Below are 65,246 nucleotides of genomic sequence, written 5' to 3' on the forward strand. Positions count from 1 at the left end.
ACCACTGAGTTTCTCTCCAAAAATGCAATTACTGAAGCAGCAAACCATTTTCCTTGAGAACTGAAGCTGGTATTGCCATCAAATCTGAACTCCCAGAAGGCTGACAGTCTCTGTATAATACTCCAACAGACCACATACATCAGAGAAGGGTGTACTTCCAAAAAAACAGAGTAAGAAATGCTCCAACATCTCTAAAATCACTATGTCCAACATGCCCTAGAAAGCTGACTAGGTATTAGAAATGCTAATTATCACTATTCCACCCACTGCTAGCTGTAAAACTTTCACTTTATCTGCAGAAAGACAGAAGTGAATTTGTCTACTGTACCAGGGCTAGAAAATTACATACAGAGCTCCCCAAACGCACAGAACTCTGTGGAAACCCTGAATCACTGAAATGGCTAATTTTCTTAGTGGAACAAGTTATTTTTTAAATTCCGATGATATAAAAGCACAAGACAAGTGTAACATCAAGTACTTCAAAACCTATAGTTTAAGCAAATTGATCAAGTTTTAGATGTTGACCTACAAAACAAAATACAATACCATGCACTAGAAAATCATTAAAAGGGCTGGATTTCCTGAAACTCCAAGTAAGAGTTATATGAAGTAAATCTGGTATTTACATTTCATTTGCTACTGCTTTGCAAAGACTCTTTGGAAGAAAAACAGGCCTTGCTGCAAGCACTAAGAGGCATGAGACAGCCAATAATTGCAATGCTCCCCTACCCAGGAAGCTTACCGTCAAAACTAGGTACTAATTCAATTAGTACACGACTTAGCAACAGTTGAAGTACTAGAATTTGATTTCTTTGTCCAGAAGTTTTCAACAGGTTGTTCAGCCAGTCAAGCAGGACTACCTTTGAACCCAGCCCTAAACATTTTGGGTGCAAGTGAGAAGCCCAGACACAAGAGCCAAACACACTGCCCATGCCTACGCTTTCACCAGAAGAAGCTACTCAGACATCTAGCACTGCTGTGCCCAGACACAGAGGTACTACCATCTAGACTGACCTGAGCATTTCTCTACCCACCTGAATCCCAGAGATATCATGTACTCACAAGAAAGTTGTCCCAATGCCTAAAGCAACAGGCAAGTATCTTCTTTCAAGCATCACTGTGTTAGGTGAATGTCTTATTGCCATACAACACTGTCATCATTATGTGCCATAGACAGCCAAGTCCAAACCTCTGCCAGCAAGAGAGATCATATGAAACCTCCCTACAGTGCTTCAGGCAAAATTAGTACAGTTCATCCAGCTGCTCACTTATCCAACATTAACTCAAGAGCTGTGGGGGTGGTAACTCTGGCAGAGGAAAGGCAGCAAACCACTGGGGAAGAGTTGTATCCTCAGCCAGCACAGCTGCTTGCAAAATGATTTATCTTGCTACACCCCTAGCCCTGAGGGGCCTAATACATACTGACGACATTGAGACCAGCCACCACGGCCGCTTTTACACAGCAGACTAGTGGTTAGTGCACTTGCCTAGGCTGCGAGAGAAAGATGTTCACATCTCACCTCACCCTAAAGGGATCTGAAAGAGCACTGCCTGCTTCCTACATGGTGGCAGCTAAGCCTATGAGACCCCTACTGTGTAGCAGGGAATACATTGCCAAAAATATGTATGTATTCCATGAACCCGTCTGGGGCCTGGATGTCAGACTAGTACAGCAGGATCGCGTAAGTTACCATTTCGGCTGCACACTCCATCTCCACCGCACATGGACTCGGGCCGACTGCACAGCAACTACTGAATTACTAACTCACAGTCAACACTTGAGGACAAACTGATTTAAAACACATGGCTGCAAGCTGCCACAGCTGGGGACCAGCTACGCAGCCGGGTGAGGGGACTGGAAGGAAAAGCTGCATCACTGCCTGCTAGAACACAGCTCACCCTTCCTAAGGGCTGGGGGGGCCTCTGGCGTGCAGCTCCCCTGCTCGGGGGTGCTGGGACACGGGCCCCGGGGGGCAGCCTCCGCCCCAGCTGAGCCAAGCCCCGCACAGCACGGCGGGCACACGCTTCCACAAGCCGGCATCATCGCCCGGCATGCCTGCCCCAAACACCTACGGCCTCTGCGGCAGGGAGCCCCTCGCAGCAGCGCAGCCGGGATGCGCCGCACCACCGTCTCAACCGGAGGGGGCCTCGCCCTGCGCGAACCGTGGCCGAACGCCGGCAGCGCGGACTAGGCCCCCCGCCCGGCCACACACCGCGGCCACCCCCCGGGCTTCCGGGCGCCCTTCTCCAGGCTGACCGCGGCTCCCAGCGCAGCGGCCCAAGCAGCTCCAGGCCCGCTGCCCCCCGCGGCACCGCCCAGCAGCCGCTCGAAGAAACGAGGCTGCGGTCGCCAGGGCAACGGGGCCGACCGCTCCCCGGGGAGCCGCGGCAGCGCCGCTACGGCCCGCGCCCGCCCCTGGCACCCGCTGCCGGAAGTTTATTTATAGATTGGCCGGATACGTGCTGACGTCACGGAGCGCACCGCCCCCGTGCGTCAGCGTAAGGCGTACGTAATGGGAACGTGACACACGCACGGCGCGAGCTATTTATAGCTGCAGAAGGCGGAGAGGGGAAAAGAGAAAGAACAAAAAAAAGAAAAAGGTGGCGCGCGGCGCCCCGACCGTTTGTTTGCCATCCGCACGCGCTGGGGGGCGGGGCCGCGCGCGCGTGGGCGCCGTCAGGTGACGGGTCGGCCCCAGGCCCGCGGAGAGCGGGCGAAGCCGGGCGGCCGGGCCGGGTGGCGGGGCAGCGCGCGGAGGGGGCGGGGCGGCGGAGGGCGCGGGGCGGCCGCTGGGGGCCTTCCCCAGGCGGTGCGAGGGTGCGGCCGGGGCGCCGGGCGGGGGATTCCCCCTCCCCATCCCCACACCCCCCCCATCCCCGGGAAAAACCCCACGGAAAATAAAAGCGTAACAGCCGGTCCTGGGCTTCCGGGAAGCGGAATCGCCGCCTGGGCCTGGCGGCGTAGCTCTGCCGGCAGGGCCTGCTCCTCCCGCAGCGTGCGTGGGCCGAGCGGCGGGGCCCGGCAGCCTCAAAGCACCCCCGCCTGCCTGCGCCCCCCGCCCCGCCGCCTCTCCCGCCCGCGAGGGGAGGGGGGCTCCGCCGCGAGGGGCAGCGCGAGGTCAGCGAGCCCCGCGCGGAGACGCTGCCGTCCGCGCTGGGCCCCGTCCCCTCCCCTTGCCTCGAAAGCTGCAAAGCGCCGTCCCTCAGCGTTCCCCTGCCGGGGAGACGCGGGACAAGCCGCTGCCCGGGCCTGCGCCGCTGCGGGCCGCCGCCATGCGGTGATGCCCGTCGGTACCACCGGCTCTACCGGGAGGCGCGGAGCGGCCGGGCCCGCTGCCAGCCCCCGCCCCGCCTGCCCCCGCGGAACCCCTTCGGTACAGCGCGGCCCAGCCCGGGTCACGGGGCGGGGGGGGGCCCCGGCGGTCCCGGCAGCGGCGCGGGGACACCTGCTGGCGCCGCCGCCGCCGTCACGCGGCGCTCAGCTGGGCAGGCGCGCGGCGGGCCGGGCTCCAAGCCCGCCGGCGGGGTCACGGGACCGGGCGCGCGTGCCGCACCCGCCGTCACCTGCCCGCGGGCCGCCAGGGCGGGGGGGCGGGGAGGTCAGCCCGGGACCCCCTCCCGCCTGGGAGCGCTCGCCCCCGGGTAACGCGCCGCCAGCTGGAGGCGCCGCGGGGGAGCCGCCGGAGGGGCCCCGTCGCGCTGGGGGCGAAGCCAGCGGGCGCAGCGGGCGGCTGCGCTGCTTGCGTGGGGGCTGGCGGGCACCTCACCCCGCCCGGGCTCGCTGCCAGCCGCCGGGGCCGAGCGCACGGGAGCCAGCGGGGCTCGCTCGGTAGCTGGGGACGGTACGACGGCCAAGTGTGAGAGTCTGAAAGCCGCGCGTTGCTGGCACGCGTTATCGGCAGGAGGCAAACCCGGGTGTAATCTAGCGGAGGGGGCTGGTGTGGCCTCAGGTCTGCAGGTAACCTGGAGCTCTCTAGAAACGTTGGCAATATGGCGAAGCAATTATAAAGCCACCTGAAGAGCTAGGAGGGCGGCGATCGTGAAAAGACACAATTTTTAATGAAAACCTGTTTATGATACTGTTTGGGTTCTCGTCATTAGAAGATGCCATGCTAGGAAGAGGTATAATGAGTGATAAAAAGGTGAAGCTCAGTGGTGTTACCTGTGTATTGAAAAAAGGATACTCTGTCTTAATTTTAAGAGCAGCAGCCTGGAAAATAAAGGGAATTGCCTAAGCTCTTACGGGTACGAGTCCTGCAAATTTAAGTTACTGTTTTGTAACGACAAAAACAATAAAGCGGGGAAGCATAATGAGAAAAGATACCTAATTCAGAACAGATGGCAGGAAGCCTTTTTCCTCCTTGCATGGAACCACAAATGCACGGAATGATCAGTGGGGAATTTTGGTAGGGTGAAAGCACCAGAGTTATTCTAGCACTCAGCACATGAAAGCTTTGGTGAAGGAAAGAGAAAATGGGAATAAAAAAAAAATAATTCAAGTGCCCACAACTCCTAATTATGCATTAGTTTCTATTGCCAAATAGAACTGCAACATGACAAAGCTTTTGCCTCATCATCCCCAACAACTGTCTTATAAAAATACAAAACATGTTCTAGTAAAAAACAGGAGATTGTTCAAACATTAATTCTCTTGCTGCATGGCGTTCCATTCCCTTCCTGTACGGCAGAGTGTTGAGATCGGCCGGAACATGCAGAACGATGCTGACTTGGAGTAGTCTTTGCAAAACATTTGCTGGTCTTTTCTTTCAGAGAGAATCTATCATGACTTTTGCTCCTTTGAAAATGAGGAGGTCCTTGTACAAGGAAAGCACATGCACCTTCTGCTACAGCAGCGAGCAGCTCCGCTGATTCTCAGTTCCACTGCGGTGCTTCCTGTTTGTCTTTGCAAAGCTCGAACACTCGAGGGAGGCTAACTTAAGCAAGCAGAAGACGAGGCATGGAATCTCTTTTCCCTGTCATTCTTCCCCTTGTCTCCATCATTGAGATACATAGCCTTTCTACAGTCTTGGATCTCTATTCTAGGTGCCCCAGAAGCAGTGATGGTTGTTTTCTAAATCTGTATTTAGATGGGTTTGGCTTTCATTTCTTGGTGTTTCAAATTTTTGCTACTTGAACCACATCACTGTCTCATACAGCACTCCACCTGTAAGTTATTTACATGGCATACAGTTATAATCAGGTGAGACTGTCAAGCTCTTGCCTCCTTGAAGCGGGATGGAACAAAGCCAGCAATTCAGCTTCTCTTTTGGTTTAGCTTTCAAGATCAACTTTCCAAGAGATATTTCAAAGCTCAAATGCTTTCCTGAAGAGTATGAGGCAGTTGCATCCTCCTTTGCCTTTCTCACAGCTTTTCCTGCAGAAATAGCAGCAGGCTCTTCCTCTTTGGTAGAAGAGGAACAGACCAGCTTCCCTAATATCCTGGTTTCAGCTGGGATGGAGTTAATTTTCTTCCTAGTAGCTGATCTAGTGCTGTGTTTTGGGTTTAGGATGAGAATGATGTTGTTAACACACTGATGTTTTAGTTGTTGCTAAGCAGTGTTTACACCAAGTCAAGGGCTTTTTAGCTTCTCGCACCACCCCAGCAGCGAGAAGGCTGGAGGGGCACAAGAAGCTGGGAGGAGACACAGCCAGGACAGCTGACCCCAGCTGGCCAAAGGGATATTCCGTACCATGGGATGTCATGTTCAGTATATAAACTGGGGGGAAAGTTGGTGGCGGGCACTGGTCAGTGGGTGGGTGAGCAATTGCATTGTGCATCACTTGTTTTGTATATTCTAATTCTATTATAATTGTTATTGTTGTTGTTATTATTTTCCCTTCCATTTCTGTCCTATTAAACTGTCTTTATCTCAACCCATGGATTTTACTTTTTTTTTATCCCAATTCTCTCTCCCATCCCACTCAGGGCAGGGAGTGAGCAAGCGGCTATGTGGTGTTCAGCTGCCTGCCAGGTTAAACCACAACGCCTAAGCTGGTCCAACAGCAGCACACCTGTGCTCAGCGCACTTTGCTCCTTTTGTTTGTAAGTTTGTTTTGGCACTGCTCACTCCTGCCATCTCCAGAGGGCTGCACACAGGAGAACGCGTAATGCAGCTCCCTGTATGACATTTCCAGCCTGCTCTGGCCTCTGGCAGCCATGACTTGTCAGTTTCACTCAAGTTTAGATTTCAAGATGATTTTCACAACCCCAAAGACTAGACCCTGAGCTCTAGTCCTGGAGCTAGGACCGTAAGTTCAGGCCGAGCGCATACACCATGGTCTGGTCTTTCATATATGGTGCAGGGGGTGGAACTGGGACTGGTTTCATCAGCTCACTAACACTTAGCTGATTCAGAGATGCCAGAAGATTTAGTCATAATTGAAGAAAGCTGATGCTTAAACTCTCTTAACCTGTGACATGATACTAAAGACCACTTCTGATCTTTGATATCTAATAAGCTTGAAATAGTCCAGATCTTCTCAGGTGAATTATTCATTTCTTTATATAAGCAAAAAAAGCATCATTGCCATTGAGGGGTCTGAGGCCTCATGCATTAGTAAGACATAAACAATAATAGTAATTAGTTTTCAGTTCTGTGTATTTCCTAAATCCCTTGTTGTAATTTTACAGATGGGAAAACAAAGCGGGCAGAGGTAAATGGAGTTGTGCCAAGACACAAGCCATGACAGAGACAAGCAAAAAACAAAACCTGGACAGCTGGTTACCTTGGCAGCTGGACTCTCCTGCTGACCTCTCCTTGAATCCCTCGTCCTACCCCAGCTGAGGAACTGCTGCCCGATGGCTCTTGGAAAATGGTCAGCTCAGGTAGCACAGTGATGAGAAGGGAGAGAAACGGACAGGGAAATAGTAGGAAGGAAAGAAAATGCAGTCCAAGAAGAGGTGAGAGAGGCAGCAAATGGAACGCAATGCACGGTAAAATGGGTAAATGGTTTGGAGATCATTAGGAGTAAAACAAACAGGGTAACCGGAAAGATGAGGTAATAAGAAGAGATGGAATTTAAAAGGGTCTGCTGATTCTGTTCATAGAAGATGTTAGAAAAAGTAAATAAATAATAAGTTAATGCTTTTGAGGAGCTATCCTTTGTCAACACGAACAGAAAGTATTAGTCTGCCAGAACAGCAATGTCTGATGAACAATCCTAAATGATTATTTGGTATAAATGGTTATTTTATTTACAGTGATACAGTTGCATTTGTGTAGTACTCCATGTGGTAAGTAGAGAGACTCCTTGTTAGGAACAGAAATTGACAATCCAGTCAAAAATTAAATTAAGAAAGGAAGGGCTCAGAAGGAAGCCATGGGAAAAAAACTTACAAAATAGTAATTTCTATTATTTTATTAATTATATAGTAGAGGGGGAAAATACTAACTTTTGCTGTTTATAAAGCAGCCCCATGGCCTTGATTCTTCATTAAAATCCATCTCTCTTTAATAAACGTTACACTCATCAAGATCTTTGCCCGGGATGAGCTTGAGCTTTCCCCTTGCTCCCCCCATCATTTTTCTTGAAGTGAACACAATCAATTAAGATTGTCCTTCTGAAAGAGTCAAGGCCAATGCAACATGTAGTTCTTGTGTATCCGTGATAAAGCCAGTTTAAAGCTGTTTCATTACTACATAATTAATGTACTTTATTTAAGATCCCTCTGAATGCTTCTTCATCTTATTTAATAATGTGCTATGCTTGCATGTCTGAACCTTGTCTAGTTCTGGCTTCTCCCATTCCTAATGCCCTACATGGGCAGTAGGAATTAGACTCTCAACAGCCCCTCTGCTTAGTGTGACCACAGTTTGGTCTGTGGGTTTGTCTGCAAGGCAGTTGTTCCTTTTGTTAATACACGACCTCCTTTACTTTTAGTTTTGGATCTCCACAAGCAAGAAAGAATCGCCTATTGTTTTACAAGTCAGGCAAAGTGAAGAGGCTGAGTCAGTCCAGGAATATTCAAGCCTCCCCATCTGTGGTATTGCAGAATTCCAGGGCAATTCCACCAGTTGGTGGAGCTTCTGTCTGGGAAAACAGAGCTATTGTGAACAAAGCATACTGCGCATATTTCTAACATTCATAAAAGACTGCATTTGAATCATTTGAATCTTTCTCAAAATTTCTTCCTTTGGGGCAAAAATTTCCAACGCATGGCCTCAATCCAATTATAGTCACTTGGAAAATCTCAGCATAAACCACTCAAACATTTTTTTAACTTGGGAAAAGAAAATATAAACTTTTGACTGTAGAAGTATGACGGCAGGCTAGATTAGACTGGGATTTAATTTAGTCAAGACTATGATTCAGTTTTGGCAGGGGGTACCCCCTGCCAAACACACCACCAAAGGCTAAGCTAGGCCTTCCCTGCTTCCCCACCATGACCTTTGTATGACGAGGGCACCTTTCAAACAAAGGAGGCAGGATAAGTTCCTCTTTCAGTTTGGAAACACAGCAGTGATACACTGAGTGTCCTGACTGCCTATTGCAGCATGCTACCTCACATATGGAAACTTGCTGCCCTAACCACGTAAGGCAGCCAAGGCAGAACTGCTGTTCCAGGCTATCCAGACTCAGCTAGGTGTCATTTTGACCAGGATCACATCCTATTTTCAAGACTTTAGTCACCTTGATCAGAACCTGTTACATTTATTTTCTGAATGGCAGGATACCATGGTAGGATTCTGATTCAGACCTAAATCCAACAGGGTTTTAGGTGACCAAATTAAGAACTGCATTGTTTTCTTTAGTGCCCCATCCCCAGAAAGAAATCCAGAAATCCAAACTAATCATCTAACTCTTTGCAGGCATGCAGGGTGATAAAAGGGTACAAAGCAGACTACCTGCAACAAGTTGACAGGGGCCACATCCCAAAATCCTGCCCCTCTGGAGCCAGGATATGCAGATTAGGACTGCATGAAGTCTCAGGGTGTCAGAATCCTATCTTGAAGATGCTCACCTATAAGTTTTTTCAAAGACACAGCTGGAAGAAGGTGGGTCCTACCTTCTGTTGACTGTAGCTTTGTTAGTTACAGCACTTCCTAGAAAAGAGAAGATCCGTGTTTCAGCTCCTTTCTCTGCCTGAAGAGACTCAAATCCACACTGACCATTACCCGAGAGAACCAGGTTGTCTAGGAAGGTACAGAGGGGAAAGGAGCTTTTGCTATAGAAACCATGCTCAGTAGGAAGGGATTAATCAGGCAAGAAAGTTCATGTAAGGCCATGGCAGTGTTTTCACACTGTAGGTGTTTAGCATAAAATAACACAAGCCATCCTTAGAGCAGGAATGGATAGACACATCTCCTCCATCCCAGCAGACAGCATGAAGCACTAGACTACAGTGCTTGTACACAATCCTGGAAGCAGTTTCACCACTTCAAACGGGTGGGTGAGATGCCACCCAGAATGATGCAGGGATTACAGCAATCTCCTGGGAGGTGGGGAATGTAGGTTGACTCTTCCCATCCCCACACTCACCCCCCCTGCCCCAGACAAACTAGGTGAATCTGGATTTCTGTGCAAGTCTACCAAGCTACCATGTAATTTGGGTGCACCAACTGACTCCTCTTTCGGCCTTTTCCTAGAAGGTGGCATTTAGGCAGAGGAACAATTGGTTTCTATTGTTGGAGGAAGATGGGGACATTTGTAGGCAATGCAGGGGGATATACTCTTTGAGCAGGAGGCTGGACTAGGTGACCTTCCCAAGAGCACTTCTATGGCACTGCTGAATTTAGGTGCCTCCAGATAGATGGCAGCTGGTCAGGATGTCTGGATTATGCGTAAAAGCCTAAAACCAGTGACATTTTCATTGCCTTGGTCCCAGAAATTTGCAGCCTAAAGACTGGCCTGGACCGCACAAACTCTGGTCTCAGAGAAGTCAACAGTAAATTCTGCTAAGGAGTTACCATCAGGTTATTTGGCCATAAATGGAAACGCGTGGGTGGACACTGGGAGTGAACCCCTCAGCCTCTCCACATTGTTTGCTCCCAGTGCCCCCCCACATAATATTCAGTCTCCCCAACTCTGGCATCACCCAGAAAACGTCCCTCAACAACCCTCCTCGCCTCCCGGAGCTTTATTTCTCCTCCACATTGCTACAGGCTTCCTTCCCTCACTGCACAGCCTCCAGCGCCTGGTTTGATTATCCTGAGTTATCCAGTAAGCCTAGGGAACAGCATCCTTCTGGCCCTCGCTCCTGCACCACCACCTCCAGTGAATCAAGCTGACATGTACACACCAATTAGACAATTCACCTCGTGTTGTTCCTGTCCCCTTATCTCTTCCCTCTGCCCCGGTGTTTATCCATGGATTGGGAGCTCCTTGCATGAAGGACTTCCTTCTCGCCACTTTGGAAGTGTGTGGCGGGTGACCCCATGGGTCACCAGGAACAGCAGCGCAGCGGGCCGGGGAGAGTGGGGTGCCCAGCACCCTCTGCAACACCCGCACCCCCCCCGAAGCACATAGCGCTCCCCGCACCACTTTCTAACCATTTTCTCCAAATATCCCATTTCCTGTGTAGTGGTTCTTTAAATAGCACTTCGAGGATTATTTTAAAGGCTTTCAAAGCACTCTTGCTGCCGGTTTGGGGTTTGGGGTGGGGTTTATTGGTTGGGTTTTTTTGTTGGTTTGGGGTTTTTTTTTTGGTGGGTTTTTTTTTTTTAGCCTTCTTGCATGACGATGTTTCCACATCGTGGGAGATGGGAACGGCTCGAGCAAGCTGCGAAGTTGCACGGGCTACCCGGGGGATGGGAAAGGGGTGGCCAATACGGTTTCTGGGACCGTCCAGCCGGTACCGACATTTTGCGCTTGCACACACCCCAGGTGCGGGGCTGCGCGTTTCGGGATGGCAGTGTGACCGATACCCGGGGGTAGCTCGCCCGGGAGGGCGGGGAGCACAGCCCCGGGGCGGCGGCCGCGCTGCGCGGAGCCTCTTTCCCAGCAGAGAGGCCGCGATGCAAAGGAGAAATGACAGCATGGAAAGCGGAGTATTTTTATCTGGGCCGGTGCCCGGGGTGAGCGGCGGGCGGAAAGTGCCACCCTCTCTCCTCCCCTGCCCTCAGCCGCCCACGACGGCAGCGGCATCAAAGGGAATCTCCCTTCTCGCGGCGTGTCAGCACCGGGGATGAGCGCACCGGCCCGTCATGGCATTTTCACTTCTCCCGGCGCTTACTCAACAGGCGGAGGGGGGGGGTTGGGGGGGGTTGGGGGGGGGCGGGGGGAGGACTCCCAACCAGCCGCCGCTTCTGCCATGAGGTCACCGCCGCGCTATGCGCGCCCGCCGCCGCCCCTGCTCCGCTCCGTTGCGTCAGGCAGGGGGTATCCCCGCCGCGGCCGAGCGGGGTATCCCCGCCGCGGAAACACCCCGCGCTTCCACGCGTGTCCCTCGGCGGCGGGGCGGGGGGATGCTGGCTCCAGCCCCTCCGCCGCCCGGAGTGTCAAGTGGTGCGCCGGGGGCAGGGCGGGGATGGGACGGGACGGGATGGGATAGCAGCGCGAGCTGCACCGAGGGAATCGCCCCGAACCGGCAGCCCGGCCGCACCGGCCGAGCGGGAGGCCAGGCGCCAAGCGCTGCCCGCCGCGGATTTTTTTGCGGGTGGAGGACACCCGGGAGCGGCGTCCCCGGGCGCAGCTCTGTCCCCTGCGCAGAGTCGCGAGGGGCAGCCGGGAGGGTGGCGTCGGTGTGTGCAGGGGGTGGGGGGGGCTGCGTGGGCGCGACGGGGTCCCCGCGGGCGGGCGGTCCCCGCGGCCCCGCACTCCACCCCCTGCGCAGAGGAAGCCGGGCGCGGGCGGGGGCGTGGCCCCACGACAATGGGACTCGCCGGCGCTATAAATACCCGCCCGCGTCTATATTTGGTTTGGCCGGATCACAATCGGGGGGCCCAAAAATAGCCCCGCGCGCCCGCCCGCCCCGCCGCCGCCGCCGCTCAATGGGCTCCGGCTCCGCCCCCTCCCCCGCGCGATCCCGATCGCCCTGCACGGGGCCCGGCGGCTAAATTTAGCAACGCCGCTTGCGTCAATGACGCGGCTGCCGTGCGTCAGCCCGTTACGCCCCGCCCCTCGGAACGGGGCCCGCCGCGTCCTGTGCGTGGATTGGCCGCGGCGGCACGAGGATGGCGTTCCGCGGTGACGTGCAGGCGCTGATTGGCCCCGCCGGCGGCTGGCTGCGTCCGGACGGGAAGTGTCGCCGCGCGGGGAGCCCGGCGGCCGGCGGGTTCCCCCGGGGGGGGGGGGGGGGGAGCGCAGCGGGGGCCTGGCAGCGGCGCCGGCCCGAGAGGGAGGCCCAGCCGCCTCGGGAAGGGGATCCCGGCCCCGTACGTGTCCGCCGAGTCGAGCCGCCGAGGGCCGCGCTGGCCCCGGCCTCCCCTCCCCGCCGCCCCGGGCAGCAGGGCGGTCTGCGGCGGTGCCGGTGAGAGGCCGGTGGAGCGAGAAGCGACGAGTCCCGAGCGGCCAAAGCGAAAGTGTCGCCGCCGCCGGTCCCTCCTCCTCGAGGCGGCGGGCGTGCGCCAAGCGGGGCGCCTCGCTCGCCCCCGGCCCCGCAGCGCCCTGGCGCCCGTCGGCAGAACGCGTGTCGCAGAGCCCGACCGTATGAAGCACAAGCACAGCAAGCAACGGCCATAACGGCCGCAATGACACTCGCAAACGGCCCGGCTGCCGCTGCCGGCGACAGAACTAAATACAGCAGCGGGCGCGGCGGCGGAGCGGCCGCTGGCGGCGGGGCACCCAGCGCCCAGGCCCGGTGCCCCAGACGAACACAGACACACGCAGGCGGCAGCACGGACTTCCCCGGGGCCGCTCGCCCGAGCGCCCGCTCCCAGCGGCACCGCCCGCAACCTGCTCTTCGCCCGTGCGTGCTGGAAAGTTTTATAAGAATATAAAAAGAGAGGGGGAGGGAAGGGAAGGGAAAAGAAAAAAAAAAAAAAGGAGGTAGGAGAAAGAGAAAAAAGATTAAAAGAAAAAAAGGGAAAAAGAAAAAAGTAAAAAGAAAAAAAGAAACGTTTAATAATTCATCCTGAAAGTGCCACTGATTAACCAAGAGCTCTTTCCCCCTCCAGCCACTCCAGGAGAGCGCTGCTGCGTTTGCAAAACAGCACAACACGACCGCTGCTGTTGTTAGTAATAATAATAGCAGTAATAATTACAGTAATAGTAATTTTAATCTGTCTCGGGAGCGACTCGCCCGGCTGTGGCGGGCGGCCGGCCGCCCTGTCCCGCTGCCGGCCGCGCTGAGCGCCCGCCTCATCCGCGCTGCGCGGCTCTGCACGGCTCTGCACGGCTCTGCACGGCTCGGCGCGGCTCTGCACGGCTCGGCGCGGCACGGTGCGGCGGGAGCGCGGCGCACACACTGGGGCGGGGGGGGGGGGGTCAGTAGCGTCAGGCTCCCATGGCGTCACTATTGACGTTTCGCATTCCAGCCGCTCTATGGAGAGGCCGCTAGGGCTCCTCTCACATAAATGACGTTCAGAGAGAGGGAGCGGGAGAGCAGCGCAGAGAGGCGCCTCCGTCCCCTCTCTCCGCGCAGGCACACGCGCACCCCGGGGCACTCGCACCGGGGACACGGGCGCAGGTCCCGGCCCGGCTCCCGCCGCACACACACAAAGGCACATCGCGGCGGCGGCGGCTCGGCATCCCTCGCCCGCCCGCCTGCTCCTTCCCTCCCTCCGCCCGGGGACGGGCTGCTGGCTCCTCAGGCTTTTGCAATCCTTTTCCATGCCTCGGGATAACGCACCCTCCGGACCTGCAGCCGCCGGGAGTCTCCGGGGTTTTGTGTCTCGGGTCCTGCCGCTGGACAGCGCCTACATGCGCCTTTAAGGAAGCGGGCACCTACAAACTAGATGTAAAGACGGAACCTTCACAGCAACCGAGTACGTATACGAATGAACGGGAGCAGCTGAGGGAGAGGGACAACGCGACGTGTCCCCACTCCGGGAAAGTTGCGCTGCCGGGGTAGATGCTCGGGAGATGCCGTCGGCGGGCGATGCGGCTCAGCCGACGCGCTGCCGTGCCGGGCTCTCGCTGAAACTTTTCCCTCTCCTCCGCCCCCCCCTCCCCCCTCCCCCCCTCTCCCCCCCCGCTCCGTGGATGCTCATTTGCCGCTCGGCTTCTGAGCCTCCCGGGCGGCTCCGCAACCCCCGCCGTGCCCGGGGCACCGCCGTCCCTCGCAAACGGGAGGGCTGTGGGTGAGAGGAGCGGGAGCCGGAGCCGGTGGTACTAAGGTATTTCTGCTAGTTGTTGTCATGGAAATGATGCTGCCGGCGGCGGCGGGGAGTTTACAGCGCCGGTGATGAATGGCAGTAATTTGTCTCCTTCCTTTAACCGCGCTTGGGAAATAGGTGGTTTTGTTTGCAGAAGTTCGAGCTGTCTAATAGGGGCGGCGGGGCAGGTTGATCTAATCTCACCCCGGGAGAAAGCAGCCCCCCTCGGCAGCCCGAAAGAGCTCGCCCAAGAGGTAATTGCTGGAATGTGACATACTGTATTGAAATGAGACGGGATCTTTGCTCGGCACGTCTGCCCGGCATCTGCTCCTCGGAAATGTGCACTTTTCCCTTCGGAGGTCAGAAGCCGTAACGAGGGGCCGCGGTGCCCCGGCACGGGTGGCCCCGTGCGGGGAGCCAGGGCTGCCCCGCTCCCTGCCCCGCCGCGCCGCTGCCTTCTCCCCCCCCCCTCCCCCCCCCCCTCCCGAGCTGCGAAATAAGTTTCAGTCTTGGAAAGAGGAGAGAAAGAGTTGGCTTGTGATACTGTGTCGGGGGACAGTTATCGGGACGGCATTATCGCGATACTCTGTCCCGGGCGGAGATGCGGCTCACCTTCGCGCGGCTAGTTAATAACGCTGTTATTTAACTTGCAATTTTTGAAGACGATGGATTACGTGCGAGGGTATTTCCCAGGGAAAGGGCGGAAAATGCTGTTTTCTGGGGGTGGTGGTGGCGTGTTGGGATCGGATTTTTTTTCTCCAGAAAATAAAAAAAAAGTTTGGGAATGAATCGCTAACTTTTATCCAAGCCGCTTCAATCGATTACATTCTTCGCCCTATTTTTCTCTCCTCCGTGGAGACCGTTGTGTGCTGGAGTCAAGCCCCGGTAAAAAAACAATGGACTAAACCAGACGAGACGGTTCCTTCGGAGGTGAAATCTCACGCGAGCTCGTGGATGTTTGCTGGAGTGACCGTGCGGCTCGGGGCGATTCCTCCCCCCCCAAAAAACAAATCGCGAGCTAACCGGCGGTGGAAATCGAGCTCAAAACTTTTTAATTCAATGGAGCTTCCCCCTCCGCGGTCCCTCCCGGGTAAATGAAGGTTTCGAAACTCGCCTGAAGAAGTCACAATCACAATGGAGTATTTCACGGTTTCCTCCTCGTATTACAGGGTGGGGAGGGGTGTCACTCGGGGCTGAATGTAAAGTGCACGGAGGAAGAAAAGAGCTTTGACAAGGGTAGTTATTTCCTCCTAATTTACAGCCCTTACGGCGCTGCGCTCCTGGCTCGGGCGGCTGCAGTCCGAGGGGTGTTGCATGGTTAAAGCGCAGCGAGTGTCTCTAGGTAACCGGCGGCCCGGGGGGTGGAGGAGCCCCAGGGCGCTCCGCGCCGAGCGGGAAGCCGCCTCGCCGGAGCTCGGCAGGGAACAAAACCCTCGGGAAGAGAAAGGGATGAGCTGACAATCACTTAACATCCCGGGAGCTGGCGAGGGGTGAGGGAGTGGGGGGATCAAAGGAGAGGGGAGCGGGGAAGGCAATGGAAAAAAGGACGAGGAACGGGAGAAGGAGTCGCCGGGGAGCGGCTCCCGTGGGCAGGGGCCGGCGCCGCCGCGCATCCCCCGCGCTGCCGCGGAGCCCCCGGGCCGTGCTGGCAGAGCCGGGCGGCTCCTCCGAGCCGGGGGTACGCGGCGGGGCCGCACTCCCTCCCCCGCGCCCACGGTGGTGACCGCGGGGCGTCCCGCGGGGCCCGGAGACGCCGCCGGTTACCGGGCTGGCAGGGTACCCCTCGAGCTCGGCAGGTACCGCGCGTAGAAACTTCCAGCCTGCTTCCCGCCCGTCCCTCCTCCCCGGGAAAAGAAAGTTCCCGCGGGGAAGCGGACGCGCGGGGATGCTTTGCTCCGCTCCTTGGAGTCACCCCGCCCGAGGCTCTCCTCTTGCCTTCCCTAGGCTCCTTTCTCGGGGAACTAACCGGCAGCTCCGCTGTCCCAGCCCGCTGCTTTCTGCCTTTTGTGCGATGAGGGGGCGGGAGCCGGCAAAACCGCGCTCCCCGCCCGGCCGCCCCTGCCCCGCCGCGGGGCGAGGCGAGCGCTTTGCCGTGCGAGCACGGGGGAAGGTGCCCCCGCGTCCCGCCGGGGAGAGGCGGGGGGGCCGCCCTCTGCCCCGCCGGGCACCGCCGCCCCCTGACCCTGCCTTCTCCCCCCGCCGCTGGCGGACAGAGCCCGGGTCGGAAGAGCGCCCTCAGCCGAGGCCAGGCCCCAGACCCGCCTCCGCAGAGAGGTCCCAGCCGGCACCCACCCCGCCGCCCGCCGCCGCCGCCGCCGCCGCCCGCACCTCCAGCCCCACCATTCAGCGCGCAAGATACCCGCCAGGTAAGCTGCCGCTCCGCGGGGCCGGGCGGGCCGGCGCCTCCCGGCAGGGAGGAGGAGGAGGAGGAGGAGGGGGAGGAGGAGGAAGGAGTGTGTGTGTGTGTGTGCGGGAGATCCTGCCGCGGCCCCTACCCTTCCCAAATCCGTTCGGCATCATCGGTCCCCGGCGTCCCGTACGGGGGCCGAGGGGCGTTTGGATCCCAAATGGATCTGGGCAGCGCTCTTAGCGATGCCGCGTCAGGGCACATGGCGGTGGCAAGCCCCCAGCCCGAGACGTGCCGGAGCGAAGGGGAAAATGGGTGGGATGTTGGCGTCCCTGCGAGGAGCCCAGCTTCCCTGGCGTGGAACTGGGCATCCCGCACGTCGAGCTCTCGCAAAGGTAGCAGAATAACGAGCTCCGAATGTCCCTACCATCATTTGGGCATTGATGACAGGTTGCTCTTCAATGCGCCTCCTGTGGGTATTTGGTGTTCTTTGGGGTTTTTTTTTGGTTGGCTTTTTTTTTTATATTGTTGGATAAAGAAGAAAAAATGCCAGGTTATTTACTTTGCTGGGTAATTAATACTGGTTCTCTAAGTGGAAAAGTAGGGGTTAGAATTAGTCAAGTGTGCTGGCAAAGGGCAAGGTAGGAGGAGTCCTGCAGAACCAGGAGAGACCAGACCTTTAGGTTAGGGATATTTTTTCTGTCCTGAGGTCGAACTTATTTTAGACTTCTGTTTTCTTACTCCACTTTGCACAGAATTCAGTGACATAACCCTGTTATGCTCAGAAGAGCACAGAAAAAAAACATAATGATCTGTTTCCCTGAACTCCTGCTCATTTTCTAGGCTAGCAAAAAAGCCTTTTTCCTTCACAGGGCTGTGTATCAACACATCCACTTGTGACATTATCTGTCCGCTCGCTCCGTTGTATTCCTCAGTCAGTTCTCAGTGGAGGTGTGTGGAAGGAATGTCTTTCTCTTTTTACCTGATTAAGCACTAATCACTATGTTTTAACAGGCAGTCCTTTAACAAATGATAATAATAGGACTTGCCATTAAATGTGTGTGCGTGGAATGGCATGGGCAGAAACTGCTAGGGAAAAAAAAGAGAACAGTAGAAAAATACATAAATAACATTGGGAGGCAAGGCTTGTGAAAGGGTTGTCCTGCTTTTTACTTTAAGCATTTGGATTTACAAGCAGGAAGGTCTTAATTTCAGCACTATTTTTTTCTCAGTTTTTAATGTTTTCTGGAGAAGAAGAAAGATATGAATGGTTTGTGACAGGACAATAATTGAAATATCATGCTTAGTTCAAACATGTTTATCTGAAAAGCAGGCAGGAAAGAATTAAAAGTTGATTTAATACAAATTATTTGGACTCCTGCATGCCAGGCTCAAGTGAATATTTTAAAATAGTAAGTGAAGGGAGTTCTTAAAATACCGAGGAAAACCTCATTATTTTCAAGGCAGCTTTTTTTTTTTTTTCAGTATGAATTGTTTCTCAAGTGCTTTTGGAATACAAATTACCACAATTAAGAAGAGATGAACTGCACTTAATTTTGATATACATTTTCTCCATATTTACTTTTCTCTTCACAACAGAATGTATACTAATTGATGCATTTTATTCCTCTGCTGTGGAACCAAAACACACCATGCACTTTTAGTTTGGGTTGCAAATATTGGGCTAGAGTCTCGCAGTGTTTAGTCAGGCAAACCTCAGATGGATTGCAGAACTGGGTCCATTATTTCCTGAGAGCAGCAAAGGAAAGAGCAGACTAGTAGGAAATGTAAAAGAAAACCAAAGTCAAATCTTTATAGCCAGACACTGTGTTGCTTCAACCATCCCAGCTATTGGTGAACCACATTAACTTTTATGACTAATGGATAAAAACAATTATATTAGCAGCCTCAACCTTGCTTTCCCATGAAAACAGAAACAGAAATACCACATACTTTTTCTCTTACATTTTTGCAATTTTAAGGGTATGTTGTACCACCCACTTTTTTAGGAGAATGTTGTACCACAGATAAGCTTTGAAACTACTAGTTAGGCAGCAACCTTAAATTATTAGCTGACCAGAAATATGCTTCAAAGGCCCAGAGCTGAGTAAGCAAAATTGATGTTTGCAAGTCCTAAGTAGCAAACACTGTGATTTGAGCCATTCCTGTGGCATGCACTGCAGATGCTGTTTCTTTTAAAATAAATATAATTTTTAATACTATGCATTTGATAATCTTGTTTACCCTTCGTGAAAATTTTACGGCACAGTTGCGTGCATACTGAGATAGATTTAGAGCCACAAACTGTTTTCATTCTGCTTATCTAATTCTCATTGACACCTATGTATATTAAGCAGCAGATGCAGGGCAGCTTGAGATGGAGTCTTCTCTCACTGACGCTGGTATAAATTCGCGTTGTTCCCGCAACTAGCTGAGAGCTGGCTCCCTAATACCTAATGCTTAGTCGATGCCCCATGCCTATTTCTTGTTGAAAGGCAAAGACTCGAGGCTGATTTATCTGTCGCCTGTCCAGGCCAGAGTGGGAGTCGGGTGTCTAGCTCCGTGACGTGTGGGAAAGCTTCTAGGAAAGACGTTCGCAAGGGCCTGGGCCGCAGCCTCAGTGTGCTGGACTTGTTGCTAACGTTGCCCTTTGCCCTTGCAGATATGCCCTGTGTGCAAGCGCAGTATAGCCCTTCACCGCCCGGTTCAAATTATGCAGCTCAGACCTATGCGTATGGCTCGGAGTACAGCTCAGAGATCATGAACCCTGACTATGCCAAGCTGACCATGGACCTGAGCAGTACCGAAATCACCGCCACTGCCACCACCTCCCTTCCCAGCTTCAGCACCTTTATGGAGGGTTACTCTGGCAGCTATGAGCTCAAGCCTTCCTGCCTCTACCAAATGCAATCTGCCTCCTCTGGCCAGAGGCCCCTCATAAAGATGGAAGACACGCGGCTCTCCCCATACCAGCCCTCACTGCCACCCTCCACGGATGAGGGGATGCCCAGCACTTCCATGTACTTCAAGCAATCCCCGCCCTCCACGCCCACCACGCCCGGCTTCCCCTCTCACCAGAGCCTGTGGGATGAGCCCCCGCTGCAGCCCACGCAGACCTGCCTGCCGACCAGCCACCTGATGGACGCCGCGCCCATGAAGACCGTGCCTCCGCGCTTCCCCCTCTTCCACTTCAAGCACTCGCCCCCCCACACGCCGGCCACCGCCACACACATGTGCTATGACCCTGCCTCCCTGAGCCTGCCCCTGGGCTCCGACAGACCCGCCGCCAGCCAGGCGCCCATGGAGGGCCATTCCTACGGGCTTCACCTGGCCAAAAGGCCAGCCACCTTAGCCTTCTCACCGCTCGGCCTCAACGCAGCCACCTCCAGCCTGATGGGTGAGAGCAGTGGTGGCGGCAGCAGCGGCCTCCCATCTCCACCCAGCAGGAGCTCCTCATCCGGGGAAGGCACCTGCGCCGTCTGTGGAGATAATGCCGCCTGCCAGCACTACGGGGTACGGACGTGTGAGGGCTGCAAGGGCTTTTTTAAGGTGAGAGCTCTGCTGTTTGCTCCCCTCCCTGCTTCCCCCAGCCCCCCCTCCCTCCCCGCCTGCCCCAGCACGCCCCTGCTCCTCGCCTGGGGAGCTCGGGGTGTTGTGTGTCCAGGCTCAGGGCCCCCAGCAGGGCGGGATGGACACCTACCCAGGGTTTTTGAAGAAGGCCAAAGCGAGCCCTCCGTAGGGTAAGAAGATGAGCCAGTCTCTGCTGAGGAAGGGCTGTGGCAGTGAGCTGGGCAAACCACATCTCCGGTCTGCCAGCATCCCCCAGCCCAGCACAGGTCACCCCTCTCTGAGCTATAAACTGCATTTATTCTATAGTGAAGCTCACCTGGAATACGTGCAGCCTGGGTTTTACTCAGTCCCTTGTTCCTGTTAAAACTCATTTTGGAGTGAGAAAAGGAACCCTGATATCATAAAAGTCAGTATTTCAGTGGATGGCAGCAGTGCCGTTTGCCGTGCTGGGGCGCTTGGGGTGAGGAGGGCTGTGGGGTCGGCACCAGGAAGAAACTGATTTCATACACGGGACACCCAAGCGCTTCTGGTTTTACTTGGTGGCTGCCTCATCATTACACTTCAGTTGGGGAGCCCAGTGAGTCCTCACCAGTGGGAAGCTGCTTGCAGAGCAGTAACTAAGCACTGCACAGGGTCCCGGTGCCTGATCGGTAACGGAGAAGGCTTTGCAGCTGAATAGCAACACAAATAACTCACACATGGCAGTTTCTCAGTGGAAACTTTGTGCTTACATTTTTAAGAACGGAATACTCTCTTTTGCTCTTAGATATGGGTGCTTTGTAATTTCCTTTCAGAAAAATGATTTCAGATTGCAGTAGTATTTTCAGAAATAGCTTGTTTTCAGTGAAGAACTTGGGATATACTTTTGGTGTGATGGTTCTGGGCAGCATGTTTAAGATTTGATGTGTTTGGGGTTGATTTGTTATGTTCCTTCCTGCAAAGACAGCAGTCATGCCCCTGTTCTGGTAAAAGATGGGAACAAAAATAGTCCAAAAATAGTTGGAGGGAGGGCTTACAATTTTTTTTTTAATTGTAGACAGAGCTGCTAATGTTACTTAATAATAATCCTTCAACAACATGGTAAAATACCCATCTCCTATGTAACTCATTTGTTATTTAAATATAACTAGAAAAAGGAACACAAATGACCTGGAAATAGCAGCTCTTATGGGCCCGATCCTGCACCTGTGGAAATCAGTACCATATCCTTGATTTGGAGTAGTACCTAGATCTTATTCTGCAAAATTAAACAGTTTTCAGCTCCAAAGTGCAATGAACAATATTTGCTGTGTCTTTTAAATTTAGTACATTGAGGCTGTTATTTGAAAAGGAACACAAATTACAAAATAATATTTATCCATTAATTTAATTGCAGTGAAAGATTTAATACTGAATGTTGAATTGAAACATTTGTGCCTGCTCTGATGTCTTTCCTATTAATGCCTTGTTTTGGTGCTAAGTTTTTTATTGATGTATCTTTGATTTTGAGTATGGAAACACATAATACATTTTTGCATCAATATTTGTTACATTCTCTCAAGGCTTACCAGGTTTTTACAAATTTTAAATTTATTGTATGGTTTTAAGATCAATTTAAGGTTAGTTAAATGTATGTGACTACAGTATAATTCTGTGGGTTTTTTCCCCAGGTCAGGTTAGCTTTCCCAGAAATATTTCACTACATGTATTTTGTAGGGGTTTCTGGGTATTTTTATTTTTCTCCCTGATGATTTTAATGGCTAACCAAACCAGTTATTGTGGTATTTGACTAACAATAGTGATAGCAAGAGAAGTACATTGGAGATCATTTTGATTTTATTTTAATAAGGTCAGCAATAATCAAGGGAATGAACCAAGTAGAAAATTGTTCCCATAGGGATATTAAGAGCGGAGATAATCTAATCCCCAAAGGTAGATGTGATGACCTGGTAATTTCAGATATGATTTTATCATTCAAAGTTGCCTGTCTCTAGAGACTTGCTTCAGAACAATCCTAGATGATTTTCATTGTCAGCAGCTAACACTAATAAAATTGTTTTTCCTGCAGGCTAGTGTGTTAGGAAATTAATTTTATCTAATTATATGAATTGCACTGTCGCTTTTCATGTTGTAATTAAAACACATTTTGTCAGGTTCTGAGTTGTTCAAGAAACAATCAGTTTACTATTTTTGTGTTGCATTTTCACAGAGAACAGTTCAGAAAAATGCAAAATATGTTTGTCTGGCAAACAAAAACTGTCCAGTGGACAAGAGACGTCGTAACAGATGCCAGTACTGCCGGTTTCAGAAGTGTCTCAGCGTCGGCATGGTTAAAGAAGGTGAGGACTATTGATATTATCGTCCTAGACACTGAAATACGATGTTTAATGAATCTGTGTGTATGTGTGTGTGGACATGGATGTCTTTACAATTAATTTTACACTGATGGGATTCATAACTTACCCCAAAATATGTGTATTTATGTAATAATGTATTGATCTTCTTCTTTTCACCCATATTATCATATTTAGACTTTAGACCCCAGAGTTCAAGAACAGCAAGGTCACAAGAGGATAATTTGACACTGGACAAAATGTCTCCTTTATTAACTTTGAACATTGTTCGATAATGCTGTTGGCTTCCCTTGTTAGCTTACTGGGGGCTGCACTGGCTTGTGTGCATTTTGACATAGGATCTTGCCTCATTCCCATAAGCTGATTGTAAATATGCAATTAATTTAAATGGAAACCGGATCAACTCATTAGTCCCAATTCTGCAAATATTTAAGTATGTGAGTAATACTCTGTGAGCAGTCCCATTGCAAATAGTAACATGTACAATATAACCTATATAGCATGACCATATTTTTTCAAAGGCTTCAAGAAAGCTGTAATTACTTTGCATATATGACTCTGCCATTTAAAAGGTGCACCATTAGTAGGAACATTATAATTTGTGTTTCACCTTCAGTTTTCTTTCAGTAGTAGAGTGAGTTAGCGAGCGTGTGTGTGTGTGTGCGTGGGCACACATCCACAGGCACACAGATGTGCTGGAAACAAAGCATGAACACTAGGAACACAGCTGGGCTTTAAGTAAGCAGCTTCATTGCTGCTTATGATCATATGTCTGATGCAATTTTGGTATCGTTTGTGTTCCTTTGCAATCAAAGGCATCGGGAGCATGTGCTGAAAATGGAGATGCTCTTATTTTTCCTGGTCTGGCCACTGCAAGAAAAGCAGGTGTTCATTCTGAACTGTCATTTGCTGGTTTCTTCACAACTGATTCCCTTCTTATTTTTCACCTAGTCGTCCGTACCGACAGCCTGAAAGGGAGAAGAGGTCGGCTGCCTTCCAAACCAAAGAGCCCCTTACAACAAGAACCCTCTCAGCCCTCCCCGCCTTCTCCTCCCATCAGCATGATGAACGCCCTCGTACGAGCTTTAACCGACTCCACACCCAGGGAACTTGACTATTCAAGAGTATGTCTCACTTTTCTTTGCCTGTTTGTTTTCCACATAGAAATGATTTGCAAAATGCATCTCTACTTACCAGTTGTTCTGCTAAAATTAAATTAAATGTGAAATTTGGATGAGGGTAGAAATTTGTCCAGCCAGCCATGTCTTTTCATGGTAGGTGGATGATGAAGAGCAAGAAGGTGCAGTAGAAATTACTGTTAGTAACTATTCATCATGAGGATCTCAATCACAGTGTTAACTGCTGTATATTCCATGGGTGAGTGACAGCAAAAACGCATGGATAAGTAGAGCATTCTTCTTGCAAAAGGCTGTGCCAAAACACTAGAAGTTACAATACAATCAATTAATCTACCAGATTCAGGAGCCGTGCTCCTACATCCGGTGTCTTAATTTCCAGGTTCTGAAGGCTAAAATCTAATAGCACTTCCCTAATATTCATCCTAATAATAACTGGATGGATAAGGCCATTTCTATTGACATCAGTAGGAATTTTGCCATTATTTAAATGGGACCAGGATCTGGCTTTGAATACTCCGGTATGACTATTTCTTCAGTAAAATTCACATTTGTAAAACAAACCTTTAAAAATTAAAATTCTAAAAAATTATCTCAGCAAAGCTTTACCAGCTTGTTCTCTAATCTATCATATTCACCATTTAAATATTCATGGAATATTTTGAAAGCTTAAAACCCTGTTCTACAGTTATTAAAATACAGCATTGGGGTGGCTTGTTAAATACATTTTTAGGCAGGTTGATATAGGAAAAGAAAAAAATACAGCTGAGGAAAAACAAGATCAAATTCCTTCCCCTTAAAGAAATATGATTAAATCAGAGACTGTAAAAAACTACAGCTGTACTCAGAGAACATCTACATTGACCATTTATCACTTGTTGCTAAGTAATATTTAATACTAAAACATATTTCATTTTAATTATATAAAAATTACATTATTCTATTTTAAACTATACTTACATGTCATTTAGCAATTTTAAGCATACTGTAGCATCTTTTCTTCAAGCTAATCTGTAAGTTTACAATCATATAATTTTCCCAATTATTATTAAGAATCTAGCTGTTCAGTATCTGACAGCCTTTTAGGGGGAGAATGCATTAGCCATATTTACACGTATGTTAAGTTACCCAGAATGTCTCAGGGGGTCATTCTGCAAATACCGAGGTGTGTGATGAGCTGTGCTCTTTGACAGAAATCTGCTGGGTTCCACAGAATTGCAGGCATGTAATAGCCCAGGCCATGAAAGTAGTATCTAACCTTGTGTACTTATTTATTTATAGATATAAAGTTCTTCTGTATTTACAAAAAAACTGAATGAAAGCTGTGTATTTTTATGTGACTTTTTTCTTTGTCCTGCAGTAATTATTTCTTCTTTAATGAAAACAGTCCATAGATCTAACTGTTGAACAGTTCTGTTGGATGTTACAGGAAGCATATGATTGACAGTAAATTAATTTAGTCTTGGTAGCTGAAAGATTAAGTGTGATTGTCTTTTAGGACATAGTAATATCTAAGTTTTTCTTTAGAATAAAATATGTAATAGTCTGTTATGCTCAGCAGTACTGAAAAGACAAAAATATGCTAGAAGAATAAGTTCTTATGTTTTTCATAAAGCATACTTACTTTGAAAAGTTAAGGGAGAAACAAACTATGTAAAAACTGAGATTACCTAAATGAAATATGCTGTAAACACACTGCAATGCTAAAAAAACCCCTTTGAAGAATAAACCTGCACCCGTAAAGACTAATTTATGGCATGTTCGGTTAGGCTGTGACCCTGCTGAGCACCACAAATGGATAGGTAAGGAAATCTGGCTTTGCAGTCCGTCCTAACACTTCTGCAGGCAAGACCTCAATGTTTAGCATGGTCTTCACATTTGCAAGCTGTAATGTCTTGACTGTCTTAAAAATACTGATAAGAGTTTCAGAGAGGAACGGGTACCCCTTCGCGCTAAAAAACCCTATACACACAAAAAAAGGCCAAAACCCAACCCCAAAAATAAATTACATAAGCTATGAATTTTCAACCAAAACAAGGTTGGAACCAGTTCTGTTCAGAACATGGCTACTTTTCACTTCAGCACTGGTTTTAACTTACCAGTCCACAGCAATGGTATATTTAGGTACTTGGTTTCAAAAAGCAATTACTAGGAAGAGAATTTGGTTTGTGAACTCCTTAAAGGCCAAGGGCCGCAGTCTGGACTCACACCTGTTTTACTGGTACAATTCCACTCCTAAGTAAGCAAGATGAGAAACAGACACTAAATCTTGCTGTCCTTACTCATGCAGAATAGCCACCAACTTAAATAGAAATGTTGCCTTTTTGGAAGGAGAGTGCAGCATTTAGGTAATAATATTCCCCCTACCACCCCCCCACCCCCCTTCCTCAGCCACAAATTAAAGCACATATTGGGGCTTTTGGAAAAACAAGCGTAGCTCCTTGTCTGCGCAGAGGAGTTACTGTCAGGCTTTTGCAGCTGTAACAGCTGATGGAGATCTGATGAAAACAGGCAAGGGGTAGAGTTATGTTGTGCTATCAGGCTTCCCAGCATCAGCCGTTCTGAATCTCTTTAGATATACCATACAAGTTAATGTTGCTTCCTACACGTGCAGCCCCCTCCTTGAGTAACAGTTGGGTTTAATGTAATTTCCAAGGGAGCTCTGAGTGAGGGAGGAAAGGCAGAGCTTTTTCTTCTGGTTTTCTCCTGCTGTGACTCCAGTTTGTACAGGGCAGGTTAAGAAGCGCAGATCAGAGCCTTTCCATACTGTGGCCTCCTGACCAAGGGCAGACTTACCAGCTGTCTCAGTTGGAAGTTAGGTCAAATATCACCTTTTCTCAAAGAAATAGCCACGGAAAAAAGCCACAGATTTTGGTGCATGAAACAGAACCATATGTAATGATTATGGTTACTTATATACTTGTAAGTCTGTTACAAGTAAATAATACTTTATTTTAGCTATTCTTTGTAAGTGCTTACTCTTTGTAGTAAGCAGTGACATTGCAGCAGCTAAAAATTACACAATTGCATAACATTTTTTACCTTTCCTCTAAAATTGCTCTTATGGGATAAGCTATAACAACAAATACAGGTTATATATTTTTAAAATGCATTTAATTAAGTGCCCCACATGGGCCGTACTGTAGCATTCACAGTTACGTGACATAATGCAGCATTCAGCTTCATTAGAAAATGTTAAAACTTTGCCTTACTTTTGCCAAAGGAATGTTTTATAAATACTTGGAACAAACTAATACCTGGCATAATTATGCTGACTTGTGATGAGTTATATTTAGAATGAACTTAGGGTAGTATCTTTTTTCTTTTCCTTTTCTCTTCCTTCCTCTTCACTGCCTAAAGGATCAAGAATGTGTTTTGCCTTAACAGTACCTATGGTGAGGCAGGAGTTCCCAGCAGCCTGTTTGGTTTCACCATGTAGAAAGGAGTTATAGTGAGCCCTGTGCAGCAAAGCACATCTCCCAGAGCCAAGATGCACACTGTCATGGCTTGCTCTGCAGCTTCATTTTAAGAGGGTTCAGAATATACAAGGCCTCTGAAAAACTGTATGATAATTTGCCACCCACTAATCACCCCAGTGCATCTTGCTGCAGTCCAGTGCCAGGAGTAGTTAATTCATACTGGTTGAGCATCCTCAAGTGCTCCACGCAGATGGGGGACTGAGCACGTAAATGGTGCAGCATACTGCTGCTCCCCATCCTTTCTGTATTTTGGCCTCTGTGTGCTTCACTGTCACAGGATCCTTCAGAGTAGCTGGGGCAGAATTTGTCTCCACATAAACTTTATAAGAGGGATCGCATGTGTTTCACTAGCTGACCAGGCATGTGAGCTGGAGTTTACCATGAGAAACTCGTGCAGCTAGTGTTGGGTAGGCAGAACCCAGAGTTATTCAGGGTAGCACCAGTACCCCAGATATGGCCAGAGGTCTCCAGGATTGCTGTGGTTCTCCAGGAAGTCAGTGACTCTGACACTGTGTCCGTCATCCCTTACCTACCACCAGCAACCAGCTCCAACTAGGACAGGCAGAGTACAGGACACCTACTCAAGAAGTTCTGCTTGCCGCCTCCCTCTCTTTCCTGCATTCAGCTGACTTTTGGGTTGCAGTTAGGAGCTTGGGTGGTATCTGCAGCCCAAGTGGCATGCCTGTAATTAGGTCCTCCCAGGCTGCCAGTCCACTGTTACTGATTGGGAAAGAGATGTGGGTCTTTCTGCTTCCACTCTGGCTTGGGGAGTTGCTAGGAAGCCCTTTAGGCTGATGGGCTCAAACCCTAACTGCGTGTAGAAAGTTGTTCCCAAAGGGTGTGCACACTTCTTTCAGCCATGGGGACCATCCCAACCTTGCCTGGGCTGAGTCCCAGAGAGAGGGTGCATATGAAATCTCTCCCAGAAATAACCCACCAGATGTCTGATGATGAGGATGTTACGATAAATGCCAGATTATTCAGTTCCTGCTCAGAAACGCAGCAGCACTTTCCAAGCGTAGAATCGGACTAAGCCACGAAAGCTCCTGTTGTATTTTCTGCCAAGAGAGAGAGAGAGCAATGTCACAGGAGTGACAAGGATCCACTGGTGAGGAAGTAGGAGATAGCGGGGAGGGAGCTTTCAGAGGGTCATGGGAAAGCTGAGCCTGTCGAATGGTTGTCTGGAAGAGTTATGGCCGCATAAGCAGGATAATAGGTTCTCCTGGACCCTAAATGCTTCTCTTTGAAGGATAAGAGGTGATATGGGGCAGCTGTTTTACTTTGAACCAATTCTGTATTCAAATGAAGCAATGCTGCATGTGTCAGATAAAACGTGATTTATCTTACATGGCTCTATCACTGTCAGATAAAATGCGGTTTGAGAGGTTTTGGAAGAAATTGTGTTTTGGACATACTGAGACAAATTCATCAATGGGAAAAGTGTTTAATTGTAGTAAGTTAAATAGTATTCCTCTTCTAGTATGATGGAAATTATGCTACCCACCAGGTTCCTGTTTCTGTTTACTAATAGCATATAGGTACTTGTAACGTGATAAACAATTTCTATACACGTGGAAATATTTTTGCAATATACATCTCTGAATAGCAAAATGCCTGCAGGTAGTCGAATGGGTAGATAGATGTAGACCTACTTACTATGATAATAATACCAGCTTTGCCACAGAAGGAAATGTTGTTGGGCAAGTAACACCGTATGTTTCACAGAATGCCCTTAAATGCATATAACCTTGCTTTCTGTGGCTTTCATTTTAGTACTGTTCCACTGATCAGGCCGCTGCAGGCACAGATGCAGAACATGTACAACAGTTCTATAATCTTCTGACTGCCTCCATTGACATAACTAGAGGCTGGGCAGAAAAAATCCCAGGATTTACTGACCTCCCAAAAGAAGATCAGACATTACTCATAGAATCAGCTTTTTTGGAGCTGTTTGTACTAAGACTCTCCATCAGGTAACTATTTATTTCATTTCCTCTTGAGCTGATGTGAAAAATCATCCATCAAAATATTTTTAAGGAATAAATGTGGTGCTATCTTTGAACAGTGTCAATTGTGCCAAAAAACCCACAAAACATCAGCAATGTCTGTATCCAAAGGATATGGTGTTTAATTTGTTTTATGCTCCAGGAAAACCAAGAAAGTGACTTAAAAGGAGAGCACAGGTCTCACTAATGTGTTTCTTTTTTTTGATATACCGCATCCTCTTCTTCCATAGTAATCAAAATTGATCCTCAGGTACTATTTGAGCAAGTTTGCTTTGTACTCATCAGCATAAACTATAGAAGAGCATCTTCAGTATGAAAGTTTTTTCCTTTTCCTCCTTTATTTGTGCATGCACATCATTGCCATCTGTTTTTGAAAGGGATGAAGCAGATTTAAGATCTTGTTCATATCGTTTTTCTTATTAATACTAAGTCATTTAATGGAGTGAGAAGTCGTTTGTCAGTCTAGCACTAGTTAATACACTTTACCAGAACCACTTCCAGGCATTGGGAAAATCCCAGACCGGTGATTTGAATTTTGCCCTTGTTTCTTTAGGATGAAAATGACCTTTGCATGCGTTTTTTAACAGGGATTTTGGCAGTGGGGAGGGGAAGGAGAGGAGAGTTTGGCTGTAATCTCTCTCTTGCACACAGGTTTTCATATAAAAGAGTTTATGACATTATGTATATTGTGGTGCATTATTGCATGTATTTCCCATTGTTTTTTCCTTATGAATTTTTACAATCTGAAAAATGCAGATGAGATGAAGAAAATGCAAAGAGTTGCAGAATCTCTTCTTTCTCCAGCTTTTACTAGTTTTGTATTTCAAAATGCACTCACTTAATATTTCTTTGGTTCAAGCATACAGTATTTAATGTAAAATGTCTTCTCTGTTTATGCCTTTGGGCAGGACCAAAATCTTAACTAATTAGACAGTCTACACCACATGCTACAGCTAACCTCAGGCTTATAACTCTACCAAGTAAGCAATCATAGAAGCTTGTTTGTTGTACTTTGGCCCCAAGGGAGAAGCATATTGTCAAACGTGAATGCCCACATATGTCTCAGGATAATATGCTTTGGATTTTAAATGACAGACACTTCAATATTGGTTATGCATTTTGCTATAAAGTAGAAGATGCATTTATAATTTTTTGAATTATTTTTATTTGAGGTCTGATACTGCTGAGGATAAGTTTGTATTCTGCAATGGACTCGTGCTTCATAGACTTCAGTGCCTTCGTGGATTTGGGGAGTGGCTCGACTCTATTAAAGACTTTTCCTTAAACTTAAAGAGCCTTAACCTTGATATCCCAGCCTTAGCAAGTTTATCAGCTCTAACTATGATTACAGGTAAGTGCTCCTTTGTTAATAGAAACCTTCAGACTAGTGCTTTGCTTTAATGTAGATTCAAGCAATTTCAGGTAACTTAGCTATATTCAGGGTAAAGAGTATGAATTTTATGCATTGGAATGACCATGCTGAAATTGTGGACTGACATTAGGCTGTTAGATACCCCTATTAAAATGTAATCTGTTTCTTCACCGTTTCATTGTTTTCCTGGACTAGCCTCTAGAAAGCAAACTGCTTCCAAGCAAATTGTGTAGCGCCTACAAAAATGTTCAAAATACTTCCTGAATTCCCTGAAAAGCCTAATGAAATGACCACAGCTAGGTCTTCTGTGTAGCAATACTAATATCAAGGTAGCTTGAGAGCTAGAAGTTATACAGCTCATCTCTCAGCAAGATAGCTAGACCAGAAAGTGCTTCACAAGGGCAGGCAGGCTGTTTCTGGTAGCCAAGCTACTGCAGGTATTTCATTTAATGCTTTTTTGAGAGAGAAAATTGGAGAGGTCAGTAAGGAAAAAATCCTCTTCTGCATTTGTATAAAAGCTTTTGGGTGTGCATGTGACCGTATCACCCCTTCTGGCTGCTGGGGTGAACGGCAGGAACTAATGTTGGAATCTGCCAAATCCGGCCAGCAAGTACAAAATGGGGAAGCATAACCTTATGAAGTCTAATTTTCTCACTCCTGAAACAACAAAACCTCTTGAAGTACACACTGCATGCCTTGGTCTTCTTGCAATTGAAGAGGCACGGCTGATGGAAGCAGGAAGGGAGCAAGGGAGTCTGACAACCATACAGCAGAAGTCAGAGCAGCAGTCATTTCTACAGAGAACCTCACACTAATTTCAGAAAAGCTGGTAGTGCATCTGTGTTGTTAGTGTGAGACAGGGCTTCAGTGTGCCTTGAGCTGGACCTTACCAGGGATGCTGTAAGTTCCACTGGGATGGATATTGATTTCCTTCTGCATTTCAGGTATGCACCAGTTTGCAGGCAGTGGCCTCAACAATATCAGCTGCAGTCTTCATTTTACCTAGGATGAGATGATGCTAGGGAAACACTGAGATAAAACGTTCAATGGCAAATGTGAAAAATAAAATTGGCCGATTCCTGCTGGCATTTTTAGAGCCAAGACTTTGGCATTAGAATTTGCATGTTACGCTTCCTCCCTGCATTTTGGTGAAGGGTTAGTGTATGTGTGTAACTCTTTGTTTCTTAAGAAAAGTATTTTCAGGTGTTTGAGTAATTTCTGTTCGTTTCTTCTGCAGGTGTAAAGGGTACTTTAAGGTCCAGGTTCTAGTTTCTTTGATAAAATGCTTAAGTCCAGAATAACTCATTGGAGTTGTTTTGTTCTGTATGAAAAATTTTCAAAAGGAGTGATATGTTAAAATGAGAAAGAAGACACCAACCTTATTTTTTTACTCCTGTATATAATATAAACATCCACTGACATGTGTTCAAGCATACTTACATATATATATTATAAATACATATATATGTGTGTATGTATATACATACCTATATACCTATATAATACATATCTGTATGCCTATGCATTTAGATATCTATAAACCAAGGACAGATGCTGTCTCTCTCCATATATATTTACATACAGGCACATAAGCTCACACATACATAGCACATATCATTAATTTCATTTATTTACTATATATTAGATGTGTCTTTTTTAGATAGACACAGATAGCTTGTTCTTGATTTATCTTCCTGGGGACTGAGAGGTTGCAGGTCAATGAACAGGATCCTAGCAAGCTGTCTAAGCGAATATAGAAAAAGCTATCGTATAGAAGGAAAAGTTACTCTCCTTACAAACCCATGCCCTGATTTAATACGATAATTCTTTGTTCAGTTAGACACTGTTTGCTTGCCCTTACATGACGAGTCAAAGTTGTCCAGTGGCTGGCTTAGGTCATCCTAAGATATTTAGTGGAAAAAGCTTCCAGTTCGTAACACCTCACATTTCTTCCTTACCTTGATAATAATCCTTTCAGGAGTTGACTATATTGTGCTGGTCTTCCCAAAATTTCTAAACAAATGGAAGTGACGGTTGCCCTTAAAAGGAGACCATTTCTGTCCATAAAAGCTTTAAGGTTTTCTGTATTTGTCAAGTTTTTCTTGATTTTCTTACTTTTATGAGATGGTGCTTAAAATCAAAGTCGTTTTCTGCTTATTCTTTTATTTCACGGGGCCAGTATATCTCTGCTGATTTGCTCTTAAGGACAGAGTATACTTTCATGTGATCTAAGTTAGACCAAAGCTCCTGTGTCTACTGATCTGTATTCACAGTTTCAGATCTCTAAGGTCAGCTAGCTAACTTAGGGACTCAGCCAGAAATTTGGTCACCTGAAAATGGATGGTATTGCATAATGAACAATATTTTAAAAAACCCAAACAAACCTGAAAGAGGAAACCAGGTAATTATGGCTAAGAGAGCACTGCAGCACGAAGTGCTGGTGGACAGGGTTTTTTTGAGACTTTCTCAGTGATAGTATATTGAAATTCTATGTTCAGGAAAGCCTTGAGATTTGTCTCTGGTGTGGCATCCCATGAGAAATGTCTTCATGTCTTCTCCCTACAGTTTGAGTATGACAAGCCATGTGCTAATTTTCAGCTGGTCCTGCCAAAAGAGAAAAAATAATAAAGTTTAGAAATCAGGAATCTGTTGAACATTTTTAAGCATTGTTTTGAGGCATGATTTAGGTTTAGGTGGGTCTTTGAGGGGCCATTGCTCTCTGAAGAAGGTACCCTTTTCTCCTGGAATGGACTGTTGGAGGCAATGGGTAGTTAGCAAACCCTGGTGCAAATCCTTTTTGTGAGTCAGAGCAAAAGACAGTGACCTTTTCCAGGTACATAAGATATCTGACTACTGAGTATCACTGTCTTTTGTGTTGAGGCCATTGGACATATTTCATGCGCTGCAGAATGGCTGTTGTATATGATGATCTGGGAACAAGCTGGTGCTCAGAGAGACACCCAAGGCCCAGTCTCTGGTCTGATTCCAACAGGAAGGGAATCTGACCGTGAATCTCCCATGTCCCAGATGGATAGCCCTGTTACTGGGCTGCAAGCTAGGACAGAGCAGGAAAGCTCTGTTTTGTGAATCTGCTTGTTCACTTTTATTAGCAACACTGCAGAACTGAAATGCTGGCTTGAGCAAGATTTTCTTCATTATTACACAAATTGCTCCAGTTTTTATTTTGCATGAGTCAACTTGTCATGACTTGATGGTTCAACCAAAAAAGGAAAAAGACAACAACCCAGTGTTCTGTAATAGTCATAGCTTGTTTTAATACTGTACAACATCATAGGTAGCACCAAATTCAAGAATTGGCTCTCTGGGTAAGGAAAAAAACTCCTGGGAATAAAGACCTGTTTGTTCTTCTTGATTTCATGAGTGCTCTCCACAGCCTGAGCAAAGATGTGCTCTTAGAAAACAAACCCTCTTGTATAATAGTCATTGGCAGTATTGCTGAAGGAGAAAAGAGAAGTCGCTGCTCTCTTTCAAATGTTCTCCGTTCTGCAAGACAGACAGGGAAAACTGACATCTGTCTCCCAGTGAAGGAAGAGGGAATAAATGTAAAAATTAGTGTTGGAGATTAAAAGGCATTCCACTGTTCCCAGTGTCCCAAGGTACTGAAGGCTGATCTCCCATTTGGGGATGTCAAGTCGACTCCCCAGTAACAGCCCCAGTAGCTCCAGTGCCCTTTAACTAACTCAGCTGACTTGTTTGGAGCTGAAAAGCTCCACAGCTGCAGGTCAGAGCATCGGATACATAGTTATAGGCATGTATGACCATTCATTCTGTTTGGTAATTTTGAAGAGAACAACAGGAGACTTAGTGAGTATCATAATACTTGCTAATTCACTGCTTACTATGAGTAAAACTAAAGGTATGCACAACAAAATAAGCAGGAAAAGATTTTGTAATATTTTGCATTGTATAATCCATTAGAAAGTCCATATATCTGTGCTTTTTCTGTTTATTTTATGCTTCCTTGGAGTTTACAGTATGTTGCCTAGAAGGATAAGCATCATGTCAGATTGCTGCTGCATTTTCAAGTCCTTTCAAATAGGATATCAGCTTGAAAGAGCACCCAGAATGAAAGAAGTATATCTGGTTTATTGTGAGCGGCTTGCGAACAGTTAACTTAAAACTCTGCAATGCCAAAACACATTTTTTTTCCTTAAAGTACTCCTTTAGGATCTTCCTCTGTCTGTGTCTCTTCTCTTTTTTTACTTCCTTCAGTTGGTTAAGAAGGGCTGGACCCAGCTTCCTCCGGAGCACATCAGTGGTTCACTAAACATCAGCCAGAAGAAAGTAGTTAGGAAGCAACACATGACGCTCGCCCCACATCCCCATGAGAGCAAGAAATCGGTTCTGTCCTGTTCTTTTTCTTTGGATCACTTATTCTGTTGGGATGTAGGATCTAATGAGCTAAAGAAGAGTGCCAAAATGTAAAGAAAATGCTGGTCATCTTGGGACAAATTCTGTCCTTAGTTCCACATGGGTGATTTCTATCAGTTCGGTGTGTGGCATGGTCACAAGGGTTCCTGCAAAACCACTCGATGCTGGACTGGATAGTGTTGATGATGAAGCTTTGCAGAGTAGACCAGATATTAGCTCGTATTAGTTTTGAAAATGCTTCCTTAACTTCCCAAATGACCATTTATAATGCTCTGTTGTACAGTTTTTTCTAACAGTGTGAAAATATAAAGACTGAGAATCCAATGCAGATCATCTCAAGGGCACACTCTAATTTAGCCTCAAGTTTCTGCCTGCTCTAAAACTGCTGGTGTTTTTTCTCTCTTTCATTGATGTGCTTTTCTTCTCGGCCTCTTCCTTTCTCTATCCACATCAAAATATTATTGTTTTACCCACTTGACACTCTCAGTGGGATGCTGCCGAGTACAGAGCATTCTAGCCCTCATTCAGCCAAGCTCTTTCAGCATATGTTTTATTTTAAATGTGTTACAGACCAGCCCAGACCCACTGTATGTGTCAGGCTTATTCACACTCTTAAAGCTTCGTTAGACTGGCACCAGTACATTGAAGAATATTCTGAGGTTTCAATTAATTTTAAGTTTGTGTTTGTCTTCCTGCTGTTGGGCTTTCCATTCTAGTTTACAAACACAATTTTTAGCACCATCAGTCATACCAAGAAGTGGTAATGAGTCCAGCCTGGCTACAAAGGGTCTGGCTGCTGCAGTTCCCTTCTGAACATGAATTTGTCGAGGCTCACCTACTCTTCAGCAGCAGATATCCTTCAGTCCTGTTGCCAGGATCTTCCAGAGTGGGTGCTTCGTGTGCTGGGTCTACATACAAGCAGGTGGCAGACTGGAGGAGTGTAGGAGAGCCAGTTATATAAAAAAAAACCACAAACCCTCCAGATTGCATTGTCTGCCTTCCTCCTGCCACTTTGCTGAGGGAAATACTGTCAGCATCAAAGTGAAGTACTCACTCCTTCTCCACTCCCACCCTTTTGCTGAGGCAAGAACTCTTTCCTTCTACAGCAACCAGCAGTCTGTGTTATTTTGTGGTTTTCTTAAAGGAGGGAACAAACTATGATGTCCTGTGTGGTTATTCAGCTCATCTGACTTTAGGTACCTTGCACAGCTGGTGGAGAATACAGGGCACCTCCAGAAGATGAGTCATCCATCTAAAATTGTAATCATCTTTTAAAAAAGCCCATCCTTCCACTGATGTTAGGAGGAGCTTGAGAAGTCTCCGCTCCTAGCTTGGGCACCCTTGCGAAGGGCGTGAGAGTCGGGCAGGATGAATATGGGCCACATTGCAACAGGAAAGGAGACGCTTGGATCTGCTGAGTTGCAATCTTGCTGTGTCACAGAGTGTGCATGAGACAATCAAAAAGCTATAGGCAACTGAGCCTTGTGTTTGTCTGCGTTACAGACGGGGAAGAGGATTGTGAAGGGGGAAGGAGAAAATCAGGTAACTATATTGAAACTGAGACAATCAAGAGGCCTATTTTAAGTCTGCAGCATAAAACTGTTGCGTTTCTGGTCAGACTGACACCTCAGGAGGAATTAAGGCTAAAACTGACCCACCGTGACACAGAGCACAAAGATCAAGGGTCTTTGAGGTGCTCAAGGGTCTTTGAGGTACTCAAGGCCTTTGAAATACTTGGGCTCCTCAGGAGTTGTTTCTCATTCAGGTAGCGCGCGGTCTGCCTAGCCCTGGCATAATCTACCCTGTGTCAGAGATTAGGGAAAGAAGAACTAGCACAGCTGGTGACGGGTTTTCCTGCTCTTTTGCTTTCTTCCTATCAAGTTTTTGCTGATCAGCATAATTATAGCACAGAATTGCATTGAGATTCCTGGGAAGAGGGGAAAGGTGTAAAACACTTGCTGCATTCAGTTTGCCAGGATGAGCTGCTAAGTTTGCAGAGCTCTAGAGGCAAGATTTACAATGAATCATTTTGACAGGCTTATGGAGAGCATCTTTGCCATAAATCACCACTTTTCGTGCAAAAGTCAATGGTATCCTAAAACACAAGCTGAGAAAACCTATATTCACTTTACCCAAGCCTTTTTAATTGTCATTGTAAGAAAGTCTGAATATAATAATATTTACATGTTTCCTCGATCAGTTAGAGATAAGCTGCCAGTTTTGACTAGCTTTCCTTCTTGGGATAAATCTTGGCCTCATCATTCCCATGTGGATAAAAACACCCGTTGGAAGATGGTGAACAATTAGAGGCCATTGGCTTCAGCGCCAGTGCACACACTTACCACAGGTGCCTCATGCTGCTCCCTTTAGGCTGAGTAAGACTGTGGGCCTGTCTCTGTGAAAATGGGTCTGGCCACGTGGAAAAGGCAAGAAAATGTGCTTCCTGCTATTCAAATCCTATTAAATTGAAATCTTTTTGTAAATTAGACCCGACTCCTGAAGTCTACCGAACAGAGGAGCTGTTTCTTACACAAGTATGTTCCTCCGAAACTAGTTGGATGCTAACACCAGAGACCACGGTGGCAGTGCCAGCGCATCCAGTGCCCTTTACTGGCAGAAGGGACTTTGACTTTCTATGGGTCCATAAGGGATGCCTTAGGGATTGGAGACTGAAAACCCCTGAGGCAGTTCCAGTCATGAGGAATTACCTTTGTAGAGATTTGCAAGTAGCAAAGGCCATTGCGTGGCAATTCATGCAGGAGAGGAAGTTTGGTTTATCAGAGACTGCTTTAATATTGTAGCACCAGAGAGCAGCTTAAGGATGGGGTATCTCTTAATTCTGAATTTCCATGATTTTTTTATGTAAAGTAAGGCTACTAATATTATAATCTTTGCACATATTGTGTTTTTCATTGGTATGTTTCATGGCTAGCCGCCAAAGGTACGATTTGTTCATGAAACCTTCTGAACTTGTCAGCATGAGACAAAGACTGTTTAGTTCTGGCTGGAAATGTTAACGGTGCTGCTGTACGCTCCAGAGCCAGAGATAATTTTTGGTACTCTGCACCCAGGTACACCGCTACTGAGGTGTTGGTTTAAAAATGTGCTCCGGTCAGGTTTTGGATCCATTCTAGTATTTCAGTTCCTTAGAATTACAAAGACATTTTCACTTACATAGCCAGGAAACAACCTTAAAACAGATTAAAAGATGGGAACTCTTCAAAGACTGCAAGATTAATTTAATGTCCTGCAGATTCTCTCAGTAGGCTAGTGGTAAAAAAAAAACAAAACAACAAAACCCTACAGCTTTTCAAACCTGTATAAAATATTTATCCACCCAGGTTTTTAATGGCAGAATCTGCCTAAGTATTTACTCACAGTGACCTGTATAGTTAAGGCTTATGTAATTACACTATACACCATTTACTGGAAAGGCTTTAAATATTCATTGACTCCTCGTGTTTTAATGTAAACAAGGCACTTAGAATACCTACAGTTTTTAATTCCTGCAAGGTGAAAAAGATGTCCAAAGCAGATGTTACTGCTTGGATGAGTGTTGCTCTGAAGCAACAGGGCAGATTGATCGTACTTAAATGCTATACCACAGTATCTTCCAGCCTGAGACGTACACGTCTGCACATCTCTCATCCCAAACCAGTATTCTTCAGCAGCTAGCTCTGCCTAAGTAACTAAAGCTGAAAGAAGTGTAAAATGGGTGCATATCAGTGGAAAAACAGACCTCTACATTTCTGACTGCCTTCAGTGAATCCCTTCTGTTCTATTGGAACATCTAGTCAAAACAGGTGGTAAGGGGAGGCAGCAAGGAGTTCATATACACATGCCTGGGCAAGGCACCACTATGCCTTGTGAAGACATTACACCTGCTTCTGGAAGTAAAGAAAACTGTACTCTTCCACTGTTCATTAGGGGATGGACAGAGAAAGTGTCTATTGCTTGCCCCTCTTGGAGTAGAGGAGTAAGACTTGGGGGCAATGGGCAGCCCGTGGCTGCCAGGGATAGGGGAGAGGGCCAGGGAAGGCAGATGACTTCAAATGCATCAGACACAAGAACTGCCGAAATTAGTCCTCATCTGCTGCTGACACTGCTTTTATATGTCTAGTGGATTAAAATTAATTTAACCTGCATTTTCTTAGACTGCCTTATCTGGTATAATTCTGTTTCATGTGTAAATTACTATGACTTTGCTGTGAAGCGAGTTCATACTTACCTGTGAATTTCAAAGTCAAAGGCAAATCAAAACATCACAAAACTATTTGAGATTCTTGTTCTGAAATGTTAGATTAATTTATCCACTAAATCTTGATAGTGAACAACACAACATTCTTTCCCCATGTACCTGTGAAGAGCCTGCTCTTAATGAATCACTAATCTGACTCATTCCGCTTATACTTAAAGAACTGTGGATGTGTTTAACATCGTTTTAGTATTTTAAAAGGCTAATTGAAGCTGGGGACAAACCCCAGCTCCCCTTTTAGGAATGCTGAGGTTTTTGTGATGGATAACCCAGCAGCCTTTCCACTTGAGGCATTGCTCGCACAAAGCAAAACAGTTAACTTCCAGGCTTCTTTTATCTTAGACCTTCTAAAAATGAATAAACTAAAAAGCAGCAGCTGATGAAAATAACAAAGGGTGGTAAGGTGCCTTTAGTTTCTTATAACAGTGTCTGCAAATTCCTGGTGGAATTCTAGGCCGGACGCTGATGGAGCTGGCTAAGGATATCGATCGCCACTTGAATTCACTGAATAAATAATGGTTGCCATAGTTATAGAGCATTCACGACTGGTGGGGAAGCACGGAAATCTCCAAAACACCTCCTGTGATAGTTTTGCTGGAAAATCACCCAATTAATTCCGTCTCATATCATGAAAATTATGCAGGATACACAGGATGCTTGGACTCCTTGTACTAGAATTTCAATCATAATTGAGCGTCTCTGCCACCCATTTTAGCAGCTAAAGAGAAAAGGGCACTTGCCATCTCTTACTTTGCATGTCAGAAAGGTTAACCGACATGGGGTCACACAATCATAGAACGGTTTGGGTTGGAAGAGACCATAAAGATCATCTAGTTCCAACCTCCCTGCCATGGGCAGGGACACCTTCCACTAAATCAGGTTGCTCAAAGCCCCACCTTCAGCACTTCCAGGGATGGGGCATCCACAATTTCCCTGGGCAACCTGGTCCAGTGTCTCACCACCCTCACAGTAAAGGATCGTAGAATGGTTTGAGTTGAAAGGGACCTTAGTGTATAACCCCAGCTGTTTTGAGAAATCTTATACTTCCAAAGCACTTTTTGCTTTGAGTACCAGGATATGAATTTGGATTACACTGAAGAAAATGAGTTCTTTCAATTCGTGGTAGGGATGCTGATGTGTTTTTTCTCTTGCTTTGCAGAACGACATGGATTAAAAGAACCAAAGAAAGTGGAAGAGCTATGCAACAAGATCACAAGCAGTTTGAAAGATCACTTAACTTTCAGTTGCCAAAACAAAGGACAACCGCTTGAGTCTGCAGAGCCGAAGGTACTGGGTGTTCTGGCTGATTTGCGTTCTCTCTGCACACTGGGACTGCAGCGCATCTTTTACCTGAAACTGGAAGATTTGGTGCCAGCCCCTTCCATTATCGACAGGCTGTTTCTGGACACCTTACCTTTCTGAGTCAAACCACCCTCCTGAAAGGCAAATGCCCACCAGAGCAGGCAAACGGATCGTGACTTACAGCTAACATTTCTGCCCTCACTTAACAGAAAAGCAGCTCCGAGTCTAAAATGAGGTCTTTTCTGGCGCTTTGTCCTTACAACCTGAGGCCTGAAACTTACTGGCTTACTGGTTTGGGGTTGTGTTCTTTGTTTTCTTTTGTGTGATTTGGGTTTTTTAAACGGCTAATATGGCACTTTTGGACAATGCTATCCCAGCAGCAGTAAAAGGTTAACATGACTGTTTTAAATCTGTTGTTTAACACCTCATGGTATATGAGGAATAAAATTGTAGAAGCTGTGTTTGAAAACAAGAACAGCAAATAGTTGTTTGCCAGGGTAGTATGTATTTTGTGAGGATACCTTTAGCATACTTCCTGCATCAAGGGCACATACATCAGCACAATCTAAACAAAAAATTCACTTTTTTAGCAAAGTACATTCAATTGAATATTTCATACAAATCAAATATAGCAAAATGACAATGGCTGTTAGCTCCCATGTTCAAGTGCAATTTTTTAAAGTGCTGTCTTACCAAGTCTCGTTTATTAACTAATTTATTTTACTATGAAAACAAACGGAAGAAATCAAGTGAGAAAATTACATGCACTAACTTACCTGACAGAGTTTTCCAAACTTGATTCCATGTAGCGTGACTTATTGACAGATGTATGTGGAAGACACGGGAGCAATTGTGCCTCAGTTGTTCCTTAGCTAAGGAAACCCGCGTAAGTAGTGATTGGAGCATACAGGGTCAGCATCAGGGATAGGTCAGTTCCAGACTTCTAACATAAGTGACTAGTTAGTAAACAGACAGAAGATGGTTTTCAAGAACAAGCAAGTCTTGTAAAATAGTATGAATGTAAGTGCTAGGAAGGATATAGTGGGCTGCGTTTAAACATTCCGTGTTCGTACTCCTTTTTGTATGTTTATACTGTTGATGCCATATTAATATGAAATAATTTGTCGCATAGTGTCTTTATTTGTATAAATGTTTGTATGCATGGTATATTGTAATGGCTTTGCCTGTATTTATTGCAATGACTGCCAGCTCATGGGAGCCCTGTTACACACGATAACTAAATGGGGTGTTCACACTGACTCAGATACACCAGTTGGAAAACTATATACATATATATAATGTGTATATATATATATGTATATACCTATATTTGTGTGCGTGTGTGTGTGTGCGCGTGTCTTTTTATTAACCATTTGTATATAAAATATCTTGTCAAATCACAAGCAGAGTTATTTTACAGTTTATTTGCAGTGACTTCTAAGGCAGTACTGTTTAGCACTTTGATATTAAAATCTTGCTCATGTTTTGCTAAATTCAAATAATATTTAAGAAGTTTAGTTCTAAAAAACTTTATATGCACTGTATTAAGTCAAAATTTTGTTGGTCATTTTGCTAAGGAAATTTTTGAATGTCAACCTGATGTCACTGTATCTTTTGTTAGCTTTAAACATTCTAGCTTTTGTCTTTTTTTAAACTATGCTGTTTATATGGAAATTAAATTATACAATCAAACAGATGCCAAATGAATTGCCTAATTGCTGCAAAGGATAACCCAGATATTGAGTCACTGTATGGTTTTCAAATAGTAATCTGGTATTTTATCACTTAACTATGTTTGGATGTGCTTTTATGAAAAAATTATTCTTATATCAAGATTTATAGTAGTGTCAATAGGGAAACAGACTTCTAATCACTATAGTTAATATTTCCAGTTTACCTGCAGATAATATTTGGAAAAGTATTGCTTTTTGTATTGACTTTTAAGCTTATGTGCAAACATAATAGCATAATTAAATATCAGAGAAGCTAATGTTTCTTGTAGGTTGCTGTAACAAGCCTGACCAGCAAGACAAATATATTTTGACTGAATTTGCTTTTGTATATACTAAATATATATATATACATATATATATACACTCACACACATGTGCGCATACAAAAACATACAGACACAAAATCCAGAAGTATGTTTACTTTTGTCCTTTTGTGTAAGACACAAAGTCCCTTGAGAAATTACTTTTATCTGGGGACAAATCCTGCCAGGTGCTGAGCACCAGCCAGAGGAGGGCTTGCAGGCACTTCTTGTGAGTGGGCCCTTACAAAGAATTTTCAGGCAAATCAGCATAGTGCAGTAAAATTGCTTTTTCGTTGAGCAAGGTTTATTTATTAAGTAGAATGTGAGTGGGAGGTAGCAGGTCCAGAGCCCCCGTGTGAGATTTCGCGTAGCCAGTGTCCTCCAGTCTTCCATAGATAGTCTTAACTGTGATACTCTCCCAAATCCCGTCATCTGTGGAATTGTCCTTCATGTCATCTTCAGACTGATCCCAGAGTACAACCAGTGACACGTCACAGTGGCAAAAGAAAGAGTTAACGCAGAATAAATCTACTTTTCTTAGAGCTCTCTCAGTGTGAACATGCCTTTGTCTAGGCAGAATTCAGGAATATATCAGGTGTTAAGGGAGAGTGCCTTGCTTTTATTTCAGACAACAGTGTTTCGAGAGTTTCTTCACTCCGCTAACCGCAGTACTTTTTTTTTTTTCTTTTTCTTTTTTTTTTTTTTTTGGTGGTGTTAACCTGTGGGTTGAAAGAAATGCTCTTGTACATATACAATGTAAATTGAAATTATTAAATTGAATAACATTTTTTTCAGAGGCCCCATGTGTGTTGAATAAGTATGCTTAATTCTGTTAAAATCTGATGTGAATTTTTTATCATTTATAAAACATTAAAAAAGTTGTCTACTTGAGTCTTAAAAGTGGAAAAATTGGTGAAGCATGCTTAAGAACACTGGCAATTTAATGGCTAGTCTTTTGATTAAAATAGCTTTTGTATAAATACACTAAGACCGGCAGTATCTGGTTACACAATCTCAGGTATTGGGAGCTGGACCATGGTTGTCCCAGAGGCTGAACCACACACAGTCCAGAGCAGAGAGACTTACCTGCCCCTCGCTGTACTTCTACACGCCAGGAAGGGATTGCAATTAACTCGCAGATGATGACATCCACAAGGGAGGGAGGGCATGGCTATAGGGCTCGTGGACCCATAGCACCTCTGTCTGGCTAGAAAGAGGCCAGAGCTCTAATCCCATCTTCTGCCCCTTTGTGTCAGTAAATTCTGGTAAGACATCGCTTCAGCAGGCACCTGCAGCATTTTCTTTAAATGTGCATGCAATTCCTCTCCTTACTGTGCCTTTGCTTTGCAGGAGGGATCCTTTATCCCCTGCCAGACAAAACTGTTTGGCTGCAAATGCATTTTCAACAAATGCAGTTTTGAGAGGCATCTGATACTATTCCAGGTATCACCATCAATACTGATGGCTCTGGCACACCTCCACAAGAGCTGTTCTGCAGGAACTGCTCAGCTGGAGGTTCCATTAAATGATGAGCTGTGGCGGGCTGCAGCATCAGCAGCTCCTTTGGAAATGCTGCAAAACAAAAGCTCAAACTTTTCCAAATTATTTGTTGCTTTTTTCCTATGCCTTATTTTAAAAATTAAACCATGAACCTTAGAATTGTTAATGATAATGACAATGATTTTTGCTTAATGGTCCTGTTAGGCAAAACATGCAGATCTTGTGACCAGCCTGTACCAGGGTCTGAATTTTCACCCAACAAGACAAAGCTTATCCTCACTGAACTCACAAGTATCTCAATTTGTAATCACTTCAGGGGCCATAAGCTGTGTCCTTAGACATGAGAACAGAACTGTGTCCTGATCTAAATCACCTGCACTTGTGTCCTTACGTGTGCCTTTCGTGCCGATACTCCTAAAGCACACCAGTGCCAGAGTCCTTGTGAGGGGCTGTGACGCCTGATGATTGACTCTGGCAGTGGAAGGTTGGGCTGATTCAGGAATATCATAGAGGCTTCCTCTACTAGAGACCATCCTTGGACAGGAGGCTGGCACCAAGGCACCCCAAAATGAACAACTAACTAGAGGTGAGTCAAATCTCTTTCTACACCTTCCCTACTTTTACTTTTCGAATTCAGGTTCATTTGTCTAATACACAAAGTTAAAACTTCAGTAATGTTGCAGAAAGGAAGGAGGGAGAGAGGGGTTTAATTTCATAAAATTAAGCACGGCTCTGACAAAAATTGGCAACTCCCTCTATGGACACCATGAAACACGTCCTTTGATTAATTATTTGTATTATAGCAACACCTAGAGGCCACAACAGAGATCAGGACCCCGTTTTGCTAGCTACCCTGATCAGCACCTCTAGCACCCACCCAGGAGAAGCTCCAGTCCAAATAGACAGAAAGGAGCAACACAACAAAAAAGGAGTGCCATGCCCAAGGGCATACAGCATTTCAGTCACAGAGCTGGGAATAAAAACTTTTGTTTACTGAGCTTGTGTCCAGTGAATGCTCTTAATTTGTTTTCCTTTTCTTTCCCTGGGCAATTTGTGCTGCCACTGTACTGAATTTTATGCAAACATGATAAAAGCACTGAAAAATTCAAAATAGTCCCTGTATTCAAACTGATCTTGTTTATCCTGCATATATAAGTCATCCATGAGATTATTCAAAATCCTGGTCAATCACATGTTTGGAACTAAGCTGAGATACAAGCTAGATAGTATTTAAAAAAAAGATATTTTTCTGTTCCTTAGTAAATTATTGAAACTGACCATTAGAAATATTGTAAGATACAGATTAAACAGTAGTTACTAATGGATAAAAATACTAACTTTTAAAAATGCCAAACTATTGATGCAGTAATTGAATAATTGGGGAGTCAATTAATCAAATTCTTAGCAGCAGATGACATATTTAAGAAATGTATTCCAGACCCACATTTGTGAGAATTACCAATGCAGTGATTTGTCAAATAAAAGAAAAAGAAACTTGTTTACCATATGGAAACACTTTTAGCAATTTTTCTTCTGTTTTCTTTTTTAACATTAGACAAACTTTACTTTTATATTCATAATATGGAATGTTCCGGCTGGATTTGGTTACAGAAGAAGTTTGAATACATGAAGTTGTGACATGGCTGTGAAAGTTGGATGAGATCAAGATTCTGACATAAACTCACAAAAGCAAGGATTTTCTTTAAAGAGAAGGGTGGGATTCCAGCTGTAAATAGATATCATATATATGGCAAGATACTTATGTGTGTATAATGGGGCTACTTTAATGTCAAACACAAGATTCTGAAGTCATGCAAGAGACAAGAACATGGAGGAAAAAATGCCATTTTTTTCATATTTTCATATTTTCATAGAATCATTTAGATTGGAATAGACCTTTAAGATCATGGAGTCCAACTGTTAACCTAACACTTCCAAATCCACTACTAAACCGTGTCCCTAAGTGCCACATCTACACATCTTTTAAATGCCTCCAGGGATGGTGACTCAACCACTTTCCTGGGCAGTCTGTTCCAATGACTGACAACCCTTTTAGTGAAGACATTTTTCCTAATACCCAATCTAATCCTCCTCTGGAACAACGTGAGCCCATTTCCTCTTGACCTGACACTTGTTACTTGGGGGAAGAGACCAGCCGCCACCTGCCTACACCCTCCTTTCAGGCAGCTGTAGAGAGCAATAAGGTCCCCCCTGAGTGTCCCTTTCTCCAGGCTGAACAACCCCAGTTCCCCCAGCCGCTCCTCATGAGACTTGTGCTCCAGACCCTTCACCAGCTTCGCTGCCCTTCTCTGGACACGTTCCGGCACCTCCATGTCCCTCCTGCAGTGAGGGGCCCAGAACTGAACATGGGATTTGAGGTGGGGCCTCACCAGTGCTTCCTTTGTCTTGCTGGCCACACTGTTTCTGATACAAGCCAGGATGCTGTTGGTCTTCTTGCCCCCCTGGGCACACTGCTGGCTCATGTTCAGCCGGCTGTCCACCCCCACCCCCAGGTCCTTTCCCCCCAGGCAGCTTTCCAGCCACCCTTCCCCAAGCCGGTAGCATTGTGTGGGGTTGTTGTGATTGACCCAGCACTTCTCCTTGTTGAACCTCACACAACTGGCCCTGGCCCATCAGTCCAGCCTGTCCAGATCCCTCTGCAGAGCCTCCTGCCCTCAAGCAGATCAACGCTCCTGCCCAGCTTGGTGTCATCTGCAAACGTACTGAGGGTCCAGATCACTGAAAAATTATTAAACAGAACTGTCCCCAATACTGAGCCCTGGGGAACAGCACTTGTGACTGGCCCCCAGCTGGATTCAACCCCGTTCACCACCACTCTCTGGGCTTGGCCATCCATCCAGATTTTACCCAGCAAAAAGTATACCCATCCAAGCCATGAGCAGCCAGTTTCTCCAGGAGAACGCTGTGGGAAAAGATGTCAATGACTTAACTAAGGTCCAGGCAGACAACATCCAGAGCCTCTACCTTATCCACTAAGTGGGTCATCTTGTCGTAGAAGGAGATCAGGTTCATCAGGCAGGACCTGCCTTTCATAACCCCATGCTGGCTGGGCCTGATTCCCTGGTTGTCCTGTACATGCTGCGTGACGTCACTCAAGATGATCTCAATTTTAGATTGTTTATCAATTTTCCTTCAAAGAACAGAGAACTCTGAGCTTGTTAAGGTACAATTTTATCTCAAATAAATAGACAAACAAGCTAAGTGGGATTTAAAGAAATAAATGTGTTTAAGTTGCTGAAATATCTCAAATAAGCCGAAGTCTTTAACCTGCTAAGTAATGTACTAAAAATCTCCCTCTACAATAACTTCCACTGTGGTCTGTGATTAAGCGCTACTGCAGAACGAAAGTGAATTACAGAGATGGCTTGATACTGGGGAAACTTTCAAACACAGCAGACAGGAAACAAAAATTAATTCACCTTTCATGGGGTCTTGTTATTTATCTTGCTGTGTTTCCTAATTAATTGACGATATTGATGTTTACACAGGGATTTGCTCCTTTCCAACTTTGCTTGATCCTGTGAAGAAGTCAGAATGCTGCATTTGTAGTATCACATTTATTGCCATGGCAACAGTCAGGGATTTCACAAACACTAATTAGGGTTGGCAACTTGGAATGTTTTCAGTACAGTCTCATATAATTTTCCCTCTTTTACCCATTCCTCATTATACCTTACTTTAATGATTGACTTCTTCAGTATGTATACAGGGTTTTTTCCCCCATGTCCCCAGGATTCAGTTAATAACTTCTCTGATTTACAGCCACTTTTCTTACACCTCTGCATGCACCCGTTATGAAGTAGCTGCAGTCCCTACCTGCACTTGTGTTAAGCTCCATTTCTTACACTTCAAACTAGTCCAAGATTCAGTACAAACAGCTGATTTCTACACTGGCATGTGCAAAAGTAGTAAGGAAAGGTATGGAGGCTTAGCTGCATCTTCCTAGGCAAGCTACTTTTAAATGTAGATGTTAAATCTTGCTCAAGCCAGAGCACAAGCTTTCTGTTCGCAAAAGCTTAAGTTCTGTGAATGTCCAAAGATCACGTGAAATATTTTAATTCAAGCATACCAAAAACATTTACAGACATTTAATTTACTATGCAATAATATGGAGAGCTGAGCCCACATGAACCTCATGAAGTTCAACAAAGCCAAGTGGAAGAACTTGCACCGGGGTCAGGGCAGTCCCAAACGTGGGCACAGGCTGGGCGATGAGCGTATTGGAAGTAGCCCCATGGAGAAGGACTTGGCATTATTGGTGGATGAATAACTCCGTATGAGCCAGCAATGTCTGCTCACAGCCCAGAAAGCCAACTGTATCCTGGGCTGCATCAAAAGAAGTGTGGCAGCAGGCTGAGGGAGGGGACTCTGCCTGTTTGCTCCACTCTCGTGAGATCCCAGCTGGAGCACTGTGTCGATCCTGGGGCCCTCAACATAAGAAAGACACCGACCTGCTGGAGCAGGTCCAGAGGAGGGCCACAAAGAGGATCAGGGGGATGGAACACCTCCCCTGCGAGTACAGGCTGAGAGAGTTGGGGTTGTTCAGCCTGGAGAAGAGAAGGCTCCAGGGAGACCTGATTGTGGCCTTCCAGTACTTTAAAGGGGCTTACAGAAAAGATGGAGAGGGACTCTTTGCCAGCGAGCGTAGTGATAGGACAAGGGGTAATGGTTTTAAATTGAAGAGGGTCAACATTAGACATTAGGAAGAAATTCTTTATTGTGAAGGTAGCAACATACCGGACCAGGTTTCCCAGAGAAGCCGTGGATGCTCCATCCCTGGAAGTGTTCAAGTCCAGGTTGGATGGGGCTTTAAGCAACCTGATCTAGTGGAAGGTGTCCCTCCTGATGGCAGGGGGGTTGGACAAGATGATCTTCAACGGTCTCTTCCGACCCAAACTGTTCTGTGATTCCTGCCCTTTCCTCCCTTTGCAAGGGAGTAGCCTGCAGAACTCCCCGATGAAATGAGGGGTCCACTGTACCAAGTTCTCTTCACATACATAATTGCAGACACCCCCAGACACCTCCTGCTATTATTATTAACAGAAAACTGGTATTTGATTAATGAATTCTGAGTCTGATTACCAGCTTCTTTCACTACACCATGGGGAGGTAAAAAGCCTTTTAAATGACGGAAAAACACCTAATAAGATATGAAGGAATTGAGAGTTCATCTTGATGGTAAATTAGTAAATCTTTTTAGGAGATTATAAACGAAAACAGGGCAGAATTGCTATACTTGATAAGGATGTCTTATTGAAGTAAACAATATAATGTTTTTAAGAAGCAAACAAAGGATTTAGATTAGACATTCAAGTCAAAAGTGAACCGTTTGGAAGAAGTCCTGTATTCCTACAGATGCTGAGACAAGCTAACATAAACATCTAAAGCAAGCCTTTACTGAAAAAAAAACCCTCAGAAGTGTACATTTTGCCTCTGATTTTCTGAGGAAAGACTGAACAGTGCCAGCTTGCCCAGTTTTTGATGACACCTCCCGCTGCACTTCACTGCAAGAATCAGTTTTAAAACCCTGTCCTAATGCTTTTGAGAAATTCGAACCCAGAGCCCTCCAGCCTTTGGGACTTTATTTTCATGACTTAACTTTTTTCCCCCGTACCCTTAATTTCAAAAGGCATAATCAAACTCATGGCAGGGCTCTTCGTAAGCTTTATGAACTGTGCCACAGTCAAGGATTTCCACACTGGGTAATTTTATTACATGAAGTTTCCCGTCCGCCGTACAGAGCTGTGCAATATTCAGCACAGACATCTGCTTTTCATCTGATTTCTAAAGGAAAGCCTGGTGGATTGCTGCCCCTTTGAAATTAGGGACTCAGGGAACAAGTTTAAGTTGTGAAAATAAAATGCCGAAGCTGGAGGGCTCTGGGTTCAAGTTTTACAGAAGTACCAATGCTCTGTTTTAAACTGATCTCTTGAGGAAAGCACAATGGAAAGTATTGCCATCGACTGGGCAAGCTGACACAGTTCAGTCTTTTGGAAAAAGAATCAGGATCCATCACACGTTCAGACACAGAATTACATCCACTTTAGACCTAAGTGATAGCTTTCAGGAAAGACTTTTCAAGGTAAGTTTTCAAGGATGGCTGAACCTGAGAAACTAAAAACATAGATGTCATTAACTTAACTGAAATAAAAGCTTGTTTTACTCCGTGCCTCTGAAGCAGCCTCTCTTCCCATGAGATGGAGTTGTTAACACAACATGAAAAGGCTGCAGAATCATGCTGCTGGCCTCTCAGGGGCAGAAACAATCACGAAAATCTAATAAATACAGTGGGAAATGTTATTTGGTGTTAGCATTTTCCACTTTTCCATAATGCATTATACTTACAGCCTAAGTAAGGCACCTCTGTGGTGCCTTCCCTTCCTTGGCCCAGTGGCAGGGACCATGTAGATGGGAGGAGAAACAGAAAGAAACTCATTGGGTTTAAAACTAACCTGCTTTTCCCAGGTGGGGTCTCTACTCTGCATCCAGCTCTGGTGTCGCTGGCATAAGCAAGGCACCGACCTGCTGGAGCAGGTCCAGAGGAGGGCCACAAAGAGGATCAGGGGGATGGAACACCTCCCCTGCGAGTACAGGCTGAGAGAGTTGGGGTTGTTCAGCCTGGAGAAGAGAAGGCTCCAGGGAGACCTGATTGTGGCCTTCCAGTACTTTAAAGGGGCTTACAGAAAAGATGGAGAGGGACTCCTTGCCAGCGAGCGTAGTGATAGGACAAGGGGTAATGGTTTTAAATTGAAGAGGGTCAACATTAGACATTAGGAAGAAATTCTTTATTGTGAAGGTAGCAACATACCGGACCAGGTTTCCCAGAGAAGCCGTGGATGCTCCACCCCTGGAAGTGTTCAAGTCCAGGTTGGATGGGGCTTTGAGCAACCTGATGTAGTGGAAGGTGTCCCTCCTGATGGCAGGGGGGTTGGACAAGATGATCTTCAACGGTCCCTTCCGACCCAAACTGTTCTGTGGCTCTGTGATTCCTGCCCTTTCCTTACTGGTCTGTGATGCTATTAATAGGCACTTAATTTCCCATTTGCTTCAGGGTACTTTGGCCTAATTTTTAGATCTGCTGCATACCCATAACGCCAAAAAGAAGCAAGGAGAGCCATGGGTACTCTTTTGACTCTTACTGCCATATGCTATTTGCAAGGGAGTAGCCTGCAGAACTCCCCGATGAAATGCGGGGTCTATTGTACCAAGTCCTCCTCACATACATAATTGCAGACACCCCCGGACACCTCTGGCTCCAAAGACATTTACAATTAATGAAGACAGAAAAAAAGAGTGTTAGAATTGCTGTATGATAGATCTTTTACAGACAGAGGCATTTAGAGTTTTGCTCTGTCACATGGGAACTGTGGAAAAGTTAAGATGTTAACCCAGATTCCCACCCTACCAGCCTATTCCTTTAAAAAATAAATCCTTCCTCTCTTATGCCATGAGTCAGCATACTTTTCCAAAACGGTGCTTTCAGACTAACAATTGTCAAATTGCTTGGGGAGGCTGTAACCTGACATATTTAGCATGTTCTTCCCACAGCACTCACAGAAGCCCACAGATGTCAGCTTCAATCAAACTCAGCTGGGACTACAAAACTCATCAGGTTTGTAGGGCTGGGAGGCATGTTAAGATGGTCTAAAAAGTAAATCTTCCAAAAACTTCTGTGTGTTCTGCACTTAGAGAGACACACGAGGCTGCAAAGGGCAGCGCTTCCACAGGCTGCCATAACATAACAGCTACGTTATTAGTCCAATATTTTTTTTTTAATGTAGAAATTTCTAGACCATAGGAACTTTTTTGGAAGCAGGCTGCTGCTTTGAATCTCAAATTGTAGTCCCCTCCTGCTGTGAAAAGCTGTCACCATCCAGTCAGTGTAGTGCAAACCAGTCTCACAAACATACATGGCATAACATGTAAAGCAAAGGATGTTATTATAATTGTCTGTATAGTGATTACTATTAGAGTAGGAGGTAAAAATTTGAAAACATCATATAAGAGATTTTGTTTTCAATACTCACCATTAGAAGAGCAATTCATGTGACTGAATCATTGAAAAGACCATAATTCAGTAAGGACAGAAAAGGGAGGAAAGAAAGTTTAAATCAAACCCAATACATTGTTAGAAAACTGCAGACGGTTCACAATCACAGCAGGTTTAAATGTTATGGATTAAGACTACACAAGGACTCATGTGTTAGTTCCAAGTGAGGGTCCATCTAGTCCAGCATCCTGGCAGTGGCCAGGACAAACTAGAAACGGGCTGTGCAGATTGATCTTGCCTTTGGGATCACTGGAGCTAAGAGTGTACCTACCAGACACCTCATCAAGCAGTGGTCTCCAAACCTTTTTGAGTGTGCACCGCTATCAGCAAAAAGTTTTTGAGCACACACCGTCAATATATGTATATTTATTTATTTATAAACTATATACCTGTACTAATGAAGTTCTGTATTTTTTTCCCCAATGGATTGTCTTGCACCCCACTTTGGCGATCACGATTATAGAGGCTGTCCCATCATTTTAGTAGCATTTCTAGAAACAATAAATAATATTTTCTAAACACAGGGCACCTTGCAGCCAATGCAGACATCCTAGTTACTGGACCTCATTCAGATGGTAACGACCTGCCATATTTGGCCACCAGTAATCACGACCCCCTGGCATTTACTTCATGTGCACTGAATGTGATACCCATTAGAAACAGAAAGGGACAATTTGTCCAAGCTTAAAAAACCTCGTTGATTTAACAGGCTAGGAACATCAATTTAATGTGGGAAATATTAATAGGAACTGGAAATTGTTCAAGAACATACTACTGCGTATATAAAAAAAAAAAAGTGCCACAGATTTTCAAGTAGAAAAGAATTCATGCTGGGGAAGAAAGAATTTGTGAAATATAGAAGATGCGGAAATGCTAGTCAAACATTAACAATCAAAACATAAAGAATGCAAAAAAAGGATAACAGCAGTAAACTGCAAATTTTAAAAAAGGTACTCTGCTGAAAACAGCTGTATAAGAAAAGATCAATGGGCAACTCAGTTAGAAGGAACATATGCGAAACACATTAGAGTAAAAAATTTCTGCACCAAATATTCATCCATTTCTAAAACCAGGTATTTTCATTTTGAACAAAGGCTCAGAAAAGACAGATATGTTCATCACGATTTCTCTTCTGATTTCAGAAGGAAGCAGGAGGATAAATTGGCCCAATAAAAACTTGTAGATGGAACAGAAAACCTGGCATCCAGAATGAAGAAAAACATGATGCAGAGTCAGCTGCAATTACACACGTACAAATCAAGCAGCCTAGAGGGAAACAAGCAGCATGGAAAACAGGAAAAATCTCAAAGATCTTTCAATTGCCAATGTATTCCAAATATTAAAAAAAAGCAGAGAGATGATCCAGGAAAATACAGATTTGTTAGTTAGATGCTGAACCTGGACGCATAATGAGAAGTTTCATTTAGAAGCCCACCAACATAGAATTGAACACTTAAGGTGCAATTATTAATTATAAATACAATTTAATGGAACACAGGTCTTGTAAAACAAACAGTCTTTATCTTATCTTCTTCAATTTTCTTCTTCACAGCTATTGTTCTGGTTCACAGAGGTAACGGTATTCATACAGTATATTCATAGGCCCGTGCCTTCAAATCATTTGACCATGGATTTTGGACATCACATTATATGGAACCAAAAGGATATAACTTAGGAATTGGTTCTTATCAGTCTGTTAGTGAATAATTTTGTCATTGCTGCAGATACCTAAGCAGGATGGTAAGCAAGGAGACAGGTAATTTAGAGAGTGTGATCTGAATTGCCTGATTAGAAGAGCATATTAAAAAATTGTACAGACATGTGAAGACATGTATTGAGGAGTAAGAAATACAATCTCACAATAGTGAAAACTCAGTTCAGAGCAGGGACTCAGAGGTGCACATATGTATCATCATAAATTAAACTGAAACTAGTGTAGCTAATTACTTCCTGAAGATGGCAGGGGATGCAAGCCTGGGTGGAACCTAACCACTATGTCCTGACAGTTTGAATATGCCAGTATGTCTGAAGCTGTAGGGCTCAGTTTAGGGATGAGCTTTCATGACCTTTATGTATAAGGTCAGCATGAGTTGCCTGATCCTTTTTTTTCTGGCTCTGAATGAGAAGGAGCTACATTTTCCTGACAACTTTGTAGATGAACCTGCAAATATAAGTTCAACCTAGGAAGGGCACTCCTGAGCTCCTAAATGCATCAATAACAAGCCAAAATTTAGAATATGATAAACAATGCAAAAATAAAATTTATGAAATTGTGTTCAAATTCTGAATGCATCTTTCCTTGCCAACTTCATGCTCCTTTTTAATCCTTATCTCTGATTTTTATTGGCATAAACGTCTTGGGAATGTCTGTTTTCAGATGAATTCTCAGATACAAACATGACTATTCATGCATAATTAAGAGTATGTTCTGTTCACTAATCATTAGTAATCACACTATAATTCAGCATCCAAAGTCCAATAATTAATGATGAAGCAGAAAAAATGCAATGTAATTGAAGTGACCAATTATATGTCACAAGAAGCAAATAGTCAAAGTTAACAACTCACAGGCATAGACAATATTTTCCTTTTAAATCTTCAGGTGAGGACTTTAAAAATCAGTCTATTATAAGGAATCAAGATCAGTTCATGAATGATTTGTGTACAACAAAAAAGCTACAACTATCCTATAATCCATTTACAGCGAATGATTCATCCAGTCCTAGAAACATCCATGCTAACACTGCATCACTGACCCAACCAGTTACTCTATTTTCAGGCACCAGCAGAGGTACCTCTTCACACACTGTCTTGACAAAGGTTCCATGCAAACAGGCAAGACCTGATGCTCCTGGTTGAAACTGCTGTCTCCATTAGTTTTGACTGAGCTATTCTACTTCCACCAGCTCAAAATCTAAAGCTGAGCAGTAACATCAATAACACAGTAATAACAAAATATTATGGATTGTTCCTTTTCTCAAGGACATATGTGTATTAGCTTTTAATAAGTCTAATAGTCTTTGTGGACAGCTTTTATATAGTTATCCAGCTTACTGTACATATTTATGTTCTGATTTCTGCAGTTTCCCACTTATTGCTCCTTTGTTGCCATAATTTCCATGCAAGCCTCTCTTCAGCAACTTTCCCTTGTGCTACTACGTCCTTCCAGCAGTTCCCCATCTAGCTGAGCACACAGCTCTGCTCTTCATTTCACCACCAGTGGTCTGTATCAGTTAGTACACATTAACATTTTTGTTTTCCAGGGTTATCTCATGATAGTCTGCACCTGGTGTCATGACACGTTTCCCTTCATGTCTGACGCCTGCACCTCATACACATGCAACTTTTAACTTGTTGATGTTTCTAGTCTATCCTGTATCTGCCTGTGGTCAATCAGTCTAGTCTTCCCCCGTATTCTGGGACTGGTGGAGATTCATGGATCAGATATGGCTTCTGTGGGGAGCGGTACCACTATGCTTCAGAAGCATTTGGTAAAAACTGCATTAACTATACTCCATTTTGAGTCCAGGAAGACCCAGCTGTCCAGTCTCCATGTAAGCTTTGCTATTATTAGTTTGGTGCCTCCTACATTTTACCTCTTGCAGATTTTCTAACATTTTATTTCATTTCCTTAGTAAAAACATATGGCAAACAGATGCCTAAGCAGGGCCCCAGGCACCTATCTCTTTTTCCAGCCTTTTCAGTATATCTGGGAAAATTCTGAGGTTTATCCTGATATGCATCACACTTGCAATTTATTTCAAATGCTACCTTTTCAGTGACAGGCATCCTAAACACCATCAGTTTTGGAGGTGTGTTATTTTAAAATCAAGTTTCTGACTCTATTATTTTTTTTTTCCCATAGGGAATCTTGAAAACATAAACAAACTAACCACCAGGTTCCCAAAAAGGTAGCAGCCGGGCATCAGTCAGAGGAAGCAAGGATGATCTACAGATCCTTCTCCTTCTCACATGCACCTCTCAAAATGTAAAATAAATCAGTTGAGATTCATCTGCAAATGTCAGTTTATGAGTCCCTCCTTAAATCTTAAGTAATGCTTTCCACACAATGGTATGACCGTGGCTCTGTCTGAGATAAAAGGGAAAGGAGCTGAAGACTTGAAAATGCTAAATCTAGTTCTGCTTAAAAATTGCTAGTCCCCTCTGAGACTGGGATTTAGCTATTTTGCATAGATTGTGAGAGGGCTGAGTTTTGCAGCAGCCCCCCACTTGCTGTGGCCAAAGCAACTATTCCATGGGAGAGAGCATCTTCCAAACCAGCAGGAAAATGGGAAAGTCTTCAGTAGAGATGCTGGTCTCTGTCATACACCTTTTTCCCAGGTGCTGGCCTTATTTTATACTATAATTCTTCTCTCCCCTTTCCCATGCCTCACCCTTTGTTGTACTATCCTTGGGTAATGCATTTAAAATTATATTTCAATATCTTGAAATTATTTCTGAATTTTAAAATTGTATGTATATTCTGGAGAAAGTTCATTTTGGCATGGGGAACTATAGGTGGCATTCTTTATTAAGGCTGCTTTGTAATTAGTTGTTCACATGGGACCTGAAAGCCAAGAAACAGCTTAACTATTTTCCCTCTGCTCTGTCCCCTTCCCAGGATTCACTCATTCCAGAAACACCAAATATTGAGCACAGAATTCAAGATGCAATCATGTGTTGAGAAGAGAGCGCTGAAAGCCAAACATCTGCAAGTGGCAGATTTACCCTTATAACTGGATCTATCTCCCAAGTGTGAAGATACCCAAGGTGTGTCAAGATTTGCTCCAGATATCAGACATCAGGGTGTAGATTTATTCACAAAATGCAATTGTTTCATTTAAAAGCTATTTAAATGAACAGCCTCTTGAACTTATTGTCGTATTTTTCTTTTTTCTTTCTCATTAAAAATGTTGCTTGCTTTTTCACATAGAATGAGAATGCTGCAATGCACCGTTTGCTGTATCGATATGCAGCAATCAATTAATGCTGAATTAGATGATTTTACCATTCGTAAGACATGCAGTGGAAGCTGATACATAGGCTGAATGAAATTGCTCTGAAAGGCATAGTGCATCGTCAGGAAAGACTATCAGCTCTGAGGCCACAAGGCTCCTTCAGAAGTGATTAATTTGCAGATACCTTATTCTATATTTTATTTCAAAATTATCCACCAAAAAAAGAAATGTAAAGCAACTAAATCAATGCCAAACTGACTGTGGCATGTGATGTTTCTTTTTCTCCGAGATAACTTGTATCAACATGAAATTCCTTACAAATGAAGGATCCCTTTTTGTTGTCCATAGGGAGGAAGTGCTAAAGGAAATAGTGACACACTAGCCATCATAGGTAATTCCCAAGGGATACTTAGTTTTTCTGCATCAACATGTCAATGTTCTTTACAGATAAAGGAGTAATTTTTGCCATCCTTACCGAGGAAAGGCTAAGGAACACAGAGAATTTAATTGCACCAGGTCATGAATGTGACTGCTGGAAAGAAACAAAGCTCTGCAGTCCTCCAAAAAGATGACTTTTTACTATCTATGGAGCATCTACTTCCCCAGACTCCAGCTGGTTAGCTGCTGCTTAGTTATAGTTGCTGGTTAGCTGCTGAAGATGGGCAGCAGCCACCTGTGGTGACAGTGACGGTCCTGATGGAGCTGCCTGCCTCCAGCTGAGACCTCCCAGGCACACTGGCCAGCAGGACTGCCAGATGCTCTCAGACCAGCCATCCTGTTGCACAGAAATGGGGCAGAAGACTCTTGCTTCAACCACTTCTCCATAATTGCAGACCTCTCTGCAGGTCTCCTACGTCTTGTGCCCCAGCCTCTCTGACACAGGCTGTTGAACTCTCTCCGCAGTTCTTTCTTCATAATGTGCTTCTTAATTTGCCTCAGTGTTCCCAGTGATCATTTTACTATTCAAATGTGTGTGAGCAAAGCATTTGGTAGCTTGTCTTTTGTAGCCACATGAGGCAGCTGAAGACCAGAGGTGTCAGAATCCAACCAGTGCAGCAGGAATCGTGCGTGGCCCTGTCAGGGAGTGCCCACTCTGCCCGTCGTCCTTTCAGCCTGTGCCAGCTTCTGTTTTATCTCTGCCTACAGCACCATGGGGACCATAGGAGAAATGTGACTGGAAAATAAAGTGATTTCTGGTCTAATTCGATGAAACATTTGTATTGGTTTCTAAAATGTACGGACACTTTTTTGCCTCCTGGAATCACAGTTTTCAAAGAAAACTGATTGCCATCACATGCATTAAAAATAGCATTTAACAGTGACTTTATCAAATGAACTGGAATATTAACAGATACGTAACGTGCATAAATGTAACATGTTTCACCTCTATCTAATCTGAGAGCTTCTTATTTTCCATCCACCCACTCAGGCACACAGTTATTCATTAGGTACAAAAATGAACTGCACACCTTAAACATATTCAGATTATTGTAAAACTGCTTCCACCTTGCTACCAGAATTGCTGAGGTAAAAATATCCTTCTCTTTCTCAAAAGATAGACAGTGATAATATAGAAATGTTTCTACTTCCAAAGTGCCTATACTAATACAAGGAGTCAATTCTATTTAAAAATAAATTCACACTTGAACAGTTGCTGTACTTGATACATGTATTTCACACACACACAAAAGATTGTTTAAAAAGTTATGTAGCTCTAGTCAAGCATTTAGAAGTTCAGAAATAAACGAGTGAAGAAGAACCTTCTATGCCTGAAGAAACTTCTTTTCCCCCCTTCCTGCGTAAGTATTATGATATAGTTCTTAACTACGTGAAAATGTGATTTTTTACCTCAGGAATCCATCTTGCTTGATACAAAGAACACCTTTCTCTCTTCAAATTGTTTCACCTGAGCCACCTGTGCCATGAAGACCTGTAACATTACTTAACATTCCCTCTGACCTTGTTTTCTAGGTAAACAAATCTTATGTTATGCTATGATTTTGTCCTTCAGACCCCACTGAGAACTTGTGAACCCACTGGGTAGTTTCAACCAAACACAATGGAAAAGTAAAGGTTTTAAAGAAGAAATTCTAATCCAAGTTCAAGTTTCAGGACAACCGCATAAAGGTGAAAGCCCTATCAATGCCTCCACCAAAGTAAAAGCTGAAGGTGAACCCTGCTCTGCCACCAGCATTTGGGCAGCTGAGCTCCTAGACCTTGCTCCTCAGGAAACCTGCCTTCACCCGCCCTGCTGCACCAGGGCCACTCGCATCCCTGCCTCAGCCCTCACCTGGCCTCTCTTTTCTGAGCATCTGCTTTTTTTGAAAATCCTTTTGAACCTGAAAATGCTCTGGGTGTGGTACCTTCCAGCTTGGGATGACGGAGATGACAATAATGCCTGCATTCATTTTTACATAACTGAAACCTGGGTTTGCTCTTTTCTTCTTTTCCTTGGTACTCCCATTGCCCCTAGCCTCTTGCTTTTGCCTGGCTGATCATGTTTTGGCTCTATAGTTCTCCCTCACCCTGCACACTCAGTTTGCCATTAAAACTCCCCCTCTAAGCTGAATGGTTGGGCTGTGTATTTAGGCTTGCAGCCTGGAAGTTTGTGGTAAAAATTCTACACACAAGGCGTGTTTGGGCAATTTCAGTATTAGGTGATAAAATTCCCCTTCTTTCTATGCACACAAGTCACACTTCCATCGACGTTTCCAACAACTGCCCAGTCTCTGCTATACTTCAGGACAGCTAAGACAGAGCTGGGTCACAGATCACAGCAATAATGCCTATGTCAGAAAAAAAAATTGATATAAAAAAATCAGCACACTACCTGAGAGTTCATCAGTCATCTCTGCCAGCCATGGATCTTGGACTGCATACTGTAGTTTTGCTAAATACTGTCAATACAGATGTTTGCACATTGGCAGAAAATTGATTAAATCCCACTGTTCTTTTTATGCAAACTCTGCTTCCATTTTCTCACATAAGACAGAGGTGTAACAGTAGATGGTATACAACCTATGTTGTATTCGTAATTGCCGTGCGATACGTATATGCACATTATCACATTGGTTTGCTGTTATGTGCCTTTATTGTCACTCCTCGTCACTGCAAATGATTAAATGAAGTAACAGGCAGTGAAAAACTATGAAACCTTTCAGGTTGACACTACCTGTAATATATCATAGCAAATCTGCTTGTGTCCATGAATATCCAACCCATCTCCCAAGAATTACCATTCCCCCATTTTGTAAAGATCCCAGTGTTGTCTCCTACAGAGACCTTTTTTTTTTTTTTCTCTTCCTTGCTTTTTAGAGCAAGATTGGATGATTCAGTTTGTGTCTACACGCACTTAGTGACACATAACACTCTGCTTTAGCAGAAAATGTCTATTGAAGAGCTGTGGTGAGACTGGACATCAGTCTAGGGAAGACACACTACAGGAACTACAGTACCAAACTGTCATGTATAGCAAAAAAAGGAACTTAAACGCTGAAGTACAACTGTATGTCTTGTAACCATGATAAGATATTTTGCCTGACTTCCAGTATGTCAATATTAAAAGAGGCCTTTTTTTATCTTAAATGAGTTAAATACTGGCGACACCGAAATCAATGGCAAAATTCCCACTTACTTTGATAAAATGTGAACATTATCTGAGAAATTTATATTAATAAAGTATGAGTTTTAAACCATAAAACCTGCATTCTTCATGCCTTTTGCTAATGAAATGGTATAATAAATAGATAAAAATACAAACTTTAAATAGCTTTACATTCTATTGCTTCCAACTTCTTTTTATAGCATCCAAAATCATAAAAGAATTAAAATATAAATACTTTACTATAATCATGTAAATCTAAGGAAAATGTAACATTTGACAATAAAAATTTAACTGTTCATACAGTTTTCTTCTGTAATGTTACTATTTGTTGTAGCACAGTCTATTAATCAGTCTTTGGAAGTTGCTTCAACAGCAAATGGATAGATAGACTAAAACTGCTGAAGACTGTACCCTGTGAAGCAAAAAATACCAAGGAGCGAGTCTCAAAACCTACATCCAGTCTTTTAAAAAGTCTGATGAGGTAACAGGTATGATGCTAACTAAGAACTCAAGGCATCCCAGATACACCTGTTTTTTAATGGGACCAGAAGGTCTAAGGCAGCCTTGTGGAAGACAGCAAGAACATACCTCCCATCTTGAACTGATCATACAGAGGGAGCAAGAAGTGCCATTGCCCTGTAACTCATGGACAAATCCAGGGTATTAACTGGGAAAAAAAGAAATTATTGCCTCAGCTGTGCAACAACTTTCTGCATTTCTTGCAAAACATGTAAACATTTTTGTTAAAGTCAAGAACTTAATGACTTACAGGCTACCTTGGTATGGTGATCACCAGTGCTGTCTGATGGTCCTCTGCTTCAGCTAAGGATGGCAGTGAAAATATATGTTTGACAGCTCTTCTTCTTACAGTACTGGTACCATTGCTACCTATTATTATGAGTGCTTTTAGCACTGCTGCAGGCCTTCTAGGAGCGCAGTATAGACCTAGGGCATTTGGACAGTGGAAAAGGATGCAGAGCCAAATTATTATCCTCTATTACGCTCCTTCTTTGCAGAACTTGTAAAGACAACAGACTTTCACAGGAGGCACAAGTCACTTTATTGCTCCTCCCCTTGTACCTGCATGCAGCCTTTTTCCTAGGACTCAACATCAGTAGAGAGCTTCTGCTGCTGGAAATGGGTGTTGCATGAACAGCATCGATTGGTGGGACAATTCCTTGTGCCCAGTACTTGCATTCCTTGCACCACCTGGAAGGGAAGTCGCAGAGGGCTGCAGTGAGGGAGTTCAGGAAGGACAAACTTGTTCTCCTGAAATGTATTTTGAAGATGCTCCTGAAGTGACAGATGTATGTGTAGCGTAAGTCTTCCAAAGTAAGTGCTGCCTAAAGAGGAAACTTGTTTATAACATTTGAACATTCGAACTCTGCTGTGAGTCCATTAACCTGAACAGTAAGACTGAGGTTCAACCGGTCCCAGGAAATGTCTTTAGTCATCAGCTCTGAAACAGTCCTGAGAAACATATGGCACTTTTAAATTCCAGACAAACTTCCATCAGATACACTCAGGTGCTGCAAATCATCTTCAGGAGGGCCAAACTCTAATTTGACAACCTCCTGGGTCACATCCCCAAAAGCAGTTTAACCCACACAGCATTAGATTAAAAACAAACCAGTGTAAAATTTTAAAGTTCATTCTGTCTTGCTTTTTTGAACTGTTTTCCTCCCACATGTCTGCTAGACTTCCCAAACAAACATACTGAATCTGGACTCACTCCTACCTTCACTGTAGTCCTTTCTCTCCACTGTTTAGGTGTATTCTGCCCTCATTCAGGCACTGCATTAATTCTGCCCGGCTTCTTGTCAGCCCCCACACCCAGCCACCCTCCACATCAAGTTTGTTCTGGCATTACCTTTAAATTTTCCAATACTAGAAGTGAAAGTACTGGCAGATTCCCCATTTTCTCCCCAAGGCCTGATGTTGACAGGTAAAGGGAAGGAGTGAAGGGAAGCTGATCATTTTTCACAAGAGAAATCAAGAATAACAGTGGTGATCTGTTGAGTTATTGGATTCCTTCTCCCTCCAAAATTTTGGTGTATCACTTGGCAAAATTGTGATAAAAATCCTTATTAAGCTATAGCTCTGTTCCAAACAGCAAGACACTGGACAAATCAGTAATAAGTATAGCAGTGGAGCAGTAGAACTCATAATAAAATAGAGGAACAACTTAAGAGACCTAAACAAATGCTTGCAAAAGAATGTTAAATAGCAGATTTTCTGCTTAGATCCATAGAAATGTTGTCTTGGTTTCTTTTGAGGCCTGAGGCTCATGAGAGCTATTTTGAATTCATCACCTCCATCCTATTCACTTCGGGACTGCTGTCCAGCTCAGAGATGACCCTCAGCATGAAGCAGTCACAGACTGAAAATGAGATCCAGTCATGTTAGTCAAATGACGCTGTCGATGTGCAAGTTTGCCAAACACAGTCACACACCAATTACAGGGTTTTTTGCCCAGTGTTTTACCTGTCTGCAGCTGATATAGAAAAGAACCATTCATAAATGATTGAAATCCATCCTGCGGACAGTATTTGCCACCAGATTTAAAACTGCTAAAATAACTCACTCTCTGTACCACCCAAGCATTAAGTTAATACTCCTCTTAAGCTTCTCTGACACACAGAGCTTTTGCAGACAAAGAAAATAATCTACATTCATGGTGCCCACAGAATATTAAGCCAATCTACTATTTCCAAGGTAAGAAACAAAGCCATTTTAGTCACAGTTTAGGGCTTAATTTAAACTGTAATAACGATATCCTTTAAATAGCATTAAATATCTTTACTTAAAAATTGGCTTTTCTACATGTTTATGATTATTATTTTTTTTTTATTACAGATGACTGTAATGGTAAGAAACTCATATTTTAATGGCTCATCTAAATACTAAACAAAGATGTAAATATTCAGTATGATGTGCAGGGAATTAGTAGCAGCATTAGCAGTAATGGGACTTACACAGCTAATTCTCCACATAGCTAGCTGAACATGTACCCCAACGTACTCATCAAAAAAATCAAACTTTCAATTACAAAATAGGCTTTAGAGGCTTTCTTTCTCTGAGACAGAACTTTAAAGTAGATTTATCTTTACAAGACTGAACTTCAGGGCTTCACAGTGTTACTGCCATACTAGAAGTAAATAGAATAAGATTCAAATATTATTTATAAAAACAATCCTTACTGTGGAATTAAGGGTCCTTGGATCACACATATTTGTTTATGCAGCATCTCCACCCTACTGTTACAGAACTTGAGCACTTCACAGCTTTAATGTAGACACAACACTGACTGTGAGGTAGTGAGAAGGTCTGCCCAACTCAACAACAGAGCTGATACCCTTCAGCTTTGCATCTTTGATGTTAGACCATCAATTTTCTTTTTCAAGAAGTGCTGATGAGCACCTCTGCAGTAAAACCGTCTAGCAGGGAAGAAAGAAATAATTCTGAAATGTGAACCTAAGCCATTTGTCTTATGCCAACCTTCCCCCTCAGATGGGAATCTGATGGCTCAGATGTACCTATGACCTAGCAGGAAACAGAAGACAGTGAAACAGCTAATTGTGACTACCTTCTCATTTTGTGTCTTTCAGAGGAAAGGGTCTGACTTCTGCCAGAAGCAACTTAAACTTTTCAAGATAATACCAGCAAGCATCACTATAAAGATTCAGGTCATGAGGGGTTGCCTAGATACAAAGAAATTGATGGGTAGTCGAAAACGTGTAAGACAGGAAGAAACAAATCAGCACAGCACCAAAGAAGCTTCTGATTTGAGAAAGTGTATTTTATGATTTTACTAAGATAATGTTTCAGTTACATTCAAAATTGTATACAGCTTGTCACATACTAGAAATGACAGATACTTTCTAGCAATAGGTGTTGAATTATACCTCAGCCATTCCTCCACTTCTGACACACCCTGACTTCTAGCAAGAATAACTTCCTTGTGAATTAAAGTATTCCTTTGTACAATTACTTTACTTATTATGTTGCCTTCAATCATTTTCAGTACAACTGTATAGCCAGTTCCTAAGCTAAGTAGCCAACCATTATGTTGGCCATTACCACTCAAAGCAAGATAAATGAATACTGTGTGCAGCTCTGGTCCCCTCATCCCAAATTGAAAAGGCCCAGAAAAAAATAAGGAGGATGATCAAAATTATGGAGTAAGTTGCCTACAAGGAGTGGTTGAGCCTGAAAAAAAAGACAACATAGAGCATAAACGAGGTCTGCGAAGAAGTGAGTAGCATGGGGAGGTTGGACAGCCATCAAGAGCCAGCCTCTTTACACAGACAGCTGCAGACCCATCAAAATCCTTGCCAAAGGACTTTGTGCCTGGAAGAGCTTTACTTACTTTCTAGGGGAGGCTGGGTGAGCATTTGAAAGAGAGATCCACTGGGGTTACTGAGGAAACAAACAGAACGGGTTCAGGCAACGCTCAAAGCAAAAAAAATGTTGAAGGCTGGGAGAACATTAAGGAGAAACTGGCACGCACGCTTGCCCGATTCTTACTCTAACCTCACCATGCACTTGTGGCTGCTGTTGGAGACAATCCAAAGCTGGGTGGCATGCAAGGCCTTTGAACCAGCGGTGCGATGAATAGGTCATTGTACAGACAGATACATTCCTGATTAACTTGATGTACTCCTTGGAGTCTGACGTGGCTTTTAAATCAG

At 44.9% G+C, this 65,246-nt stretch overlaps 1 protein-coding gene across 1 annotated transcript; it reads left to right on the plus strand.

The window, feature by feature from the left end:
- The first annotated feature begins 13,453 nt into the window (after window positions 1-13,453).
- On the plus strand, window positions 13,454-42,377 carry NR4A3 (nuclear receptor subfamily 4 group A member 3). Its single transcript, XM_080378601.1, has 8 exons — window positions 13,454-13,865; window positions 16,409-16,561; window positions 19,205-20,091; window positions 22,301-22,430; window positions 23,397-23,569; window positions 28,834-29,033; window positions 30,239-30,417; window positions 40,245-42,377. The coding sequence occupies exons 3-8, from the start codon at window positions 19,207-19,209 to the stop codon at window positions 40,505-40,507; spliced, it is 1,830 nt and encodes a 609-aa protein (XP_080234727.1). The 5' UTR covers window positions 13,454-13,865; window positions 16,409-16,561; window positions 19,205-19,206; the 3' UTR covers window positions 40,508-42,377.
- Window positions 42,378-65,246: the final 22,869 nt, after the last annotated feature.

The sequence above is a fragment of the Falco punctatus genome (genome assembly GCF_963210335.1).
Source record: "Falco punctatus genome assembly, chromosome: 3".
Taxonomy (NCBI): domain Eukaryota; kingdom Metazoa; phylum Chordata; class Aves; order Falconiformes; family Falconidae; genus Falco; species Falco punctatus.

Coding starts and splice junctions, on each gene's coding strand:
- NR4A3 (XM_080378601.1), top strand. CDS start 19,207: ATGCCCTGTGTGCAAGCGCAGTATAGCCCTTCACCGCCCGGTTCAAAT. Junction 29,034..30,238: donor GTACTAAGACTCTCCATCAG/GTAACTATTTAT, acceptor TTTTTATTTGAG/GTCTGATACTGCTGAGGATA. Junction 30,418..40,244: donor AGCTCTAACTATGATTACAG/GTAAGTGCTCCT, acceptor CTTGCTTTGCAG/AACGACATGGATTAAAAGAA.